The sequence below is a fragment of the Rutidosis leptorrhynchoides genome, chromosome 6 (genome assembly GCF_046630445.1).
Source record: "Rutidosis leptorrhynchoides isolate AG116_Rl617_1_P2 chromosome 6, CSIRO_AGI_Rlap_v1, whole genome shotgun sequence".
Lineage (NCBI taxonomy): Eukaryota > Viridiplantae > Streptophyta > Magnoliopsida > Asterales > Asteraceae > Rutidosis > Rutidosis leptorrhynchoides.
Genome location: NC_092338.1, coordinates 123,432,654 through 123,504,742, shown reverse-complemented (window position 1 = coordinate 123,504,742; position 72,089 = coordinate 123,432,654). Strand labels below are relative to the sequence as shown.

At 34.6% G+C, this 72,089-nt stretch overlaps 1 protein-coding gene and 1 long non-coding RNA gene across 6 annotated transcripts; both read right to left on the bottom strand.

Annotated features, from left to right (window-relative positions):
- Nucleotides 1–31,079: 31,079 nt before the first annotated feature.
- On the bottom strand, nucleotides 31,080–38,101 carry LOC139851604 (uncharacterized). 5 transcript variants are annotated; one of them, XR_011760671.1, is made up of 7 exons: nucleotides 36,171–36,676; nucleotides 35,963–36,068; nucleotides 35,778–35,880; nucleotides 34,650–35,571; nucleotides 33,943–33,986; nucleotides 31,765–33,106; nucleotides 31,080–31,282 (listed from the first exon to the last, which is right to left on the bottom strand). It is a non-coding gene; the product is annotated as an uncharacterized lncRNA (long non-coding RNA). The 5 variants fall into 5 exon arrangements; XR_011760672.1 differs by lacking the exon at nucleotides 31,080–31,282 and adding an exon at nucleotides 36,727–38,101 and having other exon boundaries at nucleotides 31,310–33,106; nucleotides 36,171–36,223; XR_011760670.1 differs by lacking the exon at nucleotides 31,080–31,282 and having other exon boundaries at nucleotides 31,310–31,990; nucleotides 33,005–33,106.
- An 11,472-nt stretch (nucleotides 38,102–49,573) lies between these two features.
- Nucleotides 49,574–51,525, bottom strand: LOC139854041 (protein FAR1-RELATED SEQUENCE 5-like). The gene is made up of 3 exons (XM_071843368.1): nucleotides 51,420–51,525; nucleotides 49,937–50,897; nucleotides 49,574–49,847 (listed from the first exon to the last, which is right to left on the bottom strand). The coding sequence occupies exons 1-3, from the start codon at nucleotides 51,523–51,525 to the stop codon at nucleotides 49,574–49,576; spliced, it is 1,341 nt and encodes a 446-aa protein (XP_071699469.1).
- Nucleotides 51,526–72,089: the final 20,564 nt, after the last annotated feature.

The window sequence follows — 72,089 nt, the reverse complement described above, 5'->3', positions numbered from 1 at the left end:
GATCTTTTTGATCAACTACAAGGATCGAGCGTTTATTCAAAGATCGATTTGCGATCCGGATATCACCAGCTGAGGGTGAAGGAAAGTGACGTGATGAAAACTTCATTCAGGACCCGTTATGGTCATTATGAGTTTCTCGTGATGCCATTCGGTTTGACAAATGCACCTGCCGTGTTCATGGACCTCATGAATCGTGTCTGCAAGCCTTACTTGGACAAGTTTGTTATCGTCTTCATAGATGATATCCTCATCTACTCTAAGAGCGAAGAAGAACATGAGCAACACCTCCGATTAGTGCTTGAACTCTTAAGACAAGAGCAACTTTACGCCAAATTCTCCAAGTGAGAATTTTGGTTGAAGGAAGTACAGTTTTTGGGTCATGTTGTGAGCGACCAGGGTATCAAAGTTGATCCCACCAAGATTGAAGCCATCGGCAAGTGGGAGACCCCCACTACTCCAATGCATATTCGCCAATTCCTAGGCCTCGCCGGTTACAACCGAAGATTCATCGAAGGATTTTCTCTGATTGCGCGTCCTTTGACCGCGCTGACTCACAAGGGCAAGAAGTTCATTTGGGAACCCGCACACGAATCAGCATTTCAAACTTTGAAGAAGAAGTTAACCTCCGCACCTATCCTATCGCTTCCCGAAGGCAGTGACTATTTTGTTGTTTATTGTGATGCATCGAAGAGTGGTTTTGGTTGTGTACTGATGCAACGATCAAAGGTTAGTGCCTATGCCTCCCGCCAATTGAAGATTCACGAGCGGAACTACACTACACATGATCTTGAACTTGGAGCCGTTGTCTTTGCACTCAAATTATGGAGACATTATCTGTATGGAACTAAGAGCACTATTTTCACCGATCACAAGAGTCTCCAGCACATCTTTGATCAGAAGCAACTGAATATGAGACAGCGTCGATGGATCGAGACGCTCAACGACTACGATTGTGAACTCCGTTATCACCCTGGCAAGGCCAATGTTGTAGCTGACGCTTTAAGTCGAAAGGAGAGGACGGCACCTCTTCGTGTTAGGGCTCTGAACATCACCATCCATTCGAACCTCAACAGCCAGATCAGAGTAGCCCAAGATTAGGCTCTCAAGGAGGAGAACATATCTCATGAACATTTGAACATACTTGTCTCTCGATTTGAGGTTAGGGAGTCTGGACTCCGATGTTATGCCGGAAGAATTTGGGTACCTCTATATGGAGATCTACGGAACCTGATACTTGATGAAGCACACAAATCGAGATATTCGATTCATCCTGGAGTGGGCAAAATGTACCACGACCTTAAAGAACAGTATTGGTGGCTGAATCTTAAGAAGGACGTTGCGACTTATGTTGGTAAGTGTTTGACTTGCTCGAAGGTTAAAGCCGAGCATCAGAGACCTTCTGGTTTACTTCAACAACCGGAAATCCCACAATGGAAGTGGGAAAGGATAACAATGGACTTCATCACCAAGCTACCAAAGACGGTGGGCGGATACGATACCATCTGGGTTATTGTTGACCGCCTCACCAAATCTACACACTTTCTAGCGATGAAGGAAACTGATACAATGGAGAGACTTGCTCAGTTATACATCAAAGAGGTTGTATCTCGTCATGGTGTACCTTTATCGATCATCTCAGATCGCGATCCCCATTTTGCTTCTAGATTTTGGCATTCTTTGCAAGAAGCCATGGGAACTCGTCTTGACATGAGTACTGCTTATCATCCTCAGACTGACGGGCAAAGTGAACGCACGATTCAGAACTTGGAGGACATGCTGCGTGCATGTGTCATTGATTTTGGAAAGGCCTGGGAAAGGCATTTGCCACTCACCGAATTCTCGTACAACAACAGTTATCACTCGAGCATTAATGCTGCACCTTTTGAAGCATTGTATGGCTGTAAGTGCCGATCTCCTATTTGTTGGGCCGAAGTAGGCGAAAAGCAAATCACTGGACCCGAGGTAGTCCACGAAACCATGGAGAAGATTGCTCAGATCCAAGCTAGACTTAAGACTGCCCGTGATCGTCAAAAGAGTTATGCCGATCTTAAACGTAAAGACTTTGAATTCAACGTTGGTGATCGTGTAATGTTAAAGGTTGCACCTTGGAAAGGTGTGATTCGTTTTGGAAAACGTGGAAAGTTAAACCCACGATACATTGGTCCTTTTGAAATCTTGGAACGAGTTGGACCCGTTGCATACCATTTGGATCTACCAGCGCAATTGAGCTCAGTTCATCCTACCTTCCATGTGTCAAACTTGAAAAAGTATCTTGCTGCACCTGAACTTATCATACCATTGGAAGAACTTACTATTGACGACAAACTCCACTTTGTGGAAGAACCTGTTGAAATTATGGATCGTGAGATCAAAACTTTGAAACGCAAAAAGATTCCGATCATCCGAGTACGATGAAATGCCAAACGAGGACCTGAGTTTACTTAGGAGCGAGAGGATCAAATGATGCGGAAGTATCCTCACCTTTTCCCGACTCCTCCATCTACCTCAGCTTAAATTTCGGGATGAAATTTTCTTTAACAAGTGGGTAATGTAACGACCCTGGAATTTCCAACATTTATTTATTAATAATTACTATTATTAATACGTGTGATTAAACGAATGTATGTTATTACATTTACATGTTGCTATGATTGCCCGTACTTGACTTTTAAGTGCCCGAAACGTCTTTGTGACACCCGGAACTTTCACGAATAATATTTTTAGATATTATTTACATTCATGATTAAATTTATTAATCATTTTAATTAACTAAGGCTATTAGTTAGTTACTTGGGCTTAAATTGGCTTAAATTGTTAATTAATTGAACTTGGGCTTTGATTAGTTAATGGACTCATGAATTAAGACTTGTAAGCCCACCCTACCTTTAAGTGGGCTTAGTTAGCCCACTCTTTCAAAGTGTAAGTATCATTTTAGATGTAACTAGTTAGTCTAAGAACAATTGGAATCTAGTTAGACATCTTCCCCATGTATAACCATCTAATAACCACCTTTATGAAGCTTTACATTCTAGTGACCACAAAACTTCTCCCTCCCCCCATTTTCTGCTGTAAAAACCGTAGCCCTAAGCTCCCTTTAGGAGTGTTTTGTTTCATTTTCTTGTTTACTACTTCACTCACATTTCTCTCATTTCTCAAACACACTTCTACTTGCAATTATCTTTCTCTCTTTTTCTCTCAAGGTTTCTTTGCTCTTTGTAAGTAAACTTGAAGACATTTTCTCTTCTTCTTTTCTCCCTAAAACCGTATACATACATGCAAATCATCATCATCATTTGTTGTTCTTTGTTGTTAATGTTACTTGTCTTGTTAATTGTTGTTATTTACTTACATGTTTCAAGAATCTAACTTTCTAGTTTGATTCATCTTTTATCTTGTTTTAACAAGAACAATCAAGAACTAAACTCTCTAGTTTAGGTTCTACATATAATGTTTCAAAGATTATAAAGTTCTTGTGTTGATTAAAGACATACTTGAAGCTCATGAAGTAAACTTTAAAGTTTACTTTCTAAAGATCAAACCTTGGTTTGAATCTTTAAAGTATGAACAACCATGAACAAATTACATGTTTACTTAGTTACTTCTTCATTTTATGCACTTTAATTTCATGTAGTTAGATTATATGGTCAAGTACTACAAGTTAGTCTTGATCTCATATCTCTTGGAACTAAAAGTTAACTTAAAAGTTCAAGAACATGTAAATAAGTTTTCTTTAAATATAACTTTGTATACTTATGCTTGATCTAGACTTTTGAGTCTTGGATCTTCAAGATCTAACTAAGAACTATGTTCTACATCTTAAGATCTTGATTAGTTAGTTTACTTTCAAGTTTGTAACTTGTTATTAGCTTTAAAGTCCATGTATGTGTTAGATCTAAGACCTTGATGCAACTTTGGTTCATCAAACTTCATACAACTCTTAAGTGAGTTGTGCTTCATGTCTTAGACTTGCACTAGTGTTATGATGGTCAAGACTTGGTTAAGATGATGTAACCACATCCATGAGTTGTACACTTGAAGCTATATGCATCAAGGATGAGAACCATGATGAACATCAAGCACCAAGACCACCGGAACCCTTTTAAACTTACTGTTTCTGTCCAAAACTTTCTGACCTGATGCTTCTGGAGCATACCAGTAGACCTGGGCTGTTCTAACCTTTATTTTTAGATAGAACTTTTCGAGTAGATAATTTTTCATATAAGACTCATCTTCATCCGATTACGGTTTAGGATTTATGGCCCTCCGATCGTCACTATGTCCTTTAACGTTGTGCAGAAATTTCTGACCTACTCGCACTTAGACCGTCGCCACGGTCAAACGAAGACGAGTTTGCTTCTGGAATTTTTACTACACTTAAGGGAATCATAGACGGAGCCATGGCCACTGGCCTCACCTTAATTCAGTAAGGTTTGAGGCCGTGGTGACTGACTGAAGTCAGACTTTGTTGAAAACTACTTTCATAAACGAAACTTACTTTACGCCTTTTGTTTGATAATGAATGATGATGACCCTTAAGACCTTAATTACATACTTTTAAACCTATTAATACGATTTACTAACTTAGTATTATTTGCCTTAGGTTGAGGACCTTCGGACCGATTACTTGCATACCTTTTCCGAACCGACTTTACGACTACATTATCATTGTGAGTTATAGCATTCCCTTTTTACTTTAACTTATTTTGGGAACTGAGAATACATGCGGATTTTATGTTTTACATACTAGGCACGAGTACTTAAACTTATATATGTGTGGGTTATACAACGGCATAAACATTCCCTTTAGCTCGGTAACGTTTAATCATTGGTTTTTGAACCGTGAACGTGAATCTTAGATATGGATCCATAGGGTTTAACATCCCCACTCGGGCTAGTCGCGCTAGCATTTAACGAGTGTTTAATACTTCGTAGACATACGCACTTGCCAAGTGTACTTTCAGGGGGTATAAACGTTAAGTTAGTTACCAAGTGCCCACGGTTAACATATACTTTATCATACTGTTTTGAAACGCTCTTTGTAGCACTAAAATCTCGTGGCCTACCTTACATACTGTTATACTTAAACTATAGCTCACCAACCTTTGTGTTGACATTTTTAAGCATATTTTTCTCAGGTGCTTGAGGTTAACTTTCGCTGTCTTACTTGTTGTGCTGTAGACATCCGCTGCTTAGAGTTGTCCACGCATGAACTACTTTACTTTGCATTCAAACATTCGTACTTTTGAACTATGACTTGTAACGACCATTGTGGTCACATACACTTATTATTTGCTTCTACTTAGTGAAGCATGCTTTTGAAATGTAAAACATTTGATGTCGGTTATGACATCACCTTTTTATCGTGAATGCAACTTCTTTAATTACAACATATAGTACTTAACCTTGTAATGATCCTGTTGTTGATGATTCGTACACGATGGTCTTGTACGGGGCATCACATTTGGTATCAGAGCATTGGTTGTAGGGAATTAGGTTGCATTAGTGAGTCTAAGACCGACCCGAGTAGGATTCACTAATAGGACTAATCTACAACTTGCTAGTTTACGTGTTTCTGCTGAACTTACTGCATGCTGCTGCTTACTGTTACTGCTATATGCCATATGCTATTACATGATTTCACTACTGCATGATGCTAATTGCTTTCGATTGCATGCTACTTTCATACGAATTACTGTTATTGCCATGCTAGTTACCGTTATACATGATTTAAACTGTTGGCCTATTATTTGCTTGCTTTATGACATACTGACATGGAAAATTTATTTTTCCTTGTTCAGATGTCGGATGTTCCACCTGCTGGCATTTCGGGCAATACAGACTCAGACCCCGTCGCCCTACCTACTGCTACACCTGCTGCTGCTACTGCCGATACACCGGCCCCGACACCCACTAGTGATCCCGGCGTTTCTACTTCCGGAGCTGGTACTAGTGCACCTGCCCCAGTGTCTGCTCCCGGACCCTCGAGGTCACAGCACCGCATTGGTGGTATTGAGATCCCCGCGGAGTTCGGGAAAGGGCCGTTTCGTAACCACATGCGCACGCCTTGCCGACGCACTCCCAACGGACGTTTAGTCGTGATTCCGCCAGGCAGACACAGACAGATGTTGGCCGCCTTTTTAAGTTTTAGTTTCTTTTTAAGTTATTTCCATTTGGGATTTAGTTTTTCCTGTAAGCTTTAATATTTTTAGACGACTTTTACCTATGTATCAATTATCATTCCAATTAGTAATTTCAATTTGCGATTATAATTTTAAGTTAGTTGTAGTAATAAGGTTAGGTTAGTCAAGTATTTTTAAGTTTTTATAAGTTTCTTTTATTTTTTCGTCACCTTTTATTTTTCAACCATTTTTATTTTTCGACCTTTTTCGACGAACTCTTTTTCTTTCTTATTTCTCGCTATTCTAGTTTTAGGACATAGATTTTTATTCTACTTCTTATCTAAATTTTTTAAAATTACGAAAATTTATTTTGAGTGGTTAAATTGATTGACATCAAAATTTTCTGGTTCGTAGTAATAGTTGGATTTGTACGTGGACCGGGTTATTGGAGCCAAACAGTCCTCAATTATATTGAGACCAAACGAATCCTGCCCCTCTGCTGCATCTTTTGGCTATTCGAAACGTGGGCAAAATCAGAAAAGTCTATTGATTGGATAACTTATTATAATTTTTCTTTCCTTTTTAAAACTAATAGGATATTCAGTGAATGCACCGAGCAAGACGTTCACCACCTTTTGTACGTTCACCACCTGTAACTAGATCAAGACATTTAGCAAATATAACCGCCGTTGATTTTTCTTTAGAATCGTCATCCAGTAGACCAAGTACTTCAGTTCAAATTTCCGATAATCCATTTTTTGAACCCGACCTCACAATTGAGAATCCGGAAAATATTCAGGAACGGTTCGTAGATCCTGAACCATTAAACTTTCCTCCGGAGCCACCAATTATTCAAACAGAGATTGTTGAGGAACGAACCATTAAATCAGAATCATCTAGTGATTCCGATTCAACAAATTCAATTATGGAGAATCTGGAACCTTTAAGTATGGAAGACCGAATGAGAGCTAAACGCACTGGCCAAGGTCACGCAATTACTCATCCAGACATTAATGCGCCAGATTATGAAATCAAAGGACAAATTCTACACATGGTGACTAATCAATGCCAATTTAGTGGTGCGCCGAAGGAAGATCCAAATGAACATCTACGTACCTTTAATAGGATCTGCACACTATTTAAAATCCGAGAAGTGGAGGATGAACAGATATATCTCATGTTATTTCCCTGGACTTTAAAGGGAGAAGCCAAAGATTGGTTGGAATCGTTACCTGAAGGGGCGATTGATACATGGGATGTTTTAGTTGACAAATTTCTTAAACAATTCTTTCCTGCATCTAAAGCCGTAAGACTTCAAGCAGAAATTGTTACGTTCACACAGAAACCAAATGAAACTCTATATGAGGCGTGGACTAGATATGGAAAGTTGTTAAGAGGATGTCCGCAACATGGTTTAGACACCTGTCAAATAGTACAAATATTCTACCAAGGATGTGACATCACTACAAGGAAAGACATAGATATAGCAGCTGGTGGTTCTATTATGAAGAAAACCGAAACTGATGCTTACAAAATTATTGATAATACTGCTTCCCACTCACATGAGTGGCACCAAGAAAAAGACATCGTTAGATCATCTAAAGCAGCTAGAGCCGATTCTAGCCATGACTTAGATTCCATTTCCGCAAAGATAGATGCTGTGGAGAGACGAATGGAAAAGATGACTAAGGATATTCACTCAATACGAATTAGTTGTGAGCAGTGTGGAGGACCACATTTGACAAAAGATTGTCTCAGTATTGAATTAACAATGGAACAAAGAGAGAATATTTCATACATAAACCAAAGGCCTGGAAATAATTATCAGAATAATTATCAACCGCCAAGACCGATTTACAATCAAAACCAAAATTATAACCGAAATATTCCATACAACAACCAACAAGGTCCTAGCAATCAACAAGTATCCAATAATACTTATAATCAGCAAAGACCTAATTTTCAAAACAAACCACCACAACAAACCGATGATAAAAAGCCAAATTTAGAAGATATGATGACAAAGCTAGTTGAAACTCAAACGCAGTTTTTCACATCTCAAAAACAAACCAATGAACAAAATGCTCAAGCATTTAGAAATCAACAAGCTTCTATTCAAAATCTGGAACAAGAAGTGAGTAACCTAGCAAGGTTAATAGGTGAAAGAAAACCGGGAAGTCTACCTAGTGATACAAATGCTAACCCCAGGAATGAAACAGCTAAAGCCATTACCACAAGAAGTGGTATAACACTTAAACCACCTGAAATACCTGTAACTTCTGATGAAGCTATTCCTACTCCACAAGAACCACAACCTGATCAAGATAAGGAAAAAGAACCGGTAGTTGAAAAGGTTAATGAAGATAACACAGTTAAGGATAAACCTTATGTTAAACCATATCAACCACCACTTCCTTACCCGAGTAAAATGAAGAAAGAGAAACTTGAAGCCGAGCAATCTAAATTCTTGGATATGTTTAAACAGATAAATGTAAATCTTCCTTTCATTGATGTGATTTCAGGAATGCCTAGATATGCTAAATTCTTGAAAGATCTAATCTCAAATAGAAAGAAAATGGAAGAACTCTCGGCTGTTACTATGAATGCTAATTGTTCAGCAGTGCTGTTGAATAAGATACCAGAAAAACTATCTGATCCAGGAAGTTTCACAATTCCATGTTTTCTGGGTAGTCTTAGTTCAATAAAAGCATTGGCAGACTTAGGTGCTAGTATAAATCTAATGCCGTATTCACTATACACTAAACTAGACCTTGGAGAATTGAAACCAACAAGAATAAGCATACAACTAGCCGATAGATCAATAAAATATCCTAGAGGGATAATGGAGAACATGCTAGTTAAAGTTGGTACTTTAGTATTTCCAGTAGATTTTGTTGTTTTGGACATGGAAGAAGATTCTCAAGTTCCTCTCATATTAGGAAGACCATTCTTAAACACGGCTAAAGCAATGATAGACGTGTTCGGTAAGAAACTGAACCTAAGTATAGAGGATGAGAGTGTTACCTTTTCAGTTGATAGAGCAATGCAACAACCACAATCTGCAGATGATACATGTTATTATATTCAAACTATAGATGCACATGCAGAATTATTAGAAGAATTTCCAGAATTACAAGGAACAGGAGAATGTTCTTTAGGAGAAGGTAATGAACCAATTGATGAAGCTGAAATGTTAGCTACACTTATAGCTAATGGATATGAACCAACAACAGAAGAAATTCAAATGCTAAAAGAAGAAGACAGATATCGATACAAATCATCGATAGAAGAACCTCCGAAATTAGAGTTAAAGCCACTTCCAAACCATTTGGAATACGCTTATTTACATGGTGAATCTGAATTACCTGTAATAATATCGTCTTTTCTTACTGAAAATGAGAAATCACAACTCATTTCTGTGTTGAAAGCTCATAAACCAGCCATTGCATGGAAGATTCATGATATTAAAGGAATAAGTCCTTCGTATTGCACACATAAAATCCTTATGGAAGAAGGTCATAAAACGTATGTGCAACACCAATGAAGACTAAATCCTAATATGCAAGATGTAGTTAAGAAAGAAATTATTAAACTGCTAGATGCAGGTTTAATTTATCCAATCTCTGATAGTCCATGGGTAAGCCCAGTTCAATGCGTGCCTAAGAAGGGTGGCATGACTGTCATCACAAATGAAAAAGATGAGCTTATTCCTACTAGGACTGTAACAGGATGGCGTGTATGTATTGATTATAGAAAATTAAATGACGCCACCAGAAAAGATCACTTTCCCTTACCTTTCATAGATCAAATGTTGGAAAGATTAGCCGGAAATAGTTACTATTGTTTTCTAGATGGATTTTCCGGATATTTTCAAATTCCAATAGCACCCGAAGATCAAGAGAAAACCACATTCACGTGCCCTTATGGTACTTTTGCTTACAAACGCATGCCATTTGGACTTTGCAACGCCCCTGCAACCTTTCAAAGGTGTATGATGGTGATTTTTCATGACATGATAGAAGAATGCATGGAAGTTTTCATGGATGACTTTTTAGTCTTCGGTGATACATTTGAATCATGTCTAGTTAATCTGGAACGAATGCTTCTTAGATGCGAACAATCCAATCTAGTACTTAATTGGGAGAAATGCCATTTCATGGTTAAAGAAGGCATCGTTCTTGGACATAAAATTTCAAAAGAAGGAATTGAAGTGGATAGAGCTAAAGTAGATGTAATTGCTAAACTTCCACATCCCACCAATGTTAGAGGAGTTAGGAGTTTTCTAGGGCATGCCGGTTTTTACCGACGTTTCATAAAAGATTTTTCTAAAATTGCCACTCCTATGAATAAACTCCTAGAAAAGGATGCTCCATTCATCTTTTCAGATGAGTGTATCAAATCTTTTAATAATCTTAAAGAGAAACTCACTAATGCACCGATCATGATAACACCAAATTGGAATCTACCATTTGAACTAATGTGCGATGCAAGTGATTTTGCAATGGGAGCCGTTTTAGGACAAAGGATTGAAAAACGATTTCAACCTATATATTATGCTAGTAAGACGTTACAAGGAGCACAAACGAACTATACAACTACTGAAAAAGAACTCCTTGCTATTGTATTTGCTTTTGACAAATTTCGATCATATCTCGTTCTAGCAAAAACGGTGGTCTATACCGACCATTCTGCTCTTAGATACTTATTTTCAAAACAAGATGCTAAACCAAGATTAATCCGTTGGATCTTACTCTTACAAGAGTTTGATATTGAAATCCGAGATAAAAGAGGAGCAGAAAATCTCGCCGCTGATCATCTTTCTCGTCTTGAAAATCCCGATTTAGAAGTTCTGAATGAATCAGCTATACAAGACAACTTTCCTGATGAATATCTATTGAAGATAGATTATAAAGAAATCCCATGGTTTGCAGACTATGCAAACTACTTAGTTTGCGGATTCCTTGAAAAAGGATTATCGTACCAAAGACGAAAGAAATTCTTCAGTGATATAAAACACTATTTCTGGGAAGATCCACATCTGTTTAAAAGTTGTCCTGATGGAATAATACGTCGATGTGTATTTGGAGATGAAGCTAGTAAAATATTAAACCATTGTCACACAGGACCAACAGGAGGGCATTATGGACCTCAACTAACAGCTAGAAAAGTTTATGAAGCTGGATTCTATTGGCCTACAATTTTCAAAGACGCACACCTTCTTTGCAAATCCTGTGATGCATGTCAAAGGGCCGGAAAAATAAGTCAACGTGATGAAATGCCACAAAATGTCATCCAAATATGTGAAGTATTTGACATTCGGGGTATTGACTTTATGGGTCCATTTCCAAAATCTCATAATAATCTATATATACTCGTAGCCATTGATTATGTATCTAAATGGGCGGAAGCACAAGCTCTCCCAACTAACGATGCACGAGTTGTAGTCAACTTTTTAAAACGTCTTTTTGCAAGGTTTGGAACACCGAAAGCTTTAATAAGTGATCGGGGTACTCATTTCTGTAATAATCAACTTGAGAAAGTTCTTAAAAGATATGGAGTAACTCATAAAATCTCCACCGCATATCATCCACAAACAAGTGGACAAGTTGAAAATACCAACCGAGCTTTAAAACGTATTCTAGAGAAAACCGTAGGATCAAATCCGAAGAAATGGTCCATTAAATTGGAGGATGTACTCTGGGCTTTTAGAACAGCCTACAAAACTCCAATTGGAACCACACCTTTTAGACTTGTTTATGGAAAAGCATGTCATCTTCCAGTAGAAATTGAACACAAAGCATTTTGGGCTTTGAAGACATGTAATCTTGATTTACATGAAGCCGGACGTCTACGATTAAGTCAACTAAACGAATTAGAAGAACTAAGACATGAAGCATACGAAAAATCATTAATCTATAAGGAAAGAACGAAGAAATGGCATGATAAAAGAATCAGAAGTTCAAAAGAATTTAAAGAAGGAGACAGAGTTCTTCTTTTCAATTCACGATTCAAGCTATTTCCTGGAAAATTGAAATCAAGATGGTCTGGACCATTCATAGTCAAAAGAGTTTTCCCATACGGAACGATAGAATTAATAAATTCAAATGGGATTGAATTTAAAGTTAATGGTCACAGAGTTAAACATTACATACATGGTCCGATGGAAGTCGACAACGAAGTTAATCACAATTTCGACACCACAGCTAACTAAGTGTGGGGAGAATAAAGTCTTTAAAAGATAATATGTATTTCTGTTAGAGTTAGATTGTCTGTTTTCGTGTAGTTCTCGAAAATGGAACCCGAATGGTCTTTCCCTAGCAGACCCTAAAGAACTAGTCTTCTCCCCCCCTTCTGAATTTTTATTTTTTTAGGTTTTTACAAAATGAAGACTGCCTGTGAACTAAACCATGGTCTAATGCTACACGCTTTGATCACTAAACGTAATAATGACATACTACCGAGTGAATTAGTATCAGTAATCAGAGAAAGAATTGACGGAGTTAGAAAAGAATCCAGATGCGAAGATAATAAGTTACAATTTGGTAAAGGAAAATCAAAATCCGCAGCAAAAAGAAGAGCACGACACCTAGAAAGATGTCACAAATGCGGAAAATGGTCACATGGAGGTAAATGTTCAAATAATCAAACCTATTCAAATACCGAATTTGTTACTTTATGCAGAGACGGACCGTTCATATGTTTAGAAGAAAAGACACTGAATGCTCGAGGTTACGCCTATGTAGCCATGGAAAACCAATTAAACCGACTATCTTATGAATGGGATAGATCATATAACTAAGAAATCTATTCCACAGGTAGGTCTGTACAGTTTTTATTTTTATTTTTATTTTTTATTTTTAACCTTTTGATAATAAACGCTAATTTGTTCGCTAAAAAGTATTAAATTGGTATTGAATAAAATTAGGTTTGGCGACCGAAATTATTGATATCATTCAAAAATTTATTACATCACTGCGAAATTTAACGTTTATTCTTAAGGTATAAATATCTTTAAACAATCAACCCAAAATATTTCAAAAATTCGTCATGAGTTAAATTAGGTCTTGGAACCGAAATTACTTTACCGAAAAGAGGGGCGCATATTTTTGATAATATTTGATTGATTAAAGTGGGATAAAAAGACAAAAAGATTTTTAATTTTATTTTTACCATGTTTTTAAAATTAATATTTAAATCTTAAATTAATATTGTAAACTTTGTAAAAACATTATATTTAAAATTGTAAATATTTGAAAAATTAATATAAGTTTGGTATGAATTTATAATATGAATTTTTAAATTAAGTTTGGTGTGAATTTTTAATTTTTAAAATATGAATTTTTAATTTTATGCATTTCAAATTTTAAGTTTGGTGTGAATTTTTAATATTAATTTTGAATTTTATATTTAAGTTGTGTGAATTTAAAAACAAAAATTTACTTTATCTCATTAAGTTAAGAATATGATTTTTAAAATTCGTCGTAAGTTGAAGACTAGGTCTTTGAACCGAAATTGCTTTACCCGAGGGAGGGACGAGAACTTTTATTATCATTATTTTTAATCTTATTGAATTAAAGTATGCCAAAAACATTAAAAAAAAACCAAAAATCTTAGCTTTTAAAACAATCGCTACAAAAAGACAAATTTTAAAATTTTGTCGAAGGACGGACTAGGACATCGATCCGAAACGACCTCGTCCTAAATAACAAAGGAAACGAAATTTTAAAATTAAGTACTTAATTGTTTTATAAGTTAATGATTATTAAAAAAAAAATATATATATATATATATATATATATATATATATATATATATATATATATATATATATATATATATATATATATATATATATATAGCAAACTCCGCGACTCGCGGAGTTTGAAGGGTTAAATGCCGCGAGTCGCGGAGGGACCAAAACCCAGAAAAAAATAAAACGTAAAAACACAGATCAGTACACTCCACAACTCAAAAACACAGCGAAAAACTGTCGAAAAAACACCCAAAAACACCCCTACAATCACAATTTTTAACCGTTAATCACCAAATCTTTTACTAAAATCATGTTGAGAAGGATGCTATCTAGGAATTACTCAAGAAAAACGGTAAATTTCTACACCTAAACACCATTTAATCCAAAATTTGGTGTTCTTGAGCAATTTTTTCCCCAATTTGATTTTAATGCTTTTTAGTGTAATTAGGCTTAAATTGTTTATGTATTATGCTTGTATAACCTAGATTGATGCTATTTAACATGATTAGAAGCCTTAAACTTCAAATTTTGAATAATCTAGGGTTTGTGTTCTTGAGCAAATTTGGGGCTTTTTGATATAAACAGGTTATGGCCGATTTTTGTCATGAATTGTTGCTAAATTAAGTAGTGTAACATGTTTAGGTAGTTAAATGATCCAAACTTTGAGCCTAAACATGATTTTGAGAATTAAAGTGGACTTTTTCAAGTCTAAAATTCATGAACTTGATTTTTGAAAGATAATGCCATTTGAAACTTGTTTAATTGCTAGTAATGATTATTTTGACATGTTATTTGAGTTGAATGCTTATGAACTTGGCGAACATTTTCGTATATGCTTATTTGAAAAAGTGTAGATTTGATAAAAATGTGAAAATGAGCTTAAGTTTGATATAAATTGATCATGTCATTGTAATTATTTTGATTGATGATTTTGCTGACACTAATGCATATTTGGATGCACAAAATATTGTGTTTGATGTGTTTTGCAGACTGAAAGGGGTGAATCTTCATCCCAAGCCCGCAATGCTCCTGCTGAGAATGTGGAACAACAGGAGGTGGATAATTACTACAAGCAGGATATACCTCATCCAGTCATGACCTTTTCTGATATGCACTTGGAAGAGTTGCACCCGAACCTGAGATTTGACAGACTTTGGATAGATTATCCAAAATATCAAAGGGGTTTGCATACTCTTCATTCTAAGGTTGTTGAGGTACCGAGGGTCATAGAATGGGGACCCTTAGAAGCTGTAGAATTGGCCGGGCCAATTAGGGAATTACTTGTACAGAGGTATGGTAATTCTTCTTTTAATGACTGGGTACGTTTATTCACCATGCGTAGACCTGTATATAAAGTATGGTGTGAAGAATTGTTATGTAGTATAGAGTTGAATGATCGGGTAGCTAGTTTAACCGATCGTTCTTTTATTAGATTTTTGTTAGGCGGTTCGATGCGCCACATGTATTTAATGGACATGGCTCAGGCTTTACGTATATATACGCCTGAGGAGTTAGCATCTGCCGATTGTAGAGGGTTGATACTAAACGGTAGAAAGATAGATGAAAATTTTGATACACACGGTGTGTGGAGTCAAATGACAAGCCATCACCGTTTCAAAGGGGGAAATTACTCTTATTTGGATATAGATAGAGCCGAATTAAGAGTGATACATAGGTTTTTAGCTAATTCGATTACACAAAGGGGTAAGAACAAGGAAAAAGTAAATGAACAGGATTTGTTTTACCATATGTGTATTCGAGACCCACAAAGCGCTGTAAGTATACCGTATTGTGTGGTTTATTATTTATCAGCTATGGTTCGGGGGATGCGACCGCATAGCATAATAGGAGGTGGTATTTTTATTACTTTGATTGGTGAATATCTCGGTGTGGATATAAGTCGGGGGGGATTATTAGTAGAAGAACCAGAACCCCGCGATACTATAGGTTTAAATGTATACCATGGTGCGAAAGTTTTGAAGAGGTGAAATAACGCCGCAGTACGATACCATGGTAGACATCCACAGGTGGAGAGAAACCAACAGCAAGGTAATGTAGGAGGGGGGAATGAGATGCAAGAAATGCAAAGGTTTATAGCTTCTCAGGAATACGAAAATGCTAGACAGAGAGCATTTGAAGATTGGCAAGTTCATCAGAACCAAATCATAGCTCATTGCCAACATATAGGTAGAAACTATATTCCTACACCGAAACCCATCTTCCCTCCCTGGTCTATAGAGATGCAGCCACCATATCCTACGTATAACCCTGCCGAAGCATTCTATAGCACCTATGGTTATGCCTGGAACCCCTATTGGTACCAGTATCATCCCTAGTATACTTAGTTTTATTTATTTTGTAATTTGTAATTATTGATACGTTTAATACTTTTGTTAATATTGTAATAGTTTTTATAATTGTCTAACTTTTATTCTTAGATTTTAATAATTTTTGAATGTGGGGTAATATACCAAACTTCAAAAATATGTATATATGTTTGCAGTTTATCTTATGTACACAACAGGGTAAAACAACGCATTTTCAAAGACTGGCATTAAGTTCAGCAAAAGCAACTAATTTTGACGACAAGATGCAAAATATATGTGAAATAACAACAAGACGGAATGAACAAATGATGTGCACCATTTATCATTCAGCAAACAAACGCCAATATATTTGGAAACTTTGGTAAAATTTAATCATTTTCACACAAATCACCCTCAATAATTTAAATTGTTACTGATTTCTTGCAAATGAGGGCATTGCAAGATCTTAAGTGTGGGAAGGGGTTAAATTCTTTCGGATTTTAAAAATTTTTACTTTATACACTTGGTTACCATTAAAAATACTAGTAAAGCAGTAGTTGTATTAGAATCTAGTGCTCTCTGATAATAAAGAACAGCCCTGGTCTTATATACTGACTACCCAATTCTAGTAAAATTTTTCAAAATTTTCAATTAAATGAACTAAAAATCATGTTTATACATATTTATGAACGATAAAACTAGGTTTTAACACCGAAATTATTGTTACCTCAAAAAGAACATAAATTGAGAAACAAACTAAAATGTTAAAATTCATTTAAAATGGAATAGAGGACGATAAAAAGGAAAATAAAAGCCAAGTGTGGGAAAACTTTACCAAGTTATTCAAAACATATATCACATATTTTTGTACAAACAATTGAAAATACTTTTGTTTTGGACGATAATCAACTGTTTTACCCGAGGAAAGAAAAGAAGAGATGGATCTACACGATGAATCAATTCCATCATTAAAAGGAAGTAAAGTCTTCCGACAAAGAAACGCGCTTCTTGATTTAGGTCATGAAGTTGTCGTCCAGACCAGCTGTTGGTTGACGAAAAATCCAGAAAAGTCATCACTAAAATCAGCAGGAAATCCACGGAACTCAGCATCAAACAGGGTCGCCAAGTGGTCAGATTTATCCTAACCATGAGAAGGATTTATCTCGTACAATGGGGGGGCACCATGCAAATTAGCTGGATAAGACTAATGAATCAGATCCCCAGAAAGGATAATCTCCTTAAAGATTAAAAATCAGCTTTTAAGACTGATATTACTCAATCCTAGATATTGACCTTAAAGATTGAGAATTCAAACTCATGGAATTCAATGATATCTAAACTCGAGCTTGAACGAGAAAATATTTTGATCAAAATTATAAACCGATTTGTTTTCTGAAAACCCATTTTCAATGCGTTCATTACCATTGAACGTAAAATCCTAGGAATTCACCTGGAATTCATTAGGTCACCTGAACTAAAACGGGTGTCAACCGTAAGAACGGTGGTTGCATAGTGGTCAAAGACAGAACCTTGTGCCATACCGAAAAATCATAAGGGTGAGCTTTACTATTGCTCCTACCAAGGATAGTAATTGCATCCGACACGTTATAGACCATAATTAAAAGCATGTCAGGGGACATAGCCTTAACAGTTGCTTGTTCAACGCTTTCCTTTACAACCGGACGGTAGTTTACCGAAAGGTAATATACGGGACAAGTGAACTGGACGTGTTGCTTTCCAAATACAAGGTTAGCAAGTGGGTGACACAAAACCATAAGTTTTGAGCTAAAATTTTCAATTCTGAAACCCACCAAACCCACAAAAATATTTTGCAAACACCGGTAAAGGGTTATTCCGGAAAACTTATCTAGGGTAAAAACTAGATTTAATTTTCAAAAGATCAAATGTTTTCATAAAGATCCAATTTCCTTAATGGATCTAAATTTTTATAGTCATGTGGGACTGTAAACCATATCGTTACTACCATTGTTTATACCGCCGTATAGAAAATCACTGATGTACAAAGTGTGAAGAATAAAGAAGTGATTCTAGTATTTCAAGACGATATTGCTTGAGGACAAGCAACGCTCAAGTGTGGGAATATTTGATAATGCTAAAAACGAACATATATTTCATAGCATTATTCCTCAAGAAAGACAAGCTTTTAGTTGCAATTGTTCTATTTACAAGTGATATTCGTTTAAATAATAAAAGGTGAAGACAAAAGACAGATTCGACGAATTGAAGACGCAAACGACCAAAAAGCTCAAAAGTACAAAAGACAATCAAAGAGGTTCCAATTATTGATAAGAAACGTCTCGAAATTACAAAAGTACAAGATTCAAAACGCAAAGTACAAGATATTAAATTGTACGCAAGGACGTTCGAAAATCCGGAACCGGGACATGAGTCAACTCTCAACGCTCTACGCAACGGACTAAAAATTACAAGTTAACTATGTATATAAATATAATATAATATATAATTAATTATATTAATTATATATATATTATATTTATAAATAAAAACCGTCGGCAGAGAAAGACTCCAAAGGGGAGAGCTGTAAAAACAAACTCCGCGACTCGCGGAGTTTGAAGGCCAAAATGGCCGCGAGTCGCGGAGACCCCAGTTTTGAAACTCCCTATAAAGCAAACCGAAATCTGATCATTTTCATCATCTTTTTCTTCTTCTTCTCATACGTAAAATATATATATATATTTTAAATTTATATTTTAATTTTAATTATAATTCTAATAATAAGGGTATGTTAGCGAATATTGTAAGGGTGTAAGTCGAAATTCTGTCCGTGTAACGCTACGCTATTTTTAATCATTGTAAGTTATGTTCAACCTTTTTACATTAATGTCTCGTAGCTAAGTTATTATTATGCTTATTTAAAACGAAGTAATCATGATGTTGGGCTAATTACTAAAATTGGGTAATTGGGCTTTGTACCATAATTGGGGTTTGGACAAAAGAACGACACTTGTGGAAATTAGACTATGGGCTATTAATGGGCTTTATATTTGTTTAACTAAATGATAGTTTGTTAATGTTAATATAAAGATTTACAATTGGGCGTCCTTATAAATTACCATATACACTCGATCGGACACGATGGGCGGGGTATTTATATGTACGAATAATCGTTCATTTAACCGGACACGGGAATGGATTAATAGCCACTAGAATAATTAAAACAGGGGTGAAATTACATTCAAGGGTAATTGGTGTAATTGCTAACAAAGTAGTAAAACCTTGGTTTACACGCAGTTGATAACCTGGTGTATTCATTAAACAAAGTATTAAAACCTTGTTACAATTCGAATCCCCAATTAGTTGGAATATTTAACTTCGGGTATAAGAATAATTTGATGAGGACACTCGCACTTTATATTTATGACTGATGGACTGTTATGGACAAAAACCAGACGGACATATTAAATAATCCAGGACAAAGGACAATTAACCCATGGGCATAAAACTAAAATCAACACGTCAAACATCATGATTACTGAAGTTTAAATAAGCATAATTCTTTTATTTCATATTTAATTTCCTTTATTTTATATTTAATTGCACTTCTAATTATCTCATTTTTATTGTTATTGTATTTAATTGCACTTTTAATTATCGTACTTTTTAATTATCGCAAGTTTATTTTATCGCACTTTTATTATTCGCAATTTCATTATCGTTATTTACTTTACGCTTAAAATTAAGTCTTGTATTTATTTATTATTTTACATTTGGTTTTAACTGCGACTAAAGTTTTAAAATCGACAAACCGGTCATTAAACGGTAAAAACCCCCCTTTATAATAATAATATTAGTTATATATATGTTTGTATTTTATAAAAGTAAACTAATATAGCGTTGAGCTTTGTTTAAAAAAGATTCTCTGTGGAACGAACCGGACTTACTAAAAACTACACTACTGTACGATTAGGTACACTGCCTATAAGTGTTGTAGCAAGGTTTAAGTATATCCGTTCTCTAAATAAATAAATATCTTGTGTAAAATTGTATCGTATTTAATAGTATTTCCTGCAAAAATTAATAACTATTTTATATACGCCCCGCTGCACATCAATATGCATCAAGGATGAGAACCATGATGAACATCAAGCACCAAGACCACCGGAACCCTTTTAAACTTACTGTTTCTGTCCAAAACTTTCTGACCTGATGCTTCTGGAGCATACCAGTAGACCTGGGCTGTTCTAACCTTGATTTTTAGATAGAACTTTTCGAGTAGATAATTTTTCATATAAGACTCATCTTCATCCGAGTTACGGTTTAGGATTTATGGCCCTCCGATCGTCACTATGTCCTTTAACGTTGTGCAGAAATTTCTGACCTACTCGCACTTAGACCGTCGCCACGGTCAAACGAAGACGAGTTTGCTTCTGGAATTTTTACCACACTTAAGGGACTCATATACGGAGCCATGGCCACTGGCCTCACCTTAATTCAGTAAGGGTAGAGGCCGTGGTGACTGACTGAACTCAGACTTTGTTGAAAACTACTTTCATAAACGAAACTTACTTTACGCCTTTTGTTTGATGATGAATGATGATGACCCTTAAGACCTTAATTACATACTTTTAAACCTATTAAGACGATTTACTGACTTAGTATTATTTTCCTTAGGTTGAGGACCTTCGGACCGATTACTTGCATACCTTTTCCGAACCGACTTTACGACTACATTATCATTGTGAGTTATAGCATTCCCTTTTTACTTTAACTTATTTTGGGAACTGAGAATACATGCGGATTTTATGTTTTACATACTAGGAACGAGTACTTAAACTTATATATGTGTGGGTTATACAACGGCATAAACATTCCCTTTAGCTCGGTAACGTTTAATCATTGATTTTTGAACCGTGAACGCGAATCTTAGATATGGATCCATAGGGTTTGACATCCCCACTCGGGCTAGTCGCGCTAGCATTTAACGAGTGTTTAATACTTCGTAGACATACGCACTTGCCAAGTGTACTTTCAGGGGGTATAAACGTTAAGTTAGTTACCAAGTGCCCACGGTTAACATATACTTTATCATACTGTTTTGAAACGCTCTTTGTAGCACTGAAATCTCGTGGCCTACCTTACATACTGTTATACTTAAACTATAGCTCACCAACCTTTGTGTTGACGTTTTTAAGCATATTTTTCTCAGGTCCTTGAGGTTAGCTTCCGCTGTCTTACTTATTGTGCTGTAGACACCCGCTGCTTAGAGTTGTCCACGCATGAACTACTTTACTTTGCATTCAAACATTCGTACTTTTGAACTATGACTTGTAACGACCCTTGTGGTCACATACACTTATTATTTGCTTCTACTTAGTGAAGCATGTTTTTGAAATGTAAAACATTTGATGTCGGTTATGACATCACCTTTTTATCGTGAATGCAACTTCTTTAATTACAGCATATAGTACTTAACCTTGTAATGATCCTGTTGTTGATGATTCGTACACGATGGTTTTGTACGGGGCATCACAATATGAACAATGCTTCTATGAAAATCTAACCTAGATGTATAATGAACCCTAAAATTATCTAAAGTTAAATCAATGCATAGATATGTTACAATCATTACTACAATTGTTTCCAAATTGTTCCTCAAGAACAATTTCAATTATTTGCATCAATTTTAAGTTTTGATTCATTCTAGTTAGGGTTTCTTCATAACCCTAATCCATCATACAAACACAATTGAATGTTAGGAAAGCAAGGATTAATCATACCGAAAGTAGGAATTGAAGTTAATGGAATGAGCGTTCTTCTCCGTGCGGTCGATCTCCTCAGCCATGTGTAGGTGTGTGTGTTTTGAAGTGGGTTGAAAAGAAATAAAAGTGAGGGTTTAGTTAAATTTAAGACAGAATCAGACCACACACGGTCGAAGCACAGTCGACCGTGGTGTAAGCCGTGCAGGAATTTGTACACGTACAGGACATGAATCTGCGGTCGTGTATACGGTCAGCCGTGGTGCTGCCGTGGATCCTTCTGATCACTTATTTCTTCACTTCTTCTTTCTTCGAATGCATTTTGACGATTCTAAGGTTCTATAGAATACTTGAGGACAAGTTTTCTTTTCCTAACATTGAATGATTACATCTTCCGATGTTTAATCATCAATGACACGTAATATACTATATCTATATGTATATATATATATATATATATATATATATATATATATATATATATATATATATATATATATATATATATTCATATTTAATCATTCATATAGTATACACAAAACACATCAATCTAGTATTTAGCATGCAATATCTATTTTCACTTAAACACACAATCCTAAGGCAAGTAAGCTTCCTACACTAATCTTTTAAAATCACTTTTCAAAAACAATTTTGCATTTGCAAGAAAAACCTTTCATTAATACAAAGTCTTTTTGAGAAGGTTATTCTCATTAGCATTTTGATCATTGATTTTGATTGATTTTAAGATTACCCAATCCTTGACTTATCACTACCATGGAATTGCTAGCTTGGTCCATTTTTCCCATATTTTCAATTTTCCTAATAATAGACAATGGACTTTGATTACACAATTTGTGTTTGCTAGAGTCGTGACATATATTCGTTTCGTGTTTACCCCTTGATGAATCACCAACAATCATACTTTCAAGTTTTCCTTTCAAGGTGTTATTTTCATCAATTAAAACTTTGTTAAATTGTCTAACTTTGTGTGATTTTTTCTCCAAAAGTTTTACTTTGTCACGACTACTATCATACACAAATTTAATAGTCTTGTAATCATCTAACAATTCTTCATAATTAGAAGGATAGAATACATGTACCTCATTGCAATCCATGCTTGAGACATCATCTTCTTTGAATGGAGATTCAACCTCTTCTTCACTTTGACCATCTTGATCCAAATCATTCCAAGAACTCATGATGCAAAAGTCTTCATTTCCATTCAACCCTTTAGCTTGAAAATCACCAACCTCTTCCAAATCCTTCTTTATTCCTTTACCCTTTAAATTCCTAGAATTTAAATCTTCTTGTGAACATAGTGAGTCCCAACATTCTTTAGCACTTTCACATGAAATTATCTTTAGCCTTTCTTCATTAGGAAGAATTTCACGAAGTAGTGAAATTGTATCAAATTGTTTCAAAACATCATTGTTTTAAAATGTTGACTTCACTAGTCTTGAACTAGCTTGTGGTACAAAGTCTCCTACTTTGATTATTCTCCACAAATAGTAATCCTTGGATTTAAGATAAGACTCAAATCTTAATTTTCACACATCAATATTCATTTTATCAAAGATTGGTGCTTCTTTCGCCAATTCTTCCAAGTATCTCATAGTTTGAGTTGATACGAGAATCGTTGACTCAAGTTTTTGCACAAAACAAATTTTGACATTTTCGCAATCGTTTATAGCACAATGATTTGAGCCACCGCTCTGATACCAATTGTAAGTAACTAGAGGGGGGGTGAATAGTTACTTGCTACGTTTTTAACACTTTTTTAATTGATCACCAAATTCGATTTAACTTTGATCAACCAACTCAACTCAAACTTGATGTGTGTAGTGTATATGTTCGAAATGATAAATGAAGTAATGTAAAGAACATAGACACAAGGATTTATAGTGGTTCAGTTGGATGTTAACTAATCCACCTTAATCCGCTCCCCGATTACACTAATCTGGATTTGTTGCTTCACTAAGCACTTTTCTCCAAACCCGGTGGAGATCCGATTTACAAGTCTTCAACTTCTTTGGTAGACAACAAACCTAATCTTTCTATCCCTTTGAAAGATCAACTCCAACCTAGATCAACTTGTCTTCACCTTGGACAAGTATTAATCTCTAAATAAGATTAATCAACTTCCTAAGTCCCTTTAAGGAAGTAGATCACTAAGCTAGCCTATGCTTCTACTAATTGAAGTTACAAGACTTATACACTTTGCAATGATGATCCTAAGACAATTCTCGGACATACATTACATTAAGTAAACTCACAAGATAAATGATTTTGATTAGTAAGTTTACAACAACCCAATTCTATATCTATGAGATCATAGAATCTTCTCTTGCTTGATCACATTTGAGTAGTAATTGATGCACTTGTGATCACTGGAAATAAGCCTTTGAAATATGCAAGAGGGTCAGCTTCAAATGCTCTTAAATGTTTGCCTTTTATAGTGAGATTCAAAAAGTAGCCGTTGACACACGGTTGCAGTCACAGTCGACCGTGGTGCGACCGTGCGTGCTCCAGTCCAAATTTAGTATCTGTTGTATAGCCGTTTGACTCAATTTTGAACACCACATTTTGGCACCTTTACTCCTTTCAGCACCTGCAAAAGAAACCAAACATCCTATACAAGTACTATATGCATTAAGTGTGTGAGATTTGGTCTTAATGCATGAAAGTGACTAATCGTTCCAAAAGTGGCAAACCCAACATTCTTGGAGAAGTGTCTTGATTGATATTTTGGGAAATCTCAGTTTGGTCAAGACTTAGTTAGTCACTTTAATGCCTTTGGTTCAATTCTAAAGACTAGTCACTATGTCATTAACTTCCTAGTTTCAATTAATCACAAGTCACGTTCTTTTTTAAGTTTAGTTAGAGATTAATTGAATAATGTCTCTATAAGATAATCATGAATTATGTAGAGACATCAAAGTTAAGTCATAAGCAATCACCCTTAGTTACTTAGACTAGACCAAATAGACAATTGACTATATTTTCATTGTGAACCATTTTACACTTAATCTATTGGAGTAGGTTAGTCACTTGAATCCTAATTAATGAGCACATAGCAAACATATTAATCAAGTTGACAAGTTTATGAGTATTAACCATATTGACAAGTAGCAAGTAATACTCACATAGCAAGAGATAGTTATTCTAGGATCAATCATATAGATACTTGCACAACTTATAATTCAAGTAGTTAATAACTTTAATTTGCAATATAACATATTGCTTGATTAATGTGTAAGCACACATTAATGTCCAACACATGCACAAGGGAAGAGCAATCTCTAGTTGGGACTTGGTGACCATCCTAAATGTATCTAAGTGTGTTTTAGAATTACAAGTCATTACTAGTTAACCTTGAGAGCATTGTTCCTCATTTAGCCTTAATTAATCACTAAGTCATTTCTAATAGCAATCATTTTTCTAGTGACATTGGCTTAAGTGTGTTGGTACTTAATGATCATACTAAGAATATCTAGATAAGAATTAAGATCACAAGTTGTTGATTAACACTTATGTGTTATGCCTAATCTTGGTTAATTTGTCATTAAGATGTCATTAGGCATAATTAATCACAATTAGTGTTTTTATGACCAAAACTCATTTGAGTATGGAGAAGGCATCTATTCTAAGCATGTTGAGAAAGGTTTGATGAATTATAGATGTCGGGAACTAGTCAAACTTTATTTGGTCAAAAATGATAACAGAGAAAACTGCGGTCGCACTGCGGTTGACCGTGGTGGTGACCGTGCAACTTGTTTTCACAAAACTGTGTTGCAATTCAGTTTGGGGTTTCATGGTTGACTATGTGGTCGACCGTACCTCGACCGTGTGTTTAGCTGAACTTTTAATTTTATTCTTTAACCTATGTTTGACTTGGTCGTTTGCAAGATAAAGTATGGATTAGTGACCCTGCGTGTTTTATGTTAAGATGTCAGTCATTACTTATGCATATGTATGTGTCATCATCAAAACATATTCTTTGGTTAATCATACTTTGGTTAATCATACTTAAGTTTATCGTTTAGTGCATTAATCCACATTCAACCAACAGCCCCCGTCGCCCAAAAGGTGCCCAATGCACATAGAACGGGTGTTTGTTTCGAATGTGGCCAACCGAGTCATTTTAAGAATGTGTGCCCAAAGAAGAAAGCCAACCCCACTGCACGCGGCCGAGCTTTCAACATTAACACTGAGGAAGCCCGAGATGACAATGAACTAGTCAGTGGTACGTTTCTTCTCAACAACTCTTATGTTTCTTATTTATTCGATTCGGGTGCCGATAAATGTTTTATAACCAAGGCTTTGACTCGTACTCTTTGCACTCCACCACTCCCCCTAGATACTACCTATGCCATTCGAGTGACCAACGGAAAACTATTGCGTGCAGACAAATTTTATCAGAAGGTGTACGTTAAACTTTTTGGTTAAAGAGTTTGAACTTGACTTGATACATATAGAACAAGGGAGCTCAATCCTATTCATTAAGAAGAAAAATGTTTCCCTACAAATGTGTATAGATTAGCGTGAACTAAATGAATTTTCGGTTAAGAACCGATATCCTCTTCCCCGTATCGATGACCTCTTGATCAATTACAAGGATCTCGTGTGTATTCCAAATCGACCCCCATTCCGGTTATCATCAATTGAGGGTTAAGGGAGAAGGTGTCTCCAAAACCTCTTTCCGAACTCGCTACGATAGTTATGAATTTCTTTTAGTGTCATTCAGTTTAACTGAGGCTCCGTCCGTATTCATGGATCTTATGAATCGCGTATGTAAACTTATCTAAATAAATCCGTTATCGTATTCATAGATGATGTCTTAACCTATTCAGAAAGCAAAAAAGAAAATGAACAACATCTCCGTCCTACGCTCGAACTCTTGAGAAAAGAGCAACTCTATGCCAAATTCTCTAAGTGTGAATTTTGGTTAAACGAAGTCCAATTTCTAAACCATGTTGTTAGTGGTCAAGGTATTAAAGTAGATCTCGCAAAGATTAAAGCCACACGTAATCGGGAGACCCTCACGACAGCGACTTATATTCGTACAATTTTGGATCTCGGCGGTTATTACCAAATATTCATTTCCGATTTTTCCCGTATTGCTCGTCCTTTAACTTCGTTAACTCATGAAGGGAAGAATTAAACTTCTCCGTGTCCGAACCTTGAACGTGACTATCCACATCAACCTTACTAGCCAAATTCGGGTAGCACAAAATGGAACTCAAATATGGAAATATTTCTACGTGAACGCCTGAAAGGCATCCCCTCTTGACTCGAAATCAAGGAAACAGAAATTCGTTTTTTTACATGAAGAATTTGAATACTTAATTTCAGACTCGATCAACCTTCTCATCACCATGTACCATGATACATAACTCTGTTATTTCATTGTTACCGTCTGATATTACTGGAACCCAAGATAACACACAACCCAAGGATACCCCTTTTATTCTTTGACTTATCGCCCTTATGCTTCTGATATACGGCCAACTACTACTCAACTCCGAACTATACAACTACGTGTACTATCTCGTTCCCACCAAGCCTCAACATTTGACCACAAGATGCGCGATATGGCTACATCAATATGAAAACTCATCCTATCCTAAATTCTCAATTCGCTCCTATCTTTTTCGCTCGTACTTCCGTATAAGGAAACCTTTTATCTAAATTCTCAATGGAGAGAGAGACTCTTCACGTATTACTAGTATTTGCCACGAGGGTGAATAGCCCTGACGAACGTTTTCAGTAACCGATAAGAAACTTGTTCCAACAAATGTTGTCGAGCCCTAACTAACTTGTTCAAACATATCTTAAAGAATTCTATCCCAACACGGTGTACCCTTATCGATTATTCCGACCGAGATGCTCGTTTCACTTCTAGATTTTGGGGTGCCTTACAAGAAACCGTAGAAACACGTTTAAACGTGAGTACCTCGTATCATCCACAAACCGACGGACCAAGCCAACGTATGACTCAAACCCTGGAAGACATATTACGAACTTGCATTGTTGCCTTTTGCCGTTTCCTTTTACAATGATAGTTATCATTCGAGTATTAACGCCGCACCTCTTGAAACTTTATATGGCCGCAAATGTCATTCTCCTTTTCGCTGGGCCGAAGTAGGTGACAAGTAAATCACCAGATCCGAACTCATTCAAGAAATAACCGTTAAGATCGTTCAAGTCCGAGAAGGGCTCAAGACGGCCTGTAGTCGCCAAAATTTGCTATGCAAACGTCACACCTTGGAAAGGTATAATCCGTTTCGGGAAACGTAGAAAGCTATAACCGCGATACTTTGATCCTTTTGAAATCTTGGGGCGTATGGGACCCGTTGCTTACCGTTTCGAACTCCCAACTCAATCGAATTCCGTTTACCCTACATTCCATGTATCAAACTTAAAGAAGTGTCTTGCGAAACAAGAACTTGTTATCCTTTTCGACGAGCTTACTATCGATGACCAACTCCGCTTCCTAGGAGGACCGGTTGAAATTATAGATCGTGAAACCAAACTCTTAGACGACGTGAAATCCCGACTGTCAAAGTTTGTTGAAATGCCCAAGGAAGTACCTTCACCTATTTGTAGAATTTGCAACGCAAGGTTTCGAAGGAGAAACAACAACAACTACTTCCAACTAAATTTCGGGATGAAATTTCTTTTAAGGTGTAGGTAATGTAACATCCCGCATTTTTCTCTTAAATTATTTTAACGCCCGTCTTTTTATTTTGATAATATCTTTCGCTATCTAAATTCGTATCCTCCATTAGCTAACGTTCTTAATATTTTCGTTATTTAATTATAACATCTCTCGTTTACTCTGGCGTATTTAAAATATTCGTTCGGTTAATTCACGCACCCGCTTCCAAACTTGAGGGACTAACTTTGCCATGTGGTCAAAGATGTAACTAGTGGAACTAGTTATCACCCACCACCACCACTCATTGATTTTTCTACCTCCCCATTTCTCTACTACTTTCGTTTTATTTTCTCTCAAACACCCAATTCATTCAATCATCATCTAATTCGGATCTAGGAAGCAAACATCAAAACAAATTGTACTTTTAAAATCCTTGCATCTTCCTCTACAAATTGATACTAATTTCATCTAGTTTGGGTAACTTTCTAAAAACTCTAGATTTCATGTTCTTGATGTTCTTGACTTAAAAGTGTGTTAATTAGTGTCTATGGCTCAAGTCTAACATGAATATGTGTTTGGTTTGTTCGATTTTGTTATTTTGAGTAACTAGCTTGAATATGAAAAATGTCTTAGTTAACTCTTTGATTTTGAATTATGAAATGTGTTTAGATGTTAATGTTTGTGTGTTCAAAGTGTTAGTTACTTCATTAGCTTCGTTTTTGTATGTTGGATGACATGAAAACCTTACATAAACATGATTATTGATTTTGTGATTCTTGGTTAGGGTTTGATAGATTTTAAAATGAACATTTGATTCATGGAATGCTATGAGATGTTATTTGTAAGTGTTTAGTTTTATTGTATGTTTAATTACATTCGAAACGACATATCGTATGTGTAGATTGGATTCCCGAATCATGAAATGCATTTTTTGAACTTGAAACTTTGATAATGAACTTTTAATGATCATTCGGCGAGAATTAGGTTATTGTAAATGATGAATTTGATTGATGATATGTCTTTAGTTGTATTCCTCGTCAAAATACTTTTCCAACGATATAAGATACGTGTTTTGAATGTTTACGGTTTATTAGTTATGGTTGTTTAAAGTTGGATTCGTGCATAAATCAAAACTGCCCAGATTTGCTGAACAGATATCTGAGCGGCGCTCCAATACCTTGAGCGGCGCTCCGGGCCCCGGCTGTTCAAAAGTGCACTTTTTCGTTTAATTCTAACTATGCTACGCATCTCCGATTAACATGTAACTTGTTCTAACATGCTTATATATGATTAAAAACCTCAGAAAAATTGTCCGAGATCCGACCCGAACGTGTTGACTTTGACTCGACCAAAGTTGACTTTTAGTCAAACTTAACCAAATACCTATGCAATCATTCTAACTTGCTTTTATACTTGTATCTTGCATGAAACTTGACAACGTGATTCACATGCTATACATAATCGAGTCATAACGAGCCATAGGACTAATTGAACAACTTTGACCAACCGTGTTTACCGTTATTGATACAACCTATTTGTTTAGGTCAATACTAGCTTTTGTTCTTTGCACACGTTTACTTTGCGAAGTACCTATTTACCCGTGCACTCAAGGTGAGATCATAGTCCCACCTTACTCTTTTATACTTATATTTGGGATGAGAAAACATAAACGTTTCGTTTTACAAAGTGAACACAAGTACAAAAACAAGCATTCTATGTACGAGTTAGAACAAAAATGCCTCAATTCAATTATCATTAGTTACACTTGCAGGGTGTAAGCGAGAACTTATGTTGTGTGGCCATACGGGTTTGACAAACCCTCATTCGGACGGTTCGCTACGTTAAGCGAATGAAATATATTTTCAGGTATAAGTGTAGGTTCTAACACTTTATTTATGGGGTTCGTGGAAAGTTAAGCCTTGATAATTTGGTGCTTGTGATAACAACTTTTAGAATGGTTTATTATTATTTCAACGTTATAAATCTTGTGGTTCAGCTTACTTACTTACGTACTCACTTACTAAACCTATGATTTCACCAACATTTTCGTTGACAGATTTCCTATGTTTTTCTCAGGTCCTTGAACGATATGTGTTACATGCTTCCGCTCACTATTTTGATACTTGCTTAGATGTCGAGTATACATGCATACATAGAGCGTCTTTTGACTTTACTTTAATTTGTGTCGCATAGGTTTCATTTGTACTTAAAATGTGTAACGTAACTAGTTGTCGAACTACTTTTGTAAACTTGAAACATCTTTACATTTGAAATGAATGCGACATATTTTTTTGGTTAAACGTTGTTTTAAAGACTTATGACCACGTAACGGGACCTAAGTAGACGGCGCCGTCAATGACGATTTTATCGGGTCGCTACACTGATGGATGGAGTTTATCGACTCTTTTAGGAGTTCCTCCTTCATGTTTTATAATAACATGATAATCTGCTTCAAAAAAGATAATTGTAAATCAGAGTAAGGTATAAGATGTTGGAAGCTCCATGTTAACAAATTGTTAGAAAAAAATAAACAATTCTAAGATCGTATTTTCAAATTATTTTCCTAATATCGACTTGTGTATAAGTGTATCTTATATGTTTTTGGGTTCTGATGTAGAAGTTGACGAATTGTTGACTTCGTTGCCTGCTTGACTGTTTTCGTCTCCTGATGTCAGACTTCCTTTTTACTGGGTCCTCATAGCTTGTACCTGGTATGATTTGTGAATGGGGTCGAGTTTAATTATTGGGAATTCCTACTGATTCCACCTTGCAAAGTTGCATAACTAAATGCTACGATGGTATAGGTACTATGTGTTACCTTGTCAGATACTACTATTCTTTTGCATTTATGGGTTAAGTATCCTCTTTATGTAATCAAAACATTAGGGCAACGCAACCAATATAAAATATATGATAATACCCAGTATTATGTTGCGGTATTTGAGGCATTTAAAATTCTTCAAGGCCATAAAAGTTTTACGCAACATAAGTAGTATATGTATCAGAGTAGATTAATAGACACAAAACATAATAAAGATTAATACTCCGTGTTCACTTCTAGGGAAGAAATGTCCTAATTTTATTTCTAAAGTGTGAAACATAATTATAATATGTGAGATCTAACTCATCATCATATCGGTTAAAGCATTTATTATTGTTCAACACTTACCGGATCGTGACTGTCTCGTACCTTACTAAGTTACTATGGCTATCTCTGATGCTTCTCGGTGCTCCTTCCCACATTAGTTTCCTCCCGTTTGCTCCGACTTCTAAACTGTAGTTGTAGTTACGTGCGTGCATCCGCTTCATTACCCATGAAGCGAACAAACGCCATGTAAGTTGATGCCATTCGTAGCTGAAATGCTTCAAAGTGTAACAAAACAATGGAATACCTACCAAACTATTTCCAGTTAGACCTAAACAAATGATGAATACATTAAAAAACAAATTAGTGGGATTTAAAGTATTCACGATAAAATTATCCACGACTTAAGTATTCAAGAAAACAACTATGGGTTAAAAAAAGGCGGGATGGCCCGTTAAAATTATTTTTCCTTTTTTCCCTTGAATACTTCTAAGCTACCAAACATGACTAATAATAACTAAACAGAATTTTGAATAAAGAAATTAGAGGTATGCATTTTGAGTTTTTGACACACTTCAGGTCTTAACCCATTCAACCTGTTAGCCTGTTTGATTTTAATATTTTATACAAAAATTTATAAACTAACTTGTTTGGACATTTACATGTAAAATGTAATCTGAATCACTCATTCCTAAATAAATGGTTTAAAGTTGCTACCTTTTCAAAGGTATTACCCATGTTAAAAAAAACTTGGTAACTGTGTTGAATTTTACCAAATAATAATGTAAGTTCTTGTAGTAAAAATATAACCCGTTATTAAGCAAATTCTTAACAACAACAATAGATTTATCTTCCAAAATCCCGCAATAAAAAATCCCATACCACCTTCACCAATCACATTTTCATCAGCAAAATCATTTGTTGCAATCTCAAGCTCTCTAAGTGCATACCAATGACCGCAACCCAAATGGAAAACCTCAGGTTAAACCGAACCATCAGTACCCAATTGATCACCCAACCCATTTTTATGACCCGACCCGGTTCACTCCGGATAATAATTCTGGTGCTTTTTGCCCAATTCAATCTAAATAGTTTGATACCCATTTATATTTTGTCATCTTCGATTAAGAAGTTGGAATTTTGACCCGGGTTTTGTTGCTTTGACTCGGTTTCTTATACAAAGTACTTACTACATTATAAAAATTAGGGAAAAATGTAAAGTAAAAAACACAACATTTTTTGTGAATACTCACCATCCCTAAATTAGTCAGTTACTTGACTTGCCAATATTCATAAGACCATAAGCAAATTCCTCATCATTTTCATAACTTAGAAGAGTACTTACGTGCATCTCATCATTTCATCAGCTGGAGTTTTCACTTCTCTTAAAGGATCAGCAGGACGTGGATCGGCTGTAAGAACACTAAGTTGTGGATCAGTGGCTCGGCTGCGACAACATTAAATTGTTGATTATACTGCCTCACAAATTTTATCGGATTGATAACGCCCTACAAACAAGAATTTTGGATATCCGGAATTGAACTTTCGGATATCTGGAATTTTGGATATTCGGTTTTGCCCACCCCTAAATTATGTATTGCTACAAATGATTCCTTGACGCAAACGGGCTTGAACTTTTATTTAGTGTTTTTTTATTTATATTACTTTAATTTGATATATGTGAGATTATATATACTAACGGTTTAACCGTGAATTTATCATTCGTTAGGTTCACTACGGATAAAATAGTCTAGTGAGAAACTTTTTGTTTTGTACCATACGTCATATGTGTAATTTTATTAAAAACTAGCTTAAGACCCGCAAAATTGCGAGTTTTTCTTCATGGACGCATTTTCAATATAATTAGTTGTTAAGAATTATTTACAGGTTGAAATACAATTGAGAAAATTAAATTCTAACAGAATTTTTAATTAAATAAACAAGAAACTTATAAATAAAAACTTAAATATTTCTCATCAATAAATATGATAAAACAGCTAAACATCGTAGTCAGTTTTATGGTCAAGCCACCCATAGATTATAGATTACTAAATATAATTATAATCTTGGTATCGGTATCGGGTGTTAACTCGCTTTTATTTTTCAGACTAAAGTTAAATGCGATTGACTCATTAGCCATTGATTTTAGCAAATACACAACATTTTAAAACGTAATCTTCTTAAAACTCAAGATAATGGCATATTAAAAACATTCCGAGACTCGTCAAGTCTCGATAGAAAGGCTTAGATGTAATATGAACCAAAATAGAATATCATGCACACCTTCATTTTCATGCCATCTTTATCAACTCATAGATAAAACGTACCTACAAGATAGTCATATGCATCCTTGTGAGATGAAAATGGTTTAAAAAGATTGATTTGGTGGTGTATGGCAAAAAGGAGGAGGTGTAAGGATCACCTCCCAAAATTTTACTTCTCACATGCTATTTTTATATATGCTGATCTTTTACTTCTCATTACCTAACTACCAATTATCGATACTTATCATGGAGAACCTAACCCATTATGTATCTTTAATTTTTTTTACTTAACTAACTCCAAAATTCCCATCATTTTCAACACATAACCACCCGAACTACACTTTTACTTTTATGACAAACACCTTATTTACATAATAGCCTAAGCCTTTAAAGATAAATTGTAGCAAACAAACTCGTTACCCATGATCCCAAATGTGTATGATTTGACTTTGAGTTTTGACACATATTATATTATTAAAAGGAAATATTAAGAAGAGCTTTATCATCCTTCTGAGTCGCTTTTTCATCAAATCATCATTTTGTTTCTTATATCTGCATCTAATAAACATAAATCCATAACCCACATGAAAACGTGCTTATAAACACAGAACATGAAAGGCTTACTATTTTGATACACAAACTAATTCTAAAGGCTATAAGTGATGAGCGCATTCCAGATAGTACAAATTTCACCAAAGATAATTTAATAAATCCAAAATTAATAACCTGGTTAGCGTTATCATCCTCCTTTGTTTGCTTCTTCATTAGATCAAAAATTTGTTTCTTATATCATCCTCCTGAATTTGCTTATATTGCCTGAAATATCAGTAGGACAAGGCCTGCAACTTGGCAACATATGTGGGTCATTAGAGTTACAAATATTGTATATTGCAATTACAATTACAATGTATATAATATCATAAATATACTTTGACTTCCAATCCTTGACCTTAGCCATCTAACACTTTCGTTGATAAATTTAAGAGACTATCACAACATGTTACTCTTCAAATATACCTCTCACCAATATTCCCACTGCATCAGTTACCTACACCCCTTTACATACTAACGAAGCGGTCATGCACATACGATAAAATATCATCAAAATACAAACATGATTTAAAGATTTAAAAAGGCTAAGGTAAACCTATAATAATTTAATACATTTTTTTACCTCAAGTTGCTTTTTACCTCATTTACTCTTCATTGATTATAGCTAAAGATTGCGGGTCAGTTTTCACATCTTGACGGTGTCACCGTGAAAAATGGATTGGAGACTACCTCTACAATAAATGTTTGTATTTCAAATTCTCTTTATTTATTCAATGAAAGTCACCACAATATAATATTTATACGGAGTATCAAATATTCATCATCTTCATTACACCGAACAATACTAAACCAGTTAGTTACAAACTATACCAAAATTGAAACATATACAAACAAATTAGGACATACTTTAGGATATCTTATAAATATAAATGATACTATAAAGTATAGAAGATGTTCACCCACTTTAAGGATAGAGTGACGAAGTAGCCCGACCTGAGGTGTAATGTTATATAGCTCCGACACCAATATCAGCATCACACTCTAATTCTGTTTTTCTTTCCTTTCATTGGTCCATCGTCATCAACCGGTGCATTACCTAAACATTCAAAATTAAGGTTCGTCAGTTTATTAGACAATTACTAATCTTCAATAAAACTTATAAAGAATGACAGATTATTAGGTCTATGTAACTGAATATTTATCGTAGTTTGCGCACCAGCAGCTGATATTGCAACAACGTTAGTGAGTTGAAATACAAAATGAAACACAATAAGCAAAAGGTAATTACAAAGTTAAACATACCTTGGGAGGTTAACATGTCATTATCATTAGTGGACACATGATCAGTAATCTGCATAGCGGCAACATTTTCAGTCGTATGTGTTGCATTTCACACCAGCACTAACTGATATTGCAATAACGTTAGTTAGTTACACTACAAAGGAAAGGAGAATAGGAAGAAGCCAATTACAAAAAGTCAAACATACTTGTAGAGGTTAACATGTCATTATTATCAGTGGACAAAGGGTCAGTAGTGTGCGTAGCAGCCACATTTAGCCTTGTTGCAGGATCAATACATGGAAAGTTAGCGGTCTGCAAAAGTGCCAAATATCTCTGTTGTTATCAAGTCAATGCTTACAACTACAAAATTAAATATATCTAAGTAATTTACCTAATAAAAAGGTATAAACATACCTGATCTATGATCTATCTGATCTATGATCTATCTGGTGTTTTTTGCTCTTCTCCTATACACATAATAATGATAATCAGTCCAACTTTACTCAATAATTCACCACCTTCTGAATCAAACATAAAATAATCCAATCATAAACTAAAATTATAAATTCCAGATTTGCAGTTAAGGAATAAAATCCAAATCTTTTAAATTCAAGAAGTTTAATGTACTTAGACCTATCCTAAATTCAAGATTAGAACAACCAAATCATAAACCAGAAAATATCAATGAGTAAGGATCGATAAAATTAGAGGGGTCATTAAGGAACACTAACGTTGCAATTAGCTCTATGTCGTACTTTTCGAGTCGACATAATATAAAGCAACTCTAATAATAATATATATAACATCAAAACCAAAAACATTTAAAAAAATTTAACACCAAAATCAACCACATTTTATAAACAAAACAATCACCAAACAACAACAACGATAGAACCAAAAACAAACAAACAAAAAATTAGAAAGCAAGATAACAAAATAAAAAAAAATATAACTAAAACAAATACAATACCTTTTAAACCTCCAAAAACACAACGAAAGCAGACAGCGAATAGGTAAGCGAATAGGCTAGTAACCCAATCTTCCTGTTTCTTAAAAACCCTAGGTAAGGTTTTTGGTTTCAGTTTCTTTTTGGTGCCTGCAGATTTCTTTCCCACCAATCTTGATGATAGGAACACGGCAAACGATTAACAAAAGCAGAATTAATCAAAGAAGAAGGAACGATTGAACAACTCAGCAACGTTGACGATGAACAAAGAAAACCTAAATCAAGGATCGATAAAGAAATGTATCAAAAATCAATTGAACCCTAGATCAAAAAACGAAACGAAAAAACTGAAATATACTAACCTTTGAATCTGAAATATGCGATGATGTTTTAATATAAATTTTTCGCAGCAGAAATCAACCCGCTATCTTGATTGTTGTTTGAAGAAGATGGAAGTAGAATGAAGGTAATTCTTTCGGGATAGATGCCTTCAGATAATTCAAGGTTGGTAAACAATGTCTGTTTCTTTTTAACAAAACAAGTGTTATGCTTAAAATAGATACACGTAGTGAGGTACTATACATAACATGTGCAACTTTAGACCTATTTCACTATGAGCTAAAATTAATAGTCTACCATCGTAGATATCACTGTTCATAAACTTGTTCACATAAACTTCCTATTACCAAATACCATTGTATCAATGATTTAAAGAAATCAACTAATCCAAACACCTGAAAAATGACAATGATTGAAAAATGAGAACATTAAATTTATAAGCAACTTTTAACAATTGATTTTCCAAATTCAGGTTTGAATATTCTGAAACCCTGTAATTTTGAGTTACTCAAAACATTTAAACTAAATTCGACCACTTCTAAATTCGTCCAGTTCAAGCAATATTTCTCATACCCAATGAATACATATATAATCCAGTATATTCATACCCAATCGATACAATATAATCCAGTATAACTATATGTAAATATCGTTCAATTGGGGTTCAATCAAAATAAGGTTCAATCAAGGCATGTATTGAACCGTTCAATTGAATAATTACACAAAAAAAAGATCGTAAAATATCAGATTTTAAAAGGTAGATATAGCCAATTCAATTGAACCCTAGATGAAAAATTGAATCGTAAAATCTGAGATAATCAAAACTTTGATTCTGATTTAGTCATTGATGAATTAACAATACCTTGTTCATTGGAAATCAACCCGCAATCGCTGTTTCATTGACGTGATTTGATTAGCAGTTGAAGATTCAAGGTATGCGAAACCTTGATAGAGAGAGTTTTGCCCTAATTTTTAGTATGTGTGTGTAGACTGAATGGATATTCTGAAAAGGAAGTGATATTTTCACCTTTGTTTTTACTTATTCCACCGTTAATTTAGTTAACTTCCTATAATGCCCTTGTTTTAATTAAAATAATAAATAAATTATTTTCTGTCATCTACATTCATCTACCATCGTCTCTCTCATCTAGTCAATTCTGGATTGTTGTTCCAAGTTCAAAGATTTAAAAACAACTCCAAAATTATGAACACAATTTGCACTTGCATCCTAGCGATTTAGAAGCCATTACCTACACCACTAAATTGACTGAATTTTTCTGAACATGAGGATACAAATTTCTCAGACAACCGTCACCAAAAATGCCGCCACGCGCCACCCATTCGGTGGTGACTTCATCAACTCCGGCTCCGTCGGCAGTTTCAACAGCACCACCTTCATTTTTTTTTTTTTTTTTTTTTTATCTATTTTGATATTTAATAGTTTCAGTTTTGGGTGTTTTATCTTTTAGATCCACTAGCCTTTCAAAAAAAAAAAAAAAAAAATCTTTTAGATCCACTTTGATTTTTGGGTTTAGATCTAAACTAATATAAAGTTTCAGATCCAAAGTTCGTTTTACATTCAGAGCCGTCGACGATTTCAACATCACCACCATCCTTTTTGTCGCCTGAAAATCTAACCGATTTCAAACAATAACATACATTCGTAAGCGGTATGAAATTCTTCTTCTGCCATTGGCGAAATTGATGTGCAAATTGTTGAATAACAATAAAAAAAATAATGGGATTGGATTTGGAAATTGACGAATATGGAATGCAGATTTTGTTAAACAGATTTATATTATGGTGTGTTGTTTGTGTAATATGAAAAACATATTTAGCGGCCATTTTTGTTCCCCCCTTTTTTGACCATATGAATTGCAATAAATGGTTTCAGTTGCACCCATCTTTTATTTGTATGCATTATCATTAGAAAACATTCAGTAAGTTTGTGTTTTGATTATGAGGTAGTTTTGTATTTTGATTGTGGGCAGTTGTGTTTAGTCTGTCTTCAAAAGTTGGTGATGAAATGGAGGATTTAAGTTTGGTTGATGAAAACATGGATGAAGGTGGTTGAAGGGAAAAAAGAAGGGATAAACTTAAATGGCAGGAATAATAAATAATTCAGAGGAAGGGAATTTAATAAGGTTGATGAATGAAGTTTAAAGAAACTAATTTATCTTAATTGAAATAAGGGTATTTTAGGAAGTCCACTAAAATAATGGTGGATGAAGTAAAAACAAATGTGGAAATATTAATTCCCTTTGCGAAAAATTACTCTTGCCCGCGTTTGTTTGGTGAAGGGCATTTAGGAAAAAGTGGGTATTGAAAATTGTTATAAGCTTATAATTAGATCTAATGATGATGAGATAAGGGTAATGGTTGTCTTTTTTAGATCCAATGGTCTAGATTAGAAGTTGATATTTTAATATATCTCAATTAGTGTTTTCTTTTAATGTATAGTATAGATATAGATATAGATAGATAGATAGATAGATAGATAGATAGATATAGTATAGATATAGATTATTAAAATAATATATATATATATATATATATATATATATATATATATATATATATATATATATATATATATATATAAGTTCAAATGAGACGAAGAAAATTGTGAGAACTGGAAGAACTAATCTAAACCACTAATTACTTAATCTAACAGTTAAAAGAATTCATGGCATTTTGTAATAAAATGAAAGAAGGAAATATATTTTATAACTAATGAAAGGGCATTAAAATGAAAGAATTCATGGCATTTTGTGCGATTTTTTTGTTGCAAACCGTATACAGTTATATTTGTAACCGCCCAAACAGAGAGTTATCACTTATCCCTCTCAAATCTATCTCTTTTCCACTTTAACAACTTTATAATCCTATTCTTGATAGCCGCACCACCAACATTAACTGTAAAATTCTTAAAGACATGCCCACCACCATCCTTGTAAAATCCTTTTGCATCCACCCCACTTGATGATCAAATAAGATGATGATGTTGATGATGAAATAGTGTAACGACCCGGATTTTTCCGATCGTATTATACTTATGAGATTAATATTTACATAAATTAAACCTTACCAACATGATAAGCAATCCAAATTGTTGAGACTTGTGTTTTTGAAAAGAGTTTTACAAAACGTTTGACCGTCCAATTTGACCGATGATATCACGAACTATATAACATACGATAATTATACGTTTGTGTATATATATGTATTTATATATATTTAACATGATCTAAGGATGGTTTAACATCTCATTATGTACTAATGACAATGAGTTATAAGTATATTTTGAAACTACTAACTTAAGTTTTCAAAACGATAACTATATGTAACGTTCTTTGACATATATACTTACAATCTATAATGTGTTGGTGACTTATGTCACCAATATGATTTAAGTGTAATGGGATTAATTTGTAACCAAAATAATCTTGATAAATATCGAACAAGTTTGGGGAAGTGTGGAGTGCACACTTGTTTGAACTTATCTTGATTATGACGGGGGTTCGGGGGCAGCGCCCCCGATAAGCGTATTTACCCAGCATCTATACGTATTTACTATTGGTAAATACACATCAAATCCACATCCTTATCAGCCTTAGATATGCCCTAGATAAGAGGGAATCTTATTTGTAAGCTAGCATACATTATTACTCAAAAATTCAACACAAAAATTTGTCCTTGTTCCCTCAACAACTAGACTGTCCTATAAGTATCACCATCACCTTGGTTTTTCATTTCATTTTTACAACCATTTTTCTCTAACCAAAAACACACTCTTAGGAACTCTAAGTGTTCTTCACAATCTCAGCAAATACTCATGAAGAACTAGCTTCAAGAACAACCTATAATCATCATAAGAAAGTTTAATCAAGATTATTTCCTATCTTTTCCAGTAGCCTTATCCAAGTAACTTGAGGTAGTAACCTTATTCATAATCTTATTCGATTCATATTTATATAGCTATCTTATTTTGTGTTATAAAATTTTTAACAACAAGAACATAGTTTGAATGATTTCAAACCTGTTTGCAAACTAAATAGATCCTTTTAACTTAACTTTTAAAACAAAATCGGGTATCCGAAGCTAGTTTAGCTACGAAATTAATTAGAGTAAAACTAAACTAATCTTATCTTTGCTAACTAATATGATATTTTATATATATTTACTTATGATTTAATTTTATATATTTCAGGATCACCCGTAAACAACACGAGAAGATTAATCATAAGATCTCATGATTGTACGCAACACGTCATTTGACAACACGGTACTTTATGTACGCAACACGTCATTTGACAACATGGTACCATGGGTCGAGATTAATTCTGATCAATACGAATACGATGGGGTCTTTATTTATTTTATTGAGCAACTAATTGTGGACCATTAACAACAGACTGCTAACTACGGACTAAGAAAATATTAAAAGTATTATAAGTATATATATATGTAACGATTACTTGAAAAGAAAATATGTTGATATATTATATATATGGTTAGGTTCGTGATATCAATCGGAGACCAAGTCGTGTTATATATCTTCAAGGCAAAAGTGAGTATATAGTCCCACTTTTAAACTCTAAATATTTCGGGATGAGAATACATGCATATTATGATTTACGTTATGGACACAAGTGATTAAAAATATATATTCTACGTTGAGTTGTACCACTGGCATACTTTCCTGTAACTTGGTAACTACTATTTACATGAGGTATTGTAAACGCGAATCCTGTTGATAGATCTATCGGGCCTGACAACCCCAACCGGACTGGACGACCAGTATTCAACGGTTGCACAATACTTCGTTTCGGTGACTACACTTGGTACGGTGTAGTAAGATTTCATAATAAAGGGAATATGCGACGTTGATTAAATGTTAAGTATGGTTATCAAGTGCTCAATAACTTAGAATATTTTTATTAAAACGTTTATATATGAAATCTTGTGGTCTATATTTATAACGCTGCTGGCATTAAACCTATATCTCACCAACTTTATGTTGACGTTTTAAGTATGTTTATTCTCAGGTGATAACTAAAAGCTTCCGCTGCAACATGTTGAATTTAAACAAGATCTTGAGTATGCATATTTGTGTCAAAAATAAAACTGCATATCGGAGAATTTGTAATGTAAAATACGTTGGAAATCGTGTTGTTATCATCACATGTAAAATTTGTAAGGCTAAGATTATCGTTAAACGATAATCATTATTATGTTGTTTAAACCTTGTATTTGTAATAAAAGCTATGGTTTGTATTGTAAAAACGAATGCAGTTTTTGAAAAGCGTCGTATATAGAGGTCAATACCTCGCGATGAAATCATATGTTATTGTATTCGTCCTTATGGTTAAGGTCGGGTTATGACAAATAGGTTTGGTACGGTACTACTTTTAAGAAGATGATGTTTCACTCTTCTCCAATTTGATTATAATTTTTTTTTGGTGATTAGTTTGTTGGTGTCTCTATGATATTGTTTTAAATTGTGATTCTCAATCTTGTCAGACATGTTTTTTTTTTTTTAATATAATTTTTCATTTAGTAGTATGGTTCATATTTTTCATTGTGCTAATAGTTTTGAATATTTTTCGTTTGTAAATATGCGAATAATATACTTATGCACAAGTGAACATAAATACACATGTTAACACTTAACACACAAGTGAACACTTGTCTAGTATTTGTGCACATGTGTACATATATATGTTTTCATAAACACACATAATCTGAAAACATGTTCCTCTATACATGAATATCGTAAAATATCATTTTTCATCTCTAAACAATTTATAGATTTGATGTTTTTAATGAGTTCGTATGTTCACATGAGCTAGTTAATATGTGCACATGATCGAGTTCATATGTGCAAACGGAAGAGTTGAGTTAAAATGTCCATTGAAACTCAATGCGTTTACTTGTTCACATGTGAACAATATATGAAAAATGATATCTAAATCTGCTTTTTAAAAAATATAGAAGTATGAACATCTCTCGAAAGAAATTATTCATGATATGGAACATTATTTAGTTGAAAGTTTGACCAATTTTCTAAATGAAATTGATGATTTGATGACGGAAGTTACTTGACAGCGGAAACAGGAGTAATTTGAGAGAAAATGCCATTTTACTATGATACCCTTTAATGTTTATAATAATTATTTAATGAAAATAACTTGATTAGATTTGATCAATGGTTATGATTGGTTCTCGCAGTTCTCATTTTTTTATTAGTTCTCGTTTGAACTCACCTATATATATATATATATATATATATATATATATATATATTAAAATTATGTAGTTACAAATTATTTTTCATAGCAAAATATGGTTACCCCTTCTTTTAAACCATCCCTAACGCGGGCGTGTTGGGCTTCATGTGAACCGAGCACGCCACCAACACGTGGCTAATGGGGTGTGCTCGCGTGTGTGCTCGCGGCGTGTGTGCTCCAAGCACATTAAATCATTTTGGTGTGCTGATTTTTGATTGGCTGATTTTTGCTTTTTTGATTAATTTTTATCCTCTCTTTCACACAACTTCAAATCAGATTTTAACACATCATCCAACACGTCACTCAACACTCCACCCCATTATTTCCCAGTTTACTAGCACGCCCATCAAGCACCCTACCCTCACCCAGCAATACCCCAACACGCCCGTGAGGGTTAAAGATGGTCTTATCACCAATGACAGTGTTATCAAGGACCAGTGAAACAATATATAACACGTAACATTTTGTTAAATTAATCTATTTTGTTATAGGCTAATAAAATATGTATGACATGTATTCGGTTTTAGTTATCTTTGTTTCAAGTGGTTCGTTTCACCACCACCACCAACAACAAAAACAAAATCCAATATCATATATAAGTGGGGTATGAGCGGATAAGATGTAGATAATCCTAGAATAAAAAGAACTCATTTCTTCGTCCAAAGTGAAACGTTCTAAGAATAGAGAAAGTCCTCTCTATTAATGTTTTATGGATAAAGAGTCTGCTTTCGAATGGACCTCCGGCCAATAAGTAGATTAAAAAAAGTGCGAGGCGTCATGGAAATGATATAATCAAATTTTCATTGATTTTTAATCTGCTTGAAGTTCAATTTAAGCTCTAAGCGATAAGTATAAATCGACGTGTACTGTTAACTCGATTAATAGAGCCATAAATGGTTCATTTTACTATAAGTGGTTCATTTTATAAATATTTACAATTTGCGAGCAAAATCAAAAATTGAAAAAAAAAAATACAAATTCAAGTCGAAAAGAAAATTAATTTGAGTTGGGTTCGAATTCAGTTAAACTAAAAAAATCTGCAAAAACAATAATAATAAAAAATGACATGTATGGTATATTTGATACAGCATATACATAAATACCAAGTTTTACTCTTCAACTAAAATCCTAAACAAGGCATAAAACATTCAAAAAATTTAAAAAAAAATTATACTTTGCAAGTGCGAGATTGAGTATTGTTGTTGTTGTTGTTGTAATTATATGATGACAATTTTTTTTAGATTTTCAAAATATTTAACTCGTCAATTTTCTTCAGCAATATGTTAAAAATCAGACACATTAAAAAAGAAAAAAAATCTAACCTGAAAATAATCGAAATAAATATTAAATTCGGTTTTTGTTTTAATCGATATAAAAATTATTAAATTTAAATTGATTTTGATAGGTTTATTATTTTGTCGATATTTAAATTAAACGGTTCGGAACTAAATATCAAAAGTCTAAAATAGTGATATAGTTTTTTATGCTAAAGATACAAGCATAATAGGATTATCATGTGATGTGATCACATGTATTGGTGTAAGATCAAGTCTGTATGAAATATTTAAAAAAAAAAAATGGTGAAGACAACAACGCAGACTTGCCTGAGTGGTCATCGAGTTACTTAATAAAGCACATGATGCAGATACGAGTGAACATGCTGTTGAAATTGTCATGGGCCTAAGAAGCACAATCGGTTCAAAGTGGGCTGATAATATTTTAAATGTTGTGCTGAGAATTAATATATGGAATATTAATCCTGGTTAACTTAAGAATGAAGAAACAAGGATTCTAGAGGAAACGAGAATTCTAGAGTTATCCTTTTAGTCAAACTTAATTTTTATCTTTTATTGTGTTTCCTATTTTATAGTTATTTTGTTTAGCATTTATATCTTGGATTGATTTTGTTTTCGAAGTCAGTTTTTTTTTCTTGATTATCATTATTCTACGTGAATAAAGAACAAGCCATAGAGCTTTTGTGTGTTTAATTGTGATTTTCTGTTTGGCCACGATTCTTTACATTATTTGGTATCTAGAGCACAGGGTGTTGGCTAAAAAGATGTACCGTGGAAAATCCCATCGAATACCACATCGCAGAAATGCCGACCGAGGCAGCATTGGTGATCCGAGGGATGCAGAGATCGAGCGTTTGAACAAACGAATTGCCGAATTGGAATTTTCTCAGCGTGGAGGCTATGAAGATTACGCTTCGGAGAGAACTATTGATCAGTGGGAGGACTTTAATCCTTACGCAGATCAACCAAGAGGTAACCGTAGGGGTTATCAAGAAGATCCATTGAAAAACATCGTGATGAAAGTGGAGATTCCCGAATTCACAGGTGCGGTGCATCCAGAAGATTTTTTGGATTGGCTAGGCACTGTCGAAAGTGTATTTGACGTCAAGGATATTCCAGAGCATTTAAAGGTTAAATTAGTCCTCATTAAACTCCGAAAACATGCCTTGTTATGGTGGGACCACGTTAAGAAACAACGCGTTATTGACCGAAAGTCGAAGATAAAGACCTGGGGAAAGATGAAAAAACTGTTAAAAGGAAAAATTTTACCCGAAAATTACCATCGAGAAGCTCTTCTTGAGTACCACAATCTACAACAAAACACCCTTACTGTTAAACAAGTGATCCAAGAATTCGACAAACTTCGTATGAGGTGCGATGTTAACGAGGAAGAAGAGCAGATTGTAGCTAGATTCTTGGGTGTACTTAAACCTGAGATCGCAAATGTTGTCTCTCTACAAGCATACTACATGTATGAGGATGTTTGTCGATTGGCGTTGAAAGTTGAAAAGCAACAGAGCAAAGGAAAAACCAAGGATGGATTTTTCCAGTTCACACCAACACCTAAACCGTCCCCAATTACCACCGAGAAAGGTAAGGTGGAAGAGACTAGTAAGCCACCTGCACAGGATAGGAGTGCGCGCACACTACGATGTTTCAAATGCCATGGTTTGGGACACTATTGGCATGATTGTCAGAATCAAAGAACAGTCCTGCTTCAGGAAGAGTTTTCGGCACCAATCTAGGACACATATGAGGAACCAGAAGACGATATTATTCAACCCGAAGTCGATACAAAAGTTTTGTATCCGGATAGGGGTGAATCTTTAGTCGTTAAGCGATCTCTCAAAACCACTCTAGCTTATCCAACTGATGAGCATTTAAACAATGACCGAGGTAGCTGCGAGAATTTGGTTTCAACAGAAAGGGTCACGAACTTGGACTTACAATCAGAAGATCACCTGGAACCTTACAAGCTTACTTGGTTGAAAAAGGAAATCAAGTCACAGTTAACAAAAGATGTTTGGTCAAGTTTTCGATCGGATAAAAATATAATGATGAAGTGTGGTGGAGAGTTAGAAAAACAAAGCACAACGAGTACTGTAAATACATATTCATTTACTAAAGATGACGTGCACATCACACTAGCACCTCTCGATACACGGGTAGCAACAGTTGAAGATTCCTCATTTTTTTTAAATATCAATGAGAACAGATGCTAGAACAAACCCATTAGCGTTACTACGGCCTATGAATAATAAGGAAGATGAAGCATTTATTGATAGGGCATATCCAAGTAAGTCAGTGCATAGGCGTGGTCTAGATCATATTTCTCAACAACATCAAGTGTACCAACATCATGCACACGTACATCGCAAAAACGTTGTTTATGAGGTGGGTGATTTCGTTTGGATCCATTTATGCAAAGAACGATTCCCATCGGGTCAGTTTGGAAAATTAACAGCTCGGGCGGATGGACCTTTCTGTATTTTGGAGCGCGTTAAGGACAACACCTACAAGGTAGAGCTCCCGGGTCATTATAATGTCTCCGCCACTTTTAATGTTGCACAATTATCCCCGTATGTGTGTGACGATGATGTAGACTCGAGGACGAGTCTTTCCGAAGAAGGAGAGGATGATGCAGATACGAGTGAACATGCTGTTGAAATTGTCATGGGCCTAAGAAGTACAATCGGTTCAAAGTGGGCTGATAATATTTTAAATGTTGGGCTGAGAATTAATATATGGAATATTAATCCTGGCTGACTTAAGAATGAAGAAACAAGGATTCTAGAGGAAACGAGAATTCTAGAGTTATCCTTTTAGTCAAACTTAATTTTTATCTTTTATTGTGTTTCCTATTTTATAGTTATTTTGTTTAGCATTTATATCTTGGATTGATTTTGTTTTCGAAGTCAGTTTTTTTTCTTGATTATTATTATTCTACGTGAATAAAGAACAAGCCATAGAGCTTTTGTGTGTTTAATTGTGATTTTCTGTTTGGCCACGATTCTTTACATTAGCACACCATTGAGATTTGATTCCTAACTATGTCAAGTTGTTCAGATAAAGAGTGTGACTAGAGGGTGCGCAAAATGCGTAATTTACTCGGTACCAAGTGTTGCTTTCAGATGGTTTGATTACCCGAGGTCTACCCTTTATGAGGAGCCAATATGCTCGTTTATATGGAAATTTTCTCGCTAATCAAGAAAAAAATTTGAACACTTTTCTTTAGTAAGGAGACAAGCATGATAAAATTTGTAATATTGCTAAATCACATGTCATGTATGATAACATTTGATTATTTTTTATTTTATTTTTTGTTTTTGCCTAAATTGGATACTTAGAAAGTGTGATCATTTTTCTATATTAGGGAAGTAAGCATGACTTTTTTTTTTCTTTTTTCTTTTTTTAATTGCAATGATATCCATGTGACAATCGATAGTACAATGATATTCATGTGACAATGAATTTGAGGAAAAAGGCATTCAGTGTACTTATATATAAAGGGACGATGTGACAAATAATAACAAATATCAAATTCTAAATTACATCTTAAAAAAGTTCATCATCATGAAATCCACTTTCATGCACACTCTATATTTCCTTCTTTTACTTGTTTCTCAAAATCATTATTTGATTCAAGCTTCACGAGTTCTAAAGTTTGATCAACATACAAAAACTGACCCAAATGAGCCAGCACCACCTCGTACATCACTAGTAGAGGGGTCTTTTTGGCCCAACGAAAACGGGTTATCACATATGCTTTCAGTCTCACCTCCACCAAGAGGACACGGGCAACCGAGATTTTCGCCAAAGGATTACGGATATATGCCAATACCTTCAGATATACCTTATCCACCAAAAGGACATGAGGGGTCTTTTTCGGCAAATAAAAACGGTTTATCACATATGCTTTCAGCAACGGAAGGTGGGTCAATGCCAGTACCTTTACCTTCAATTATACCTGATCCACCAAAAGGACATGATGGGTCTTTTTGGGCGAACGAAAACGGGTTGTCGCATATGCTTTCAGTTTCACCTCCACCAAATGGACACAAGCAACCAAGATTTTCACCAAAGGATTACGGATATATGCCAATACCTTCAGTTAGACCTCCACCAATAGAAATTGCACCCATGCCTTATGGGGAAAACGAATAACTTCCAACATTTTCTATGTAATATCTTATTGTAATGGATGGATTATGCTAATAAATAAGTTTCGAGATGAATTTATAGCAGAGTGATTATGATATAATTATACTTTTGATTGTCAAAATAAATTATAGTTATATATTTAGTCATTTAGTTGGTTAATTCTTGTGGTTGCTAATAATAAAACTTCAACTTAACATATATATATATATATATATATATAGTGGTAGGATCAAGAGGGAAGTAACCATTCGGGGGGAAGCGGGGGGAAGCAAAAACTTTTTTTTTTCGTTTTTTGAAAAAACTTTGTTCACGAACATTATAGATGAGATGAAAATATGAACATTTAGTAGAGACACTTTGTGATAAATGTTTTTATTTTGGCGGAAAAACGCTCGAAGAAGTAATATATAACAATTATCGTGTTTTTCGAGCGTATTTTGAGGTTTTAGCTATTGGGGTTTAGATATTAGGGTTTAGATATTAGGGTTTATAGGGTTTAGATATTAGGGTTTAGAAATTTAGGGTTTAGGGTTTAGATTTAGGGTTTAGATTTAGGATTTAGATTGAGTTTTTAACACGAACGGTTTAGAGTTTAGGGTTTAGGGTTTGATGTTTTGGGTTTATGGAATTAAATTCAGGTGTTTGTTGCTGATTCCAGGAAATTAAATTCATACGATCGCGAAAATTAGGAGTATCATACAATTCGTGGTCAACCTAAAAAATATAAAACTAACATAAAAAAGTTGAAAAAAAAAGGCAAGTAATAAAAAGTAAGAAAACAAAAAGTTAAAAACATAAAACCTTATCACGCATTTTGGAACTTATATGCCACATGCACAATCGGTGTTTTGCATGTTTAAATTTCAAATCAATAGCCTCTTTCATTGCAGGATCATGATCGGTGACAACTAATGAAGGTTCATTCCCAAAAGTTTTCAAGAAACAGTCTAGAAACCAGTTAAACGATTCAATACTTTCACCAGTAAGTAGAGCAGCATCAAAACACACAAATTTCTTATGATTATCAATTTCAGTAAGAGGAACAAACACCATCTTGTACCTGAAATACAATTTAACATAATTAATAATAATATTACACACATTGAATGTTAACAGAATAAATTAATAAAAACAAAAGTAAAGACTTACTTGTTTGTCTTGTAAGTTGCATCAAAAGACACGATATCACCAAACTCTTGATAATTAACTTTAGAGACATAATCAGACCAGAATACTCCAAGTAAAGTACCATCATTACCACATTTATACTCGCAAGTGAAGTTTGGTAAAACTTCTTGCTTCCAAAGAAGATTCTCTATAAAAATGTGTGCATCACTTTCACCTACATACCGATTCATGTCACGCCTAAAGTTTTGAAAATCAACAGAAGAAGGACCAACCAGACTAAAACCACCATTAAGATCTGAGACAATGTTATAAGTTGTAGTAGCACCAACATTAGATTTAGTATTTAAATCAAACAACATTTGCGCGTCATCTAAACCAATCCTTCTGTTTATCTTCATTTGTTGTCTATTACCTACAGAAACTAACTTATGATTGTGACCTTCATAGAACTTCCAAATCATCACCTTATCACCAGCTAACTTACATCTAAGAGATGCAGAACAACCAGTCTTGATTGTGAAAACTTTACGAATAAGAGGTTTTTTTTCCTTCTTTCTTTTCTTCCTTTTATCAGCTTTAGAAAGTTCAACATTAGATTCACCATTACCATCAACATCAACTTCTGAGTCACCTTCAACATCACCTTCCACACCACCTTCAACTGAATCTTTAGCAATAGGTAGATTAAAATCTACAAGAGAATCATAGGCGAGATGACTAGAGGTACCGGATCTATTACAACAAAAAACCTTGTAAATAACAATCCCAGCTGCATTTCTATTTTGCGAAGATCTTTTAGTATCAAATCCACCAGCCTCGCCATAGGACTCATAAAACAACTGACATGCATCATACGATTGAAATAAAGTACCAATAACAGGTTTCAAATGATCAGGAACAACAGGTAAATATTCTTGTGAACCATTAACACTTTCTCTAATTATTGAAGATATATCAACTTGTTTAACAATTGCTCCAGAACCTAAAATTACAAAATATTGATCATGCAATGTCATTAGCAATATATTTATTATTGGTGAACAGAAATATATCATAAACCCTAAAAAACAATAAAAAAGAAAAGAAAATATATAATAATAATAAACATATGTAATGTTCATAAGAAAATCATGTATTGAAATCAGAAAAAAAACAATTCAAATTAAAACGTGCAGGGCATGTAATGTTTTTAGAAAAATATTTATCATTGATGAACAGAAACATTACATAAACCATAAAATAAAAAGAAACAGCAGACAATAGATAATAATATTCATCATATGTAATATTCATAAGAAAATAAAGTATTAAAAGCAGGAAAAACAAAGTCACATTAATACATGCAACGCATGTAATGTTATTAAAATATTCATTATTAATGTACTGAAACATAACATAAACCCTAAAATAGAAGCAAACAACAAGAAAACAGATAACAGATAGTAATATTGATCATAAGTAAATAAAATTAAAAAATTATGAATGTAAATCAGAAAACACGTACATTCAGCATCAGACTGTGCAGAATCGAAACCAGATGAAGCAGCGACAGAAGTAGAACCTTCAACACGAGAGGTAGAATCTGAAGCACAAATAGAACTGGAAGCCATCGCAAACCTTGATTACACATAAAAAAGTAAAAACGAATCAGATACGAACGATATAGAAATAAATTGAGGAAAAAAAAAACGAATCAGATGAACATATAAACCGTAACTCAAACGTTTATGATGAAGACGAAATCACTGAAAAATTGTATGAAGAATCGTAATTGAATATTGACGAAGAGAGAACGAAACCCTAATTCAATGATGATCGACGAAAAAACGAAATCAATTATATCAGTTAATAAAAGGAAAAAAGAAAAAAAAGAATTACGAAATGACGAAATTACCCTTTCAATACAAATAAAAGATGCGGCCAGGAAGCTGGAACAAGAAGAGGAGGTGGAATATTAGGGGCTGTTGGATCAAAAATCAAGGGTGGGATCATGAGCTTCCCCCTAAAAATCACTTCCCTCTTGATTATATCCGTGTGTGTGTGTGTATATATATATATATATATATATATATATATATATATATATATATATATATATATATATATATATATATAACCAAGGTAAATCTTAATATGGGCCATAATGAGTCATCGGCTGACAAAATTTAAGTAAGTAATCAAATTTGTAGCTCATTACATTTAAGTTATTGAATCAAATAAATCCAATTGTGAACACGTAATTTGTATCATCAACAATATACTTCATCTTTTTCATATCTCTCAAGCGTTACGGAAAAAAAAAAAAAACTTTTAAAGACACTTTACACATTCTACGATTTTGACCCCAAAACTCTGTTCAAGCTTTTACATAACTTAAATCACAGCGGCTCCTTGATAAATGTCTTATTGGAAAGCTTTATCTTCTACATATTTCTCGATATATTTGAATTGCCAGCAAATATTCATGAAGAAAATACATATACAATTTATATGTTATACAACTTCAAATAAAGTTGCAAATGGCGAATAAAAATAAAGATAAGTAAAATATATTTGTTCGTTAGGAAGATAAACGTGATATGTATTTTTCTTCCGGTTGTAACTCTCTACTCTATATTAGACATTTGGACCACTCTCAACCATAACGTTCTTTTTAATAGTCACATCAAAGTCACGTCGGGCATGTACTTTCCATTTCCTCCTTGTTGGTGCATAATCCCAAGTTCTATTTTGTAATGAGTTCTATTCGTTTTGTATTTTCTATTTCAGTCGTGTAAGGATTACGTCATTAATACATTGTGTTAGGATTGTTTAATATGATGACGTGAAATGGTTCGAGCAGTTTGGTTGGTTGCTCAGACCATCGACCGATGGTAGAGACCATCGGTCGAGGGACTATCACCATTGGCCGTAGGTCCCAGACCACTGGCCGATGGTCACTGTGATTATATATAAATACGGGTTTTGGGTTTCATTGTTAGGTTACACACCCAATATCTTTTAGCCGTCGTAATTCTCTGTGATTACAGTCACAGACCAAACCCCAACCGAATACAAACCTCTAGGCGTCGATTATATCAACGTAGTGTTGGTTAGATTGATCCCAAAAGTGAAACACGTATTCGATTCACCCTAGTTATTATTTTCCGCCTTTCATCTAGGTTTCACGTTTGATCTAAGATCCAAATAACGTCTCCAAAGTGGTATCAGAGCTGTGGCTTCCTGATCAAAATGTTTTTAAGTCGAATCAAGTGTTTTTGTTTTAGGGTTTTGGTCTAAACGAGTTTTTGAGTAAAAGTTGAGATTTTTACGTTTAATTTTTGTATTTTTGTGTTTATTATTGTTACTGGGTGTTTTTCTGAAGTTTCTACCAGTTTTGTTTAAGTCTAGAACGTCAAAATCGATCAGATTTGTAGTTTTTATCGAAAACCTTAGGTTTTTCTGCCCAGAATTCGTAAGAACTACCCTCGGCCGAGCATCTCTGACCATCGACCGTTCGTCCCGACCCTCGACCGTTCGTCATACACAATCAACCGATCGTCTCTTATTGAACTGGAGGACAGTCTTTCATAACATTGAATCGTTTGTCTTTACCCTCGGCCGTTCGTCTCTTGACCATCGACCGATCGTCACCTACCATCGGCCGATAGTACCTTCCATCGACCGACGGACATAATTCTAAGATTCAGTTACAAAGTCTACACCATCGACCGACCGATCGTCACCGACCTCCGACCGATTGTCTTGTCCTTCAACCGATCCTCTTTTGAGACAGAATCTTATAATTATTTTTAATTAATCTTAATCAGTTAAAATGTCTGACTCAAACGAACAAGTGATGAGTGAATACAGTGCATTAGTTATTGCACCTGGACTACAAAAGCTATTACTGAATGAAAGTGAATCTGGTTCTTCGAATAAAGTACCTAGACTTGACAACCTTAAGAATTTCTTGGACTGGAAAGTTAGGTTTGTTATTTACTTAAACGGTGTCGACTCTAGGCTTTAGGAATGTATTGAGAATCCGTATGTATGACCATGCGGAGCAGATGGTGAACCCAAAGAAACTTCACAGTTTAGTCCCACAGAGCGTGAAGAGTACAATCTTGAGTGTAGATGTTATGCTCAGCTAACCCAAGCGTTGTCTAAGGAGATTTTTCAGCAATTTAAGAACCGAAACAAAACATCCTATACTATCTGGTTGGCTCTTCAATCAGCAACAGAGGGTACAGCTACTTATCGTGCGACTAAGGGTAAGGTTTTGAAGGATAAATAGAGGGTGTTTGCAGCTCTTCCATCAGAATCTCTAGGACAGACTTTGGAAAGATATCGATTATTGGTTGCAGAGATGGCAGATTTATGGGATTGAGGTACCTGATGAAAAGGCAGTAAGGGTGTTGAAAGATGGTCTTCCAGAAAAGTGGGATCATGAGATTGAAAAGATTCAGAACAGGTACAGCTCATCAGGTCGTCCGTTGACACTAACAGCTTTTACGTCGAAGTTGATGGAGAAGGACATTCAAGATGAAGCAAAGAGAAAGAGACTTGGTTCTGTAGCTGCTGCTGCATCATCTTTAGCTTCATCTTCTGGTACTCATGCTCCACTAAAGACATCATACATATCAGCCAATGCTTCACAAATGTCTGCACCATCGTCTCAGTCCGACTACTTTAATGCTAAATTACAAGCTCAAAATTCTACAATTAAGATGATTGAGGATTCTCCGATTCAACCGACTCAGACTCAGACTCAAACTCCTGTGTTTCAAACTGAGAATATCAAGAAGAGATCTAGTGAATCTATTCAGGAAGATATGGCATTGGCAGCTATTGTTGTTAACTCATACAACGATATGATTGGTGGACAAGTGCTTAATAGTCATCTTGAAAATGAAGACTATGATCAGATTGATGAGGACGAGCTTGAGAGAATGGATATAGTCTACTGTATGGGTAGCATTGTGAGACATGCTAGAAAGTACTTGAAGAGAACAGGACAAAGATCGTTGAGTTTGAATCGAGATTCGAAATTTGGTTTTGATATGTCAAAGGTTAGGTGCTACAATTGTGATGAATATGGTCATTTTAAGAAGACTTGCATGAGACCACCCAAGCCTGGTTTTCATGATCCTTTTCACCAGACAACCATCTCAGTTACACCACAACATGTAATTGTAGAGAAAGAATCTTCGGGTTCTGTTCAATCCAAGGCTTTGACTACAACGTATGCGGATGAAGTATGTGATTAGTCCATCTCGGTAGATACGCAAAAAGCTAATGTTGTGTTTGTAGGTAAAAGCGAAGCAAAAATTGAAGAGGAAAGAATTGTTCGAAAAAATGCAGGTTGTACGGGTAAGGATAATCCGAATTGCACATGCTATGTGTGCAAATGTGATGCTAGGTTGAAGAGAGCAGAAGAGCTGATGAAATTTTGCTTCAGGAAGAGGATTAAGGATAGGTTGTATGATAAGTTTCGCAAAGCTCAGGACTTATCAGATCTTGAGTTTACTACTGACTCGTCTGATGAAGAAGAAGGGATGAGTTGTCATGTTGGTACTTGGTTCAGAAAGGAGCTGGAACATTTGCTCAACTGTGATATTAAGAGTGGTGATGAGAAGATTGTTACTGTTCAGAGTCCAGTTTGTGGAGATCAAGGTGAGGGTAAAGGAGGTTATGAGGTTGATTACTCGGATAGTACGAGCTCAGAGTCAGATTCAGAATCAGATGCAGATTCTCAGGTTGGAAGAAATGACTATTCATTCATGGCCAACACGCCCGAAAATGATAAGGTATGTATTGACTCAGTTTCTAATTGTTCTAAATGCATTGGTTATGAACAGGAAATTGAGAGGCTTGAATGTGTTATCACAAAGCTTAATGAGATATCTGTTACATGTGAGACTTGTCCTAAGCTTAGAATTGACCTTAAGAATTTAAGTTTGGAGAATCAGACTAATAAAAAGAACTATGATGATGCGCTTTTCTACCTTAATAAACAGAAAGACTATGATGATGTGATTAAGTCTTCAGAAAATCAGGTAAAATCAACGGTTATAGATGATGGAAAAGTGATTACTATGTATTTGGGACAGATAGAGACTCTTAAGGCAGAAAGGGATTCATTTAAGTTGAAATACGAGTCTGAAAATGAAATGTCCCGTTCTTATTGATTAAAAACGATTCATATTAATTGATTTCGTTGCGAGGTTTTGACCTCTGTATGAGACGTTTTTCAAAGACTGCATTCATTTTTAAAACAAACCATAACCTTTATTTCATAAATAAAGGTTTAAAAAGCTTTACGTAGATTATCAAATAATGATAATCTAAAATATCCTGTTTACACACGACCATTACATAATGGTTTACAATACAAATATGTTACATCGAAATCAGTTTCTTGAATGCAGTTTTTACACAATATCATACAAACATGGACTCCAAATCTTGTCCTTATTTTAGTATGCAACAGCGGAAGCTCTTAGTATTCACCTGAGAATAAACATGCTTTAAACGTCAACAAAAATGTTGGTGAGTTATAGGTTTAACCTATATATATCAAATCGTAACAATAGACCACAAGATTTCATATTTCAATACACATCCCATACATAGAGATAAAAATTATTCATATGGTGAACACCTGGTAACCGACATTAACAAGATGCATATATAAGAATATCCCCATCATTCCGGGACACCCTTCGGATATGATATAATTTCGAAGTACTAAAGCATCCGGTACTTTGGATGGGGTTTGTTAGGCCCAATAGATCTATCTTTAGGATTCGCGTCAATTAGGGTGTCTGTTCCCTAATTCTTAGATTACCAGACTTAATAAAAAGGGGCATATTCGATTTCGATAATTCAACCATAGAATGTAGTTTCACGTACTTGTGTCTATTTTGTAAATCATTTATAAAACCTGCATGTATTCTCATCCAAAAAATATTAGATTTTAAAAGTGGGACTATAACTCACTTTCACAGATTTTTACTTCGTCGGGAAGTAAGACTTGGCCACTGGTTGATTCACGAACCTATAGCAATATATACATATATATCAAAGTATGTTCAAAATATATTTACAACACTTTTAATATATTTTGATGTTTTAAGTTTATTAAGTCAGCTGTCCTCGTTAGTAACCTAGAACTAGTTGTCCATAGTTAGATGTACAGAAATAAATCGATAAATATTATCTTGAATCAATCCACGACCCAGTGTATATGTATCTCAGTATTGATCACAACTCAAACTATATATATATTTTGGAATCAACCTCAACCCTGTATAGCTAACTCCAACATTCACATATAGAGTGTCTATGGTTGTTCAGAAATATATATAGATGTGTCGACATGATAGGTCGAAACATTGTATACGTGTCTATGGTATCTCAAGATTACATAATATACAATACAAGTTAATTAAGTTATGGTTGGAATAGATTTGTTACCAATTTTCACGTAGCTAAAATGAGAAAAATTATCCAATCTTGTTTTACCCATAACTTATTCATTTTAAATCCGTTTTGAGTGAATCAAATTGCTATGTTTTCATATTGAACTCTATTTTATGAATCTGAACAGAAAAAGTATAGGTTTATAGTCGAAAAAATAAGTTACAAGTCGTTTTTGTAAAGGTAGTCATTTCAGTCGAAAGAACGACGTCTAGATGACCATTTTAGAAAACATACTTCCACTTTGAGTTTAACCATAATTTTTGGATATAGTTTCATGTTCATAATAAAAATCATTTTTCCAGAATAACAACTTTTAAATCAAAGTTTATCATAGTTTTTAATTAACTAACCCAAAACAGCCCGCGGTGTTACTACGACGGCGTAAATCCGGTTTTACGGTGTTTTTCGTGTTTCCAGGTTTTAAATCATTAAGTTAGCATATTATATAGATATAGAACATGTGTTTAGTTGATTTTAAAAGTCAATTTAGAAGAATTAACTTTTATTTGTGAACGAGTTTAGAATTAACTAAACTATGTTCTAGTGATTACAAGTTTAAACCTTCGAATAAGATAGCTTTATATGTATGAATAGAATGATGTTATGAACATCATTACTACCTCAAGTTCCTTGGATAAACCTACTGGAAATGAGAAAAATAGATCTAGCTTCAAAGGATCCTTGGATGGCTTGAAAGTTCTTGAAGCAGAATCATGACACGAAAACAATTTCAAGTAAGATTTCCACTCGAAATAAGATTGTTATAGTTATAGAAATTGAATTATAGTTTGAATATGATTATTACCTTGTATTAGAAAGATAACCTACTGTAAGTAACAAAGGTTTCTTGATCTTGGATGATTACTTGGAATGGATTTAGAAAACTTGGAAGTAAACTTGCAATCTTGGAAGTATTCTTGATTTTATGAAACTAGAACTTTTGGAATTTATGAAGAACACTTAGAACTTGAAGATAGAACTTGAGAGAGATCAATTAGATGAAGAAAATTGAAGAATGAAAGTGTTTATAGGTGTTTTTGGTCGTTGGTGTATGGATTAGATATAAAGGATATGTAATTTTGTTTTCATGTAAATAAGTCATGAATGATTACTCATATTTTTGTAATTTTATGAGATATTTTATGCTAGTTGCCAAATGATGGTTCCCACATGTGTTAGGTGACTCACATGGGCTGCTAAGAGCTGATCATTGGAGTGTATATACCAATAGTACATACATCTAAAAGCTGTGTATTGTACGAGTACGAATACGAGTGCATACGAGTAGAATTGTTGATGAAACTAAACGAGGATGTAATTGTAAGCATTTTTGTTAAGTAGAAGTATTTTGATAAGTGTATTGAAGTCTTTCAAAAGTGTATGAATACATATTAAAACACTACATGTATATACATTTTAACTGAGTCGTTAAGTCATCGTTAGTCGTTACATGTAAATGTTGTTTTGAAACCTTTAGGTTAACGATCTTGTTGAATGTTGTTAACCCATTATTTATTATAACAAATGAGATGCTAAATTGTTATATTATCATGATATTATGATATATAATATATCTTAGTATGATATATATACAGTTAAATGTCGTTACAACGATAATCGTTACATATATGTCTCGTTTCGAAATCATTAAGTTAGTAGTCTTATTTTTACATATGTTTTTCATTGTTAATACACTTAATAATATATTTACTTATCATTTAACATAATTAACCAAGTGTATCAATATCTTAATATGATTCATATGTACCTAGTAAGACGTTGTTATAACGATAATCGTTATATATATCGTTTTCGAGTTTCTTAAATTAATAGTCTCATTTTTATGTATATAACTCATTGTTAAAATACCTAATGAGATACATACTTATAATAAAATCATGTTAACTATATATATAACCATATATATGTCATCGTATAGTTTTTACAAGTTTTAACGTTCGTGAATCACCGGTCAACTTGGGTGGTCAATTGTCTATATGAAACCTATTTCAATTAATCAAGTCTTAACAAGTTTGATTGATTAACATGTTGGAAACACTTAATCATGTAAATAACAATTTCATTTAATATATATATAAACATGGAAAAGTTCGGGTCACTACAGTACCTACCCGTTAAATAAATTTCGTCCCGAAATTTTAAGCAGTTAGAGGTGTTGACGTATCTTCTGGAAATAAATGCGGGTATTTCTTCTTCATCTGATCTTCACACTCCCAGGTGAACTCGGTTCCTCTACGAGCATTCCATCGAACCTTAACAATCGGTATCTTGTTTTGTTTAAGTCTCTTAACCTCACGATCCATTATTTCGACGGGTTCTTCAATGAATTGAAGTTTTTCATTGATTTGGATTTCGTCCAACGGAATAGTGAGATCTTCTTTAGCAAAACATTTCTTCAAATTTGAGACGTGGAAAGTGTTATGTACAGCCGCGAGTTGTTGAGGTAGCTCCAGTTGGTAAGCTACTGGTCCGACACGATCTATAATCTTGAATGGTCCAATGTACCTTGGATTTAGTTTCCCCCGTTTACCAAATCGAACAACGCCTTTCCAAGGTGAAACCTTAAGCATGACCATTTCTCCAATTTCAAACTCTATATCTTTTCTTTTACTGTCCGCGTAGCTCTTTTGTCGACTCTGGGCGGTTTTCAATCTTTGTTGAATTTGGATGATTTTCTCGGTAGTTTCTTGTATTATCTCCGGACCCGTAATCTGTCTATCCCCCACTTCACTCAACAAATCGGAGACCTGCACTTTCTACCATAAAGTGCTTTAAACGGCGCCATCTCAATGCTTAAATGGTAGCTGTTGTTGTAGGAAAATTCTGCTAACGGTAGATGTCGATCCCAACTGTTTCCGAAATCAATAACACAAGCTCGTAGCATGTCTTCAAGCGTTTGTATCGTCCTTTCGCTCTGCCCATCAGTTTGTGGATGATAGGCAGTACTCATGTCTAGACGAGTTCCCAATGCTTGCTGTAATGTCTGCCAGAATCTTGAAATAAATCTGCCATCCCTATCAGATAATAGAGATTGGTATTCCATGTCTGGAGACGACTTCCTTCAAATACAGTCGTGCTAACTTCTCCATCTTGTCATCTTCTCTTATTGGCAGGAAGTGTGCTGACTTGGTGAGACGATCAACTATTACCCAAATAGTATCATAACCACTTGCAGTCCTTGGCAATTTAGTAATGAAATCCATGGTAATGTTTTCCCATTTCCATTCCGGGATTTCAGGTTGTTATAGTAGACCAGATGGTTTCTGATGTTCAGCTTTGACCTTAGAACACGTCAAACATTCTCCTACATATTTAGCAATATCAGCTTTCATACCTGGCCACCAAAAATGTTTCTTAAGATCCTTGTACATCTTTCCCATTCCAGGATGTATTGAGTATCTGGTTTTATGAGCTTCTCTAAGTACCATTTCTCTCATATCTCCAAATTTTGGTACCCAAATTCTTTCAGCCCTATACCGGGTTCCGTCTTCCCGAATATTAAGATGCTTCTCCGATCCTTTGGGTATTTCATCCTTTAAATTTCCCTCTTTTAAAACTCCTTGTTGCGCCTCCTTTATTTGAGTAGTAAGGTTAGTGTGAATCATTATATTCATAGATTTTACTCGAATGGGTTCTCTGTCCTTTCTGCTCAAGGCGTCGGCTACCACATTTGCCTTCCCCGGGTTATAACGAATCTCAAAGTCGTAATCATTCAACAATTCAATCCACCTACACCGCCTCATATTCAGTTGTTTCTGACTAAATATGTGTTGAAGACATTTGTGGTCGGTATATATAATACTTTTGACCCCATATAAGTAGTGCCTCCAAGTCTTTAATGCAAAAACAACCGCGCCTAATTTCAAATCATGCGTCGTATAATTTTGTTCGTGAATCTTCAATTGTCTAGACGCATAAGCAATCACCTTCGTCCGTTGCATTAATACACAACCGAGACCTTGCTTTGATGCGTCACAATAAATCACAAAATCATCATTCCCTTCAGGCAATGACAATATAGGTGCCGTAGTTAGCTTTTTCTTCAATAATTGAAACGCCTTCTCTTATTCATCCTTCCATTCAAATTTCTTCCCTTTATGCGTTAATGCAGTCAAGGGTTTTGCTATTTTGGAGAAATCTTGGATGAATCTTCTGTAGTAACCAGCCAATCCTAAAAATTGACGTATATGCTTCGGAGTTTTTGGGGTTTCCCACTTTTCAACGGTTTCGATCTTTGCCGGGTCCACCTGGATACCTTCTTTGTTCACCATGTGACCGAGGAATTGAACTTCTTCCAACCAAAATGCACACTTTGAAAACTTAGCATACAGTTTTTCTTTCCTCAATACTTCTAGCACTTTTCTCAAATGTTCTTCGTGCTCTTGATCATTCTTTGAGTAAATAAGTATGTCATCGATGAAAACAATGACAAACTTGTCAAGATATGGCCCACACACTGGGTTCATAAGGTCCATGAACACAGCTGGTGCGTTAGTCAATCCAAACGGCATAACCATAAACTCGTAATGACCATAACGCGTCCTAAAAGCAGTTTTTGGAATATCATCCTCCTTTACTCGCATTTGATGATATCCAGAACGTAAATCGATCTTCGAATAAACCGACGAGCCTTGTAGTTGATCAAATAAGTCGTCAATTCTCGGCAGTGGATAACGGTTTTTGATGGTAAGTTTGGTCAACTCTCTGTAGTCAATACACAACCTAAATGTACCATCCTTCTTCTTGACAAACAAAACAGGAGCTCCCCATGGTGATGTGCTTGGTCGAATGAAACCATGTTCTAATAGTTCTTGCAGTTGGCTTTGCAGTTCTTTCATCTCGCTGGGTGCGAGTCTATAAGGAGCACGAGCTATTGGTGCAGCTCTTGGTACAAGATCTATTTGAAATTCAACAGATCGATGTGGAGGTAGTCTCGGTAATTCTTTCGGAAATACATCGGGAAATTCTTTTGCGATGGGAACATCATTGATGCTCTTTTCTTCAGTTTGTACTTTCTCGACGTGTGCTAGAACAGCATAGCAACCTTTTCTTATTAGTTTTTGTGCCTTCAAATTACTAATAAGATGTAGCTTCATGTTTCCCTTTTCTCCGTACACCATTAAGGGTTCTCCTTCTTCTCGTACAATGCGAATTGCATTTTTATAACATACGATCTCTGCTTTCACCTTCTTCAGCCAGTCCATGCCAACTATTACATCAAAACTCCCTAACTCTACTGGTATCAAATCAATCTTAAATATTTCGCTACCCAGTTTAATTTCTCGATTCCGGCATATATTATCTGCTGAAATTAATTTACCGTTTGGTAATTCGAGTAAAAATTTACTATCCAACGGCGTCAATGGACAACTTAATTTAGCACAAAAATCTCTACTCATATAGCTTCTATCCGCACCCGAATCAAATAAAACGTAAGCAGATTTATTGTCAATAAGAAACGTACCCATAACAAGCTCCGGGTCTTCCTGTGCCTCTGCCGCATTAATATTGAAAACTCTTCCGTGGCCTTGTCCATTCGTGTTCTCCTGGTTCGGGCAATTTCTAATAATGTGGCCCGGTTTTCCACATTTATAACAAACTACATTGGCATAACTTGCTCCGACACTACTTGCTCCGCCATTACTCATTCTGACACCATTTGTTCCTTTCGTTCTGTTAACCCCTGGTCCGTAGACCTCACACTTTGCCGCGCTATGACCATTTCTTTTACACTTGTTGCAAAATTTAGTGCAGAACCCCGAGTGATACTTTTCATACCTTTGGCATAGCTGCTTCTGATTGTTGTTGTTGTTGCGGTTGTTATTATTGTTGTGATGATTGTTGTAGTTGTTGTTGTTGTTGTTGTTGTTGTTGTTGGGCCGTTTGTTGTAGTTACGATTGATGTTGCGATTGTTGGGATAATTTTTGCGATTATTATTGTAATTGTTGTTGTTGTTGTATTGGTGATTCTTATCACCGTTTTCCTCCCACTTTCTTTTGAGTTGATTCACATTGGCCTCTTCAGCTGTCTGTTCTTTAATTCTTTCCTCAATCTGGTTCACTAGTTTGTGAGCCATTCTACATGCCTGTTGTATGGAGGCGGGCTCGTGTAAACTTATATCTTCTTGGATTCTTTCCGGTAATCCTTTCACAAACGCGTCGATCTTCTCTTCCTCATCTTCGAACGCTCCCGGACACAATAGGCACAATTCTGTGAATCGTATTTCGTACGTGGTAATATCAAATCCTTGGGTTCGTAACCCTCTAAGTTCTGTCTTGAGCTTATTGACCTCGGTTCTGGGACGGTACTTCTCGTTCATCAAGTGCTTGAATGCTGACCACGGTAGTGCGTACGCATCATCTTGTCCCACTTACTCTAGATAGGTATTCCACCATGTTAACGCAGAACCTGTGAAGGTATGCGTAGCGTACTTCACTTTGTCCTCTTCAGTACACTTACTTATGGCAAACACCGATTCGACCTTCTCGGTCCACCGTTTCAATCCGATCGGTCCTTTGGTTCCATCAAATTCCAAAGGTTTGCATGCAGTGAATTCTTTGTAGGTGCATCCTACACGATTTCCTGTACTGCTAGATCCAAGGTTATTGTTGGTATGTAGCACAGCCTGTACTGCGGCTATGTTTGAAGCTAGAAAAGTACGGAATTTTTCTTCATTCATATTCACGGTGTGTCAAGTAGTCGGTGCCATTTCCTTCAAAATAGTCAAATGGAACAAGTTAATCATACAGAATATTAAGAGTAGTTAATAGTATTTCGTAGCATAAAATGAACTCATTTATAAAATCTTTTTCTTCATATTAGCATTTTATAAGTTTAAATTCGGGTAGTACCTACCCGTTAAGTTTATACTTAGTAGCTAATATACAATTCAACTACTACAATTCTATATGAAAAACTGATTATAATAATATTTCGCGTTCAAACTTTTATACAATATTTTACAAACTTACAATACCGCTTATTTTACATAAAGCATGAAATATAGCACACAATAACTTTGATACAAGATAGTTGTGAAGATAATTCTAGCTAGTACACAAGTCGTTCAGCAAAGGCAATAAAGACACGTAATTCATACGTCTAGAAACAAGTCATGCATTCTGGTTTTACAAGGACTACTTCCCATCCTTGGTCTTGTGGAACATAACCGTTATGGCCATTGATAAGACAGCGTGTTGTAACGTCGTCAAAGGGACGAGGGTTACGTAATGACCAACAGTCTCGTAATAACCTAAAAATCTCATTTCTTACCCCAATTACCGACTCCGTCACTTGTGGGAACGTTTTGTTTAATAGTTGTAGCCTGTTGTTCTTTTTCTCACTTTGGTGAGAAGCGAACATTACTAACCCGTAAGCATAGCATGCTTCTTTATGTTGCATGTTAGCCGCTTTTTCTAAATCATGAAGTCCTCTATTCGGATACATTGAGTCAAAATAATTTCTTAACCCGTTGCGTAAAATAGCATTTGGGTTCCCCGCAATATATGCGTCAAAGTAAACACATCGTAACTTATGGGTTTCCCAATGTGATATCCCCCATCTTTCAAACGAAAGTCTCTTATAAACCAAGACATTCTTGGAACGTTCTTCGAATGTCTTACAAACTGATTTCGCCGTAAATAGTTGTGCCGAAGAATTCTGACCGACTCTAGACAAGATTTCATCAATCATGTCTCCGGGTAGGTCTCTTAAAATATTGAGTTATCTATACATTTTGTGTTTTTATTCTTTAAAATAGACAAGAGTTAGATTCATAAAAAAAATACTTATTAATACAAGCAATTTTTTACATATATCATAAAGCATAAGCACACTATATTACATATATTACACCACACGAATACAACTATCTTATTCCGACTCGCTCGTTTCTTCTTCTTCGGTTTTGGTTCGTTTTACCAAGTTTCTAGGGATATATGATATTCCCCTAATACGAGCTGTCATTTTCCACAACGATTTAGAAAAGCCTGGTGGTTTAGAGGTTCCCGGGTCATTGCTTCGGGGGTTGACGATACATATAAAGTTCATCAGGGTTGGAATTAGATTTCTCTATTTTTATGCCCTTTCCCTTATTATTTTCTTTTGCCTTTTTAAATTCAGTTGGTGTAATTTCTATAACATCATCGGAATTCTCGTCGGAATTCGATTCATCGGAGAATTGGTAATCCTCCCAATATTTTGCTTCCTTGGCGGAAACACCATTGACCATAATTAACCTTGGTCGGTTGGTTGAGGATTTTCTTTTACTTAACCGTTTTATTATTTCCCCCACCGGTTCTATTTCTTCCTCCGGTTCCTCCTCTTCCAGTTCTGATTCTTCTTCCGGTTCTTCTTCGGGAACTTGTGAATCAGTCCAATATATATTCGACTCTTCGTTATTATTAGGTGAGTCAATGGGATTTGTGCTAGAGGTAGACATCTATCACACAATATCAAATATGTTAAGAGATTAATATATCACATAATATATACATGTTAATAATATATAGTTTCCAACAAAAATGTTAAGAAATCATTTTTAAAGAAAACACGGTCGAAGTCCTGTCTCACTAATGCATCCTAACAAACTCGATAAGACACACTAATGCAAATTTTCTGGTTCTCTAAGACCAACGCTCGGATACCAACTGAAATGTCCCGTTCTTATTGATTAAAAACGTTTCATATTAATTGATTTCGTTGCGAGGTTTTGACCTCTATATGAGACGTTTTTCAAAGACTGCATTCATTTTTAAAACAAACCATAACCTTTATTTCATAAATAAAGGTTTAAAAAGCTTTACGTAGATTATCAAATAATGATAATCTAAAATATCCTGTTTACACACGACCATTACATAATGGTTTACAATACAAATATGTTACATCGAAATCAGTTTCTTGAATGCAGTTTTTACACAATATCATACAAATATGGACTCCAAATCTTGTCCTTATTTTAGTATGCAACAGCGGAAGCTCTTAGTATTCACCTGAGAATAAACATGCTTTAAACGTCAACAAAAATGTTGGTGAGTTATAGGTTTAACCTATATATATCAAATCGTAACAATAGACCACAAGATTTCATATTTCAATACACATCCCATACATAGAGATAAAAATTATTCATATGGTGAACACCTGGTAACCGACATTAACAAGATGCATATATAAGAATATCCCCATCATTCCGGGACACCCTTCGGATATGATATAATTTCGAAGTACTAAAACATCCGGTACTTTGGATGGGGTTTGTTAGGCCCAATAGATCTATCTTTAGGATTCGCGTCAATTAGGGTGTCTGTTCCCTAATTCTTAGATTACCAGACTTAATAAAAAGGGGCATATTCGATTTCGATAATTCAACCATAGAATGTAGTTTCACGTACTTGTGTCTATTTTGTAAATCATTTATAAAACCTGCATGTATTCTCATCCAAAAAATATTAGATTTTAAAAGTGGGAGTATAACTCACTTTCACAGATTTTTACTTCGTCGGGAAGTAAGACTTGGCCACTGGTTGATTCACGAACCTATAACAATATATACATATATATCAAAGTATGTTCAAAATATATTTACAACACTTTTAATATATTTTGATGTTTTAAGTTTATTGAGTCAGCTGTCCTCGTTAGTAACCTAGAACTAGTTGTCCACAGTTAGATGTACAGAAATAAATCGATAAATATTATCTTGAATCAATCCATGACCCAGTGTATACGTATCTCAGTATTGATCACAACTCAAACTATATATATTTTAGAATCAACCTCAACCATGTATAGCTAACTCCAACATTCACATATAGAGTGTCTATGGTTGTTCCGAAATATATATAGATGTGTCGACATGATAGGTCGAAACATTGTATACGTGTCTATGGTATCTCAAGATTACATAATATACAATACAAGTTGATTAAGTTATGGTTGGAATAGATTTGTTACCAATTTTCACGTAGCTAAAATGAGAAAAATTATCCAATCTTGTTTTACCCATAACTTCTTCATTTTAAATACGTTTTAAGTGAATCAAATTGCTATGGTTTCATATTGAACTCTATTTTATGAATCTAAACAGAAAAAGTATAGGTTTATAGTCAGAAAAATAAGTTACAAGTCGTTTTTGTAAAGGTAGTCATTTCAGTCGAAAGAACGACGTCTAGATGACCATTTTAGAAAACATACTTCCACTTTGAGTTTAACCATAATTTTTGGATATAGTTTCATGTTCATAATAAAAATTCATTTTCCCATAATAACAACTTTTAAATCAAAGTTTATCATAGTTTTTAATTAACTAACCCAAAGCAGCCCGCGGTGTTACTACGACGGCGTAAATCCGGTTTTACGGTGTTTTTCGTGTTTCCAGGTTTTAAATCATTAAGTTAGCATATCATATAGATATAGAACATGTGTTTAGTTGATTTTAAAAGTCAAGTTAGAAGAATTAACTTTTATTTGTGAACAAGTTTAGAATTAACTAAACTATGTTCTAGTGATTACAAGTTTAAACCTTCGAATAAGATAGCTTTATATGTATGAATAGAATGATGTTATGAACATCATTACTACCTCAAGTTCCTTGGATAAACCTACTGGAAATGAGAAAAATAGATCTAGCTTCAAAGGATCCTTGGATGGCTTGAAAGTTCTTGAAGCAGAATCATGACACGAAAACAATTTCAAGTAAGATTTCCACTCGAAATAAGATTGTTATAGTTATAGAAATTGAATTAAAGTTTGAATATGATTATTACCTTGTATTAGAAAGATAACCTACTGTAAGTAATAAAGGTTTCTTGATCTTGGATGATTACTTGGAATGGATTTAGAAAACTTGGAAGTAAACTTGCAATCTTGGAAGTATTCTTGATTTTATGAAACTAGAACTTTTGGAATTTATGAAGAACACTTAGAACTTGAAGATATAAATTGAGAGAGATCAATTAGATGAAGAAAATTGAAGAATGAAAGTATTTGTAGGTATTTTTGGTCGTTGGTGTATGGATTAGATATAAAGGATATGTAATTTTGTTTTCATGTAAATAAGTCATGAATGATTACTCGTATTTTTGTAATTTTATGAGATATTTTATGCTAGTCGCCAAATGATGGTTCCCACATGTGTTAGGTGACTCACATGGGCTGCTAAGAGCTGATCATTGGAGTGTATATACCAATAGTACATACATCTAAAAGCTGTGTATTGTACGAGTACGAATACGGGTGCATACGAGTAGAATTGTTGATGAAACTGAACGAGGATGTAATTGTAAGCATTTTTGTTAAGTAGAAGTATTTTGATAAGTGTCTTGAAGTCTTTCAAAAGTGTATGAATACATATTAAAACACTACATGTATATACATTTTAACTGAGTCGTCAAGTCATCGTTAGTCGTTACATGTAAATGTTGTTTTGAAACCTTTAGGTTAACGATCTTGTTGAATGTTGTTAACCCATTATTTATTATAACAAATGAGATGTTAAATTGTTATATTATCATGATATTATGATATATAATATATCTTAATATGATATATATATACAGTTAAATGTCGTTACAACGATAATCGTTACATATATGTCTCGTTTCGAAATCATTAAGTTAGTAGTCTTATTTTTACATATGTATTTCATTGTTAATACACTTAATAATATATTTACTTATCATTTAACATAATTAACCAAGTGTATCAATATCTTAATATGATTCATATGTACCTAGTAAGATGTTGTTATAACGATAATCGTTATATATATCGTTTTCGAGTTTCTTAAATTAATAGTCTCATTTTTATGTATATAACTCATTGTTAAAATACCTAATGAGATACATACTTGTAATAAAATCATGTTAACTATATATATAACCATATATATGTCATCGTATAGTTTTTACAAGTTTTAACGTTCGCGAATCACCGGTCAACTTGGGTGGTCAATTGTCTATATGAAACCTATTTCAATTAATCAAGTCTTAACAAGTTTGATTGCTTAACATGTTGGAAACACTTAATCATGTAAATAACAATTTCATTTAATATATATATATAAACATGGAAAAGTTCTGGTCAATAAAGAAAAAGCTAGGATCGAAAATTAGCAGAGGATGTCTTATGTAAAACAGACTTTGAATCCACCTAAACATCAGGGTTTAGGTTACAACCAGGTTGCCCTGCCACTTCTAGGTGAGTATATTAGCAAACCAGTTGAGAAAAGTAAGGGTCCAGTTGTAGAACTAGAATATGGTAACCCTAAAGAAACACCTGTTGAGAGTTATGTTAAGATAGTTGAGTCGAAGAAGCCTTTAGATGTTGTCTATGAAACAGAGTCAGATACTGATATCGACACTGAGAAAGACAGCAAACCTTTTGAGCTTGTCACTAAACCAGTTACCATTCAAAAAATCCTGCTAATGCTGGTAAGATGACTGAGAGTCAAAAGGCTCAGTCTAAGAAAACTGTGACTCCCAAACAGAATAAGAAGAAGAACACTCAGGGAGTGTCACCTAAGTTTGTCAGTAAGGGAAGGATAGATGAATCAGGTCCTAAGGTAGAACAATCACCAACAGGTGCAAGTTCCAAATCTGGTAGTGTGTCCAAGTATGTTCCGCCTGGTCGTCGACAGACTGTTAAGCAACAAATCTCGTCATCCCCTACGACTAGACAACATACTGAACCACCTAGGAGACAGTTTTCACCAATTAGACGCAAATTGTTTAATTCTCATGATTTTGATAATGTTAACTGCTTCAATTATGGGAGGTTGGGACACAGGGCTATGAATTGTAGACCCATTCGACAGACACCAAGAAGGAAGGTTGATCTTAGTCCAAATCGTCCCATTAATAGGAGATCACCTTCACCAGTGTTTAATTCTTTTTCTGTGCAAACAAATGATAAAAAGGTTTTTCAAACTAATGATTATTATAGAAAACCATTACCGAATTACACAGTTTGGAATCCTAAATCAGAAGTTAAGAGTGTTCAAAATCCTGAAGGTCCTTCTGGATCTAAAGGACAATGGGTGGAGTTGCCGGTTGTTGGTGTTGATGGGAAACCCACTGCCATTAGGGCATGGGTGGCCCTTTCTAACTAATCCTCTTACTTTAATGTGCAGGTCGCCTACAATCCACGCTGCAGTACTTGGATTGTTGATAGTGGGCCATCCAGGCACATGACAAGGAACTTGTCTTTGCTGTCTAATGTGAAAACAGTGGATGGAGGACCAGTTTCTTTTGCAGGTAGTGAAGGAGGATGTAACATCCCGTTTTTCATCATAACATGTCCAAGGTACGTGATGAACTTTAGAATATTCATACTTGGTTGTATAATAGTATAAATATGATTGTACGATGAGTGCATGAAGTGTACCAAGCGTATACGTGTTTCCTGTTCGAATGTCGAAGAAAACTGAACGTTGTTTGAGTTACAAGATGTGTACGTACCTTTTCAACTCCAAATAAAGTTTGTGTTGATGTTTCAATGCCTTACCATTAGAAAGAAAATCTTATTACATTTCCAACGATATTTGATTCATCAAAAACGGAGTTACGGTCAAAAAGTTATGGCCAAAACAAGTTTGCTGAAGTTCGGATGAAACAGGCAATTGTCACGGCGCGACCAGAATGGCCACGGCGCAACAAATGCCTATTTTGAGGGCCAGAAAGCTTAAAAAAGTGATCTAAAATCAACCTTTGTGTCATAACCCGTCCTTAACCATAAGAACGAGTTAGATAACGTATGATTTCATTGCGAGGTATTGACCTCTATATGCGACATTTTTAAAAGAACAACTGCATTTATTTTACATTACAAACCATAACTCTTATTTTAATACAAGCTTTAGACAATAAAAAGATGATTATCGTTTAGCGATAATCTTAGACTTACAAACTTTACATGTGATGATAACAATACGATTTCTAGCATATTTTACATTACAAATCCTCCGATATGCAGTTTTATTTTTGACACAAATATGCATACTCAAGATCTTGTTTAAATTCAACATGTTGCAGCGGAAGCTTTTAGTTATCACCTGAGAATAGACATGTTTAAAACGTCAACATAAAGTTGGTGAGATATAGGTTTAATGCCGGCAGCGATATAAATATATAGACCACAAGATTTCATATATAAACATTTTAATAAAAATATTCTAAGTGGTTGAGCACTTGATAACCATACTTAACATTTAATCACGTCGCATATTCCCTTTATTATGAAATCTTACTACACCGTACCAAGTGTAGTCACGAAACGAAGTACTGTGCAACCGTTGAATACTGGTCGTCCAGTCCGGTTGGGGTTGTCAGGCCCGATAGATCTATCAACAGGATTCGCGTTTACAATACCGCTGTAAATAATAGTTACCAAGCTACAGGGAAGTATGCCAGTGGTACAACTCAACGTAGAATATATTTTTCAGTTACTTGTGTCCATATCGTAAAACATAAAATACATGTATTCTCATCCCGAAATATTTAGAGTTTAAAAGTGGGACTATATACTCACTTTTGCCTTGAAGATATATATATTTTGACTTGGTCTCCGGTTGATATCACGAACCTATCCATATATAGTTTATCAATATATTTCTATTTTAAACAATCGTCACATATATATACTTATTATACTTTTAATAGTTTTAATAATTTCTTAGTCCGTAGTTAG

Coding starts and splice junctions, on each gene's coding strand:
- LOC139854041 (XM_071843368.1), bottom strand. CDS start 51,525: ATGGCTTCCAGTTCTATTTGTGCTTCAGATTCTACCTCTCGTGTTGAA. Junction 50,898..51,419: donor TGCACAGTCTGATGCTGAAT/GTACGTGTTTTC, acceptor TTGTAATTTTAG/GTTCTGGAGCAATTGTTAAA. Junction 49,848..49,936: donor GCAACTTACAAGACAAACAA/GTAAGTCTTTAC, acceptor ATTGTATTTCAG/GTACAAGATGGTGTTTGTTC.